Raw genomic sequence first — 71,518 nt, forward strand, 5'->3', positions numbered from 1 at the left:
CTGTCAATATACTATTAAAACAAATTAAAATGGTAAAAGTTATTGTACTTTAAGTAAAAATAAAAGAGCAAAAATATCAATCCCAGTTTTGATTACTTAAATTAACAAAAAAAATGCATATAGCAAAGGATAGTTTCAATCTGCCTACCTCTGGGTTATGGGTCCAGCATGCTTCCATTGCAGTACTCTGCTGCCCATGTAAGTGCAAGAGATCCTGAAGCACTCACTCATCATGGGAAAGTACCAATGTGTTTATTCGTTGGTTGATGGAAGAAACATCTTACAAAAACTCTCCAGATTATTGATTTTTTAATGTTTTTCTAGGAAACGTTCTAGATGTATGCTTATTAGCCTTTGTCAGTATGTACTTTTTGCAAAGTGTCTCTGTGGCGCAATCGGTTAGTGTGTTTGGCTGTTAACCAAAAGGTTGGTGGTTCAATCCCACCCAGGGACGTAATTAACCTTGTGATCAGATTTTGGTGATATTTAAGTAGACAAGTCAAAATTTCAAACCTCCTCTTATGGTGTAGGGTATATGGCCTTCTCTGATGTAATCAGAGTTAGATTTGATTCAGTGATTTTATAAAAAACAGCTAGGAAGCACAATTTAGCAGTGGGTTGCAGAGAAAAAAAATATGCTGGCAGAAAAATCCAATCGAGTGATTAAACAGCTCTTCATTTTCTGGCTTTATTTTTATGCTAACAAATTTGTTCTCTGAAAAGTGTCCACAAAGCCAAGTCTCTGATTAACACCTTTGTAAGGATGGTTTTTCACCTATTACTAAATTAAACTTGCTTCATTGGAAAGGCAGCAAGATGCATCCTCATTTCAATGTCTACTGAAATAATACAAGTTGACACCAGGAAACATTAACGCCACTGCATCCTTGCTGCTTTCTCATGTGGAAGTCTGTTTAATGTGAAAACAAGGTGATATCTAATTAGCACACAGGTAAGGAATTAAGAAAATCTTTATTTAAGGGTGAAGATGTTTCTCACAAAATTGTTGACCCAATGCATCATTGAAATTCAAGCTGGAAAGATGATTTTAATATATCACTTGTACATTTTGTATTGCTCTTCTGGTGACAATGTAGTTTGTTTTTGTCAATTACCATTTTAATAATAGGGTAAAGAAAATGAAGTGGATTTTTGAAAGAAAACAATACTGTCAATATACTATTAAAACAAATTAAAATGGTAAAAGTTATTGTACTTTAAGTAAAAATAAAAGAGACAAAATATCAATCCCAGTTTTGGATTACTTTAATTAACAAAAAAAATGCATATAGCAGAGGATAGTTTCAATCTGCCTACCTCTGGGTTATGGGCCCAGCATGCTTCCATTGCAGTACTCTGCTGCACATGTAAGTGCAAGAGATCCTGAAGCACTCACTCATCATGGGAAAGTACCAATGTGTTTCTTCGTTGGTTGATGGAAGAAACATCTTACAAAAACTCTCCAGATTATTGACATTTTAAAGTTTTTCTAGGAAACGTTTTAGATGAATGCTTATTAGCCTTTGTCAGTATGGAAATTTGCAAAGTGTCTCTGTGGCGCAATCAGTTAGTATGTACGGCTTTTAACCAAAAGGTTGGTGGTTTAAACCCACCCAGGGACCTAATTGACCTTGTTATCAGATTTTGGTGATCTTTAAGTAGACAAGTCAAAATTTCAAACCCCCTGTTATGGTGTAGGGTACTTGGCCTTCTCTGATGTAATCAGAGTTAGATTTGATTCAGTTATTTTATAAAAACAGCTAGGAAGCACAATTTAGCAGTGGGTTGCAGAGAAAAAAAATATGCTGGCAGAAAAATCCAATTGAGTGATTAAACAGCTCTTTATTTTCTGGCTTTATTTTTATGCTAACAAATTTGTTCTCTGAAAAGTGTCCACAAAGCCAAGTCTCTGATTAACACCTTTGTAAGGATGGTTTTTCACCTATTACTAAATTAAACTTGCTTCATTGGAAAGGCAGCAAGATGCATCCTCATTTCAATGTCTACTGAAATAATACAGGTTGACACCAGGAAACATTAACGCCACTGCATCCTTGCTGCTTTCTCATGTAAAAGTCTGTTTAATATGAAAACAAGGTGATATCTAATTAGCACACAGGTAAGGAATTAAGAAAATCTTTATTTAAGGGTGAAGATGTTTCTCACAAAATCGTTGCCCCCATGCATCATTGAAATTCAAGCTGGAAAGATGATTTTAATATATCACTTGTACATTTTGTATTGCTCTTCTGGTGACAATGTAGTTTTTTTTGTCAATTACCATTTTAATAATAGGGTAAAGAAAATTAAGTGGATTTTTGAAAGAAAACTATACTGTCAATATACTATTAAAACAAATTAAAATGGTAAAAGTTATTGTACTTTAAGTAAAAATAAAAGAGCAAAAATATCAATCCCAGTTTTGATTACTTAAATTAACAAAAAAAATGCATATAGCAAAGGATAGTTTCAATCTGCCTACCTCTGGGTTATGGGTCCAGCATGCTTCCATTGCAGTACTCTGCTGCACATGTAAGTGCAAGAGATCCTGAAGCACTCACTCATCATGGGAAAGTACCAATGTGTTTATTCATTGGTTGATGGAAGAAACATCTTACAAAAACTCTCCAGATTATTGATTTTTTAATATTTTTCTAGGAAACGTTCTAGATGTATGCTTATTAGCCTTTGTCAGTATGTACTGTTTACAAAGTGTCTCGGTGGCGCAATCGGTTAGTGTGTTCGGCTATTAACCAAAAGGTTGGTGGTTCAATCCCACCCAGGGACGTAATTGACCTTGTGATCAGATTTTGGTGATATTTAAGTAGACAAGTCAAAATTTCAAACCCCCTCTTATTGTGTAGGGTACCTGGCCTTCTCTGATGTAATCAGAGTTAGATTTGATTCAGTGATTTTATAAAAAACAGCTAGGAAGCACAATTTAGCAGTGGGTTGCAGAGAAAAAAAATATGCTGGCAGAAAAATCCAATCGAGTGATTAAACAGCTCTTCATTTTCTGGCTTTATTTTTATGCTAACAAATTTGTTCTCTGAAAAGTGTCCACAAAGCCAAGTCTCTGATTAACACCTTTGTAAGGATGGTTTTTCACCTATTACTAAATTAAACTTGCTTCATTGGAAAGGCAGCAAGATGCATCCTCATTTCAATGTCTACTGAAATAATACAAGTTGACACCAGGAAACATTAACGCCACTGCATCCTTGCTGCTTTCTCATGTGGAAGTCTGTTTAATGTGAAAACAAGGTGATATCTAATTAGCACACAGGTAAGGAATTAAGAAAATCTTTATTTAAGGGTGAAGATGTTTCTCACAAAATTGTTGACCCAATGCAACATTGAAATTCAAGCTGGAAAGATGATTTTAATATATCACTTGTACATTTTGTATTGCTCTTCTGGTGACAATGTAGTTTGTTTTTGTCAATTACCATTTTAATAATAGGGTAAAGAAAATGAAGTGGATTTTTGAAAGAAAACAATACTGTCAATATACTATTAAAACAAATTAAAATGGTAAAAGTTATTGTACTTTAAGTAAAAATAAAAGAGACAAAATATCAATCCCAGTTTTGGATTACTTTAATTAACAAAAAAAAAATGCATATAGCAGAGGATAGTTTCAATCTGCCTACCTCTGGGTTATGGGCCCAGCATGCTTCCATTGCAGTACTCTGCTGCACATGTAAGTTCAAGAGATCCTAAAGCACTCACTCATCATGGGAAAGTACCAATGTGTTTCTTCGTTGGTTGATGGAAGAAACATCTTACAAAAACTCTCCAGATTATTGACTTTTTAAAGTTTTTCTAGGAAACGTTTTAGATGAATGCTTATTAGCCTTTGTCAGTATGGACTTTCGCAAAGTGTCTCTGTGGCGCAATCAGTTAGTATGTACGGCTATTAACCAAAAGGTTGGTGGTTCAATCCCACCCAGGGACCTAATTGACCTTGTTATCAGATTTTGGTGATCTTTAAGTAGACAAGTCAAAATTTCAAACCCCCTGTTATGGTGTAGGGTACCTGGCCTTCTCTGATGTAATCAGAGTTAGATTTGATTCAGTGATTTTATAAAAACAGCTAGGAAGCACAATTTAGCAGTGGGTTGCAGAGAAAAAAAAAATGCTGGCAGAAAAATCCAATTGAGTGATTAAACAGCTCTTTATTTTCTGGCTTTATTTTTATGCTAACAAATTTGTTCTCTGAAAAGTGTCCACAAAGCCAAGTCTCTGATTAACACCTTTGTAGGGATGGTTTTTCACCTATTACTAAATTAAACTTGCTTCATTGGAAAGGCAGCAAGATGTATCCTCATTTCAATGTCTACTGAAATAATACAGGTTGACACCAGGAAACATTAACGCCACTGCATCCTTGCTGCTTTCTCATGTGGAAGTCTGTTTAATGTGAAAACAAGGTGGTATCTAATTAGCACACAGGTAAGGAATTACGAAAATCTTTATTTAAGGGTGAAGATGTTTCTCACAAAATTGTTGCCCCAATGCATCATTGAAATTCAAGCTGGAAAGATGATTTTAATATATCACTTGTACATTTTGTATTGCTCTTCTGGTGACAATGTAGTTTTTTTGTCAATTACCATTTTAATAACAGGGTAAAGAAAATTAAGTGGATTTTTGATAGAAAACTATACTGTCAATATACTATTAAAACAAATTAAAATGGTAAAAGTTATTGTACTTTAAGTAAAAATAAAAGAGCCAAAATATCAATCCCAGTTTTGGATTACTTTAATTAACAAACAAAAAAATGCATATAGCAGAGGATAGTTTCAATCTGCCTACCTCTGGGTTATGGGCCCAGCATGCTTCCATTGCAGTACTCTGCTGCACATGTAAGTGCAAGAGATCCTGAAGCACTCACTCATCATGGGAAAGTACCAATGTGTTTCTTCGTTGGTTGATGGAAGAAACATCTTACAAAAACTCTCCAGATTATTGACTTTTTAAAGTTTTTCTAGGAAACGTTTTAGATGAATGCTTATTAGCCTTTGTCAGTATGAACTTTTGCAAAGTGTCTCTGTGGCGCAATCAGTTAGTATGTACGGCTATTAACCAAAAGGTTGGTGGTTCAATCCCACCCAGGGACCTAATTGACCTTGTTGTCAGATTTTGGTGATCTTTAAGTAGACAAGTCAAATTTCATACCCCCTGTTATGGTGTAGGGTACCTGGCCTTCTCTGATGTAATCAGAGTTAGATTTGATTCAGTGATTTTATAAAAACATCTAGGAAGCACAATTTAGCAGTGGGTTGCAGAGAAAAAGAAATATGCTGGCAAAAAAATCAAATTGCGTGATTAAACAGCTCTTCATTTTCTGGCTTTATTTTTATGCTAACAAATTTGTTCTCTGAAAAGTGTCCACAAAGCCAAGTCTCTGATTAACACCTTTGTAGGGATGGTTTTTCACCTATTACTAAATTAAACTTGCTTCATTGGAAAGGCAGCAAGATGCATCCTCATTTCAATGTCTACTGAAATAATACAGGTTGACACCAGGAAACATTAACGCCACTGCATCCTTGCTGCTTTCTCATGTGGAAGTCTGTTTAATGTGAAAACAAGGTGATATCTAATTAGCACACAGGTAAGAAATTACGAAAATCTTTATTTAAGGGTGAATATGTTTCTCACAAAATTGTTGCCCCAATGCATCATTGAAATTCAAGCTGGAAAGATGATTTTAATATATCACTTGTACATTTTGTATTGCTCTTCTGGTGACAATGTAGTTTTTTTTGTCAATTACCATTTTAATAATAGGGTAAAGAAAATTAAGTGGATTTTTGAAAGAAAACTATACTGTCAATATACTATTAAAACAAATTAAAATGGTAAAAGTTATTGTACTTTAAGTAAAAATAAAAGAGCAAAAATATCAATCCCAGTTTTGATTACTTAAATTAACAAAAAAAAATGCATATAGCAAAGGATAGTTTCAATCTGCCTACCTCTGGGTTATGGGTCCAGCATGCTTCCATTGCAGTACTCTGCTGCACATGTAAGTGCAAGAGATCCTGAAGCACTCCCTCATCATGGGAAAGTACCAATGTGTTTATTCATTGGTTGATGGAAGAAACATCTTACAAAAACTCTCCAGATTATTGATTTTTTAATATTTTTCTAGGAAACGTTCTAGATGTATGCTTATTAGCCTTTGTTAGTATGTACTGTTTGCAAAGTGTCTTGGTGGCACAATCGGTTAGTGTGTTCGGCTATTAACCAAAAGGTCGGTGGTTCAATCCCACCCAGGGACGTAATTGACCTTGTGATCAGATTTTGGTGATATTTAAGTAGACAAGTCAAAATTTCAAACCCCCTCTTATTGTGTAGGGTACCTGGCCTTCTCTGATGTAATCAGAGTTAGATTTGATTCAGTGATTTTATAAAAAACAGCTAGGAAGCACAATTTAGCAGTGGGTTGCAGAGAAAAAAAATATGCTGGCAGAAAAATCCAATTGAGTGATTAAACAGCTCTTCATTTTCTGGAATTTATTTTTATGCTAACAAATTTGTTCTCTGAAAAGTGTCCACAAAGCCAAGTCTCTGATTAACACCTTTGTAAGGATGGTTTTTCACCTATTACTAAATTAAACTTGCTTCATTGGAAAGGCAGCAAGATGCATCCTCATTTCAATGTCTACTGAAATAATACAGGTTGACACCAGGAAACATTAACGCCACTGCATCTTTGCTGCTTTCTCACATGGAAGTCTGTTTAATGTGAAAACAAGGTGATATCTAATTAGCACACAGGTAAGGAATTACGAAAATCTTTATTTAAGGGTGAAGATGTTTCTCACAAAATTGTTGCCCCAATGCATCATTGAAATTCAAGCTGGAAAGATGATTTTAATATATCACTTGTACATTTTGTATTGCTCTTCTGGTGACAATGTAGTTTTTTTGTCAATTACCATTTTAATAACAGGGTAAAGAAAATTAAGTGGATTTTTGAAAGAAAACTATACTGTCAATATACTATTAAAACAAATTAAAATGGTAAAAGTTATTGTACTTTAAGTAAAAATAAAAGAGCAAAAATATCAATCCCAGTTTTGATTACTTAAATTAACAAAAAAAATGCATATAGCAAAGGATAGTTTCAATCTGCCTACCTCTGGGTTATGGGTCCAGCATGCTTCCATTGCAGTACTCTGCTGCCCATGTAAGTGTAAGAGATCCTGAAGCACTCACTCATCATGGGAAAGTACCAATGTGTTTATTCGTTGGTTGATGGAAGAAACATCTTACAAAAACTCTCCAGATTATTGATTTTTTTATGTTTTTATAGGAAACGTTCTAGATGTATGCTTATTAGCCTTTGTCAGTATGTACTTTTTGCAAAGTGTCTCTGTGGCGCAATCGGTTAGTGTGTTTGGCTGTTAACCAAAAGGTTGGTGGTTCAATCCCACCCAGGGACGTAATTAACCTTGTGATCAGATTTTGGTGATATTTAAGTAGACAAGTCAAAATTTCAAACCTCCTCTTATGGTGTAGGGTATATGGCCTTCTCTGATGTAATCAGAGTTAGATTTGATTCAGTGATTTTATAAAAAACAGCTAGGAAGCACAATTTAGCAGTGGGTTGCAGAGAAAAAAAATATGCTGGCAGAAAAATCCAATCGAGTGATTAAACAGCTCTTCATTTTCTGGCTTTATTTTTATGCTAACAAATTTGTTCTCTGAAAAGTGTCCACAAAGCCAAGTCTCTGATTAACACCTTTGTAAGGATGGTTTTTCACCTATTACTAAATTAAACTTGCTTCATTGGAAAGGCAGCAAGATGCATCCTCATTTCAATGTCTACTGAAATAATACAAGTTGACACCAGGAAACATTAACGCCACTGCATCCTTGCTGCTTTCTCATGTGGAAGTCTGTTTAATGTGAAAACAAGGTGATATCTAATTAGCACACAGGTAAGGAATTAAGAAAATCTTTATTTAAGGGTGAAGATGTTTCTCACAAAATTGTTGACCCAATGCATCATTGAAATTCAAGCTGGAAAGATGATTTTAATATATCACTTGTACATTTTGTATTGCTCTTCTGGTGACAATGTAGTTTGTTTTTGTCAATTACCATTTTAATAATAGGGTAAAGAAAATGAAGTGGATTTTTGAAAGAAAACAATACTGTCAATATACTATTAAAACAAATTAAAATGGTAAAAGTTATTGTACTTTAAGTAAAAATAAAAGAGACAAAATATCAATCCCAGTTTTGGATTACTTTAATTAACAAAAAAAAATGCATATAGCAGAGGATAGTTTCAATCTGCCTACCTCTGGGTTATGGGCCCAGCATGCTTCCATTGCAGTACTCTGCTGCACATGTAAGTGCAAGAGATCCTGAAGCACTCACTCATCATGGGAAAGTACCAATGTGTTTCTTCGTTGGTTGATGGAAGAAACATCTTACAAAAACTCTCCAGATTATTGACATTTTAAAGTTTTTCTAGGAAACGTTTTAGATGAATGCTTATTAGCCTTTGTCAGTATGGAAATTTGCAAAGTGTCTCTGTGGCGCAATCAGTTAGTATGTACGGCTTTTAACCAAAAGGTTGGTGGTTTAAACCCACCCAGGGACCTAATTGACCTTGTTATCAGATTTTGGTGATCTTTAAGTAGACAAGTCAAAATTTCAAACCCCCTGTTATGGTGTAGGGTACTTGGCCTTCTCTGATGTAATCAGAGTTAGATTTGATTCAGTTATTTTATAAAAACAGCTAGGAAGCACAATTTAGCAGTGGGTTGCAGAGAAAAAAAATATGCTGGCAGAAAAATCCAATTGAGTGATTAAACAGCTCTTTATTTTCTGGCTTTATTTTTATGCTAACAAATTTGTTCTCTGAAAAGTGTCCACAAAGCCAAGTCTCTGATTAACACCTTTGTAAGGATGGTTTTTCACCTATTACTAAATTAAACTTGCTTCATTGGAAAGGCAGCAAGATGCATCCTCATTTCAATGTCTACTGAAATAATACAGGTTGACACCAGGAAACATTAACGCCACTGCATCCTTGCTGCTTTCTCATGTAAAAGTCTGTTTAATATGAAAACAAGGTGATATCTAATTAGCACACAGGTAAGGAATTAAGAAAATCTTTATTTAAGGGTGAAGATGTTTCTCACAAAATCGTTGCCCCCATGCATCATTGAAATTCAAGCTGGAAAGATGATTTTAATATATCACTTGTACATTTTGTATTGCTCTTCTGGTGACAATGTAGTTTTTTTTGTCAATTACCATTTTAATAATAGGGTAAAGAAAATTAAGTGGATTTTTGAAAGAAAACTATACTGTCAATATACTATTAAAACAAATTAAAATGGTAAAAGTTATTGTACTTTAAGTAAAAATAAAAGAGCAAAAATATCAATCCCAGTTTTGATTACTTAAATTAACAAAAAAAATGCATATAGCAAAGGATAGTTTCAATCTGCCTACCTCTGGGTTATGGGTCCAGCATGCTTCCATTGCAGTACTCTGCTGCACATGTAAGTGCAAGAGATCCTGAAGCACTCACTCATCATGGGAAAGTACCAATGTGTTTATTCATTGGTTGATGGAAGAAACATCTTACAAAAACTCTCCAGATTATTGATTTTTTAATATTTTTCTAGGAAACGTTCTAGATGTATGCTTATTAGCCTTTGTCAGTATGTACTGTTTACAAAGTGTCTCGGTGGCGCAATCGGTTAGTGTGTTCGGCTATTAACCAAAAGGTTGGTGGTTCAATCCCACCCAGGGACGTAATTGACCTTGTGATCAGATTTTGGTGATATTTAAGTAGACAAGTCAAAATTTCAAACCCCCTCTTATTGTGTAGGGTACCTGGCCTTCTCTGATGTAATCAGAGTTAGATTTGATTCAGTGATTTTATAAAAAACAGCTAGGAAGCACAATTTAGCAGTGGGTTGCAGAGAAAAAAAATATGCTGGCAGAAAAATCCAATCGAGTGATTAAACAGCTCTTCATTTTCTGGCTTTATTTTTATGCTAACAAATTTGTTCTCTGAAAAGTGTCCACAAAGCCAAGTCTCTGATTAACACCTTTGTAAGGATGGTTTTTCACCTATTACTAAATTAAACTTGCTTCATTGGAAAGGCAGCAAGATGCATCCTCATTTCAATGTCTACTGAAATAATACAAGTTGACACCAGGAAACATTAACGCCACTGCATCCTTGCTGCTTTCTCATGTGGAAGTCTGTTTAATGTGAAAACAAGGTGATATCTAATTAGCACACAGGTAAGGAATTAAGAAAATCTTTATTTAAGGGTGAAGATGTTTCTCACAAAATTGTTGACCCAATGCAACATTGAAATTCAAGCTGGAAAGATGATTTTAATATATCACTTGTACATTTTGTATTGCTCTTCTGGTGACAATGTAGTTTGTTTTTGTCAATTACCATTTTAATAATAGGGTAAAGAAAATGAAGTGGATTTTTGAAAGAAAACAATACTGTCAATATACTATTAAAACAAATTAAAATGGTAAAAGTTATTGTACTTTAAGTAAAAATAAAAGAGACAAAATATCAATCCCAGTTTTGGATTACTTTAATTAACAAAAAAAAAATGCATATAGCAGAGGATAGTTTCAATCTGCCTACCTCTGGGTTATGGGCCCAGCATGCTTCCATTGCAGTACTCTGCTGCACATGTAAGTTCAAGAGATCCTGAAGCACTCACTCATCATGGGAAAGTACCAATGTGTTTCTTCGTTGGTTGATGGAAGAAACATCTTACAAAAACTCTCCAGATTATTGACTTTTTAAAGTTTTTCTAGGAAACGTTTTAGATGAATGCTTATTAGCCTTTGTCAGTATGGACTTTTGCAAAGTGTCTCTGTGGCGCAATCAGTTAGTATGTACGGCTATTAACCAAAAGGTTGGTGGTTCAATCCCACCCAGGGACCTAATTGACCTTGTTATCAGATTTTGGTGATCTTTAAGTAGACAAGTCAAAATTTCAAACCCCCTGTTATGGTGTAGGGTACCTGGCCTTCTCTGATGTAATCAGAGTTAGATTTGATTCAGTGATTTTATAAAAACAGCTAGGAAGCACAATTTAGCAGTGGGTTGCAGAGAAAAAAAATATGCTGGCAGAAAAATCCAATTGAGTGATTAAACAGCTCTTTATTTTCTGGCTTTATTTTTATGCTAACAAATTTGTTCTCTGAAAAGTGTCCACAAAGCCAAGTCTCTGATTAACACCTTTGTAGGGATGGTTTTTCACCTATTACTAAATTAAACTTGCTTCATTGGAAAGGCAGCAAGATGTATCCTCATTTCAATGTCTACTGAAATAATACAGGTTGACACCAGGAAACATTAACGCCACTGCATCCTTGCTGCTTTCTCATGTGGAAGTCTGTTTAATGTGAAAACAAGGTGGTATCTAATTAGCACACAGGTAAGGAATTACGAAAATCTTTATTTAAGGGTGAAGATGTTTCTCACAAAATTGTTGCCCCAATGCATCATTGAAATTCAAGCTGGAAAGATGATTTTAATATATCACTTGTACATTTTGTATTGCTCTTCTGGTGACAATGTAGTTTTTTTGTCAATTACCATTTTAATAACAGGGTAAAGAAAATTAAGTGGATTTTTGATAGAAAACTATACTGTCAATATACTATTAAAACAAATTAAAATGGTAAAAGTTATTGTACTTTAAGTAAAAATAAAAGAGCCAAAATATCAATCCCAGTTTTGGATTACTTTAATTAACAAACAAAAAAATGCATATAGCAGAGGATAGTTTCAATCTGCCTACCTCTGGGTTATGGGCCCAGCATGCTTCCATTGCAGTACTCTGCTGCACATGTAAGTTCAAGAGATCCTGAAGCACTCACTCATCATGGGAAAGTACCAATGTGTTTCTTCGTTGGTTGATGGAAGAAACATCTTACAAAAACTCTCCAGATTATTGACTTTTTAAAGTTTTTCTAGGAAACGTTTTAGATGAATGCTTATTAGCCTTTGTCAGTATGAACTTTTGCAAAGTGTCTCTGTGGCGCAATCAGTTAGTATGTACGGCTATTAACCAAAAGGTTGGTGGTTGAATCCCACCCAGGGACCTAATTGACCTTGTTATCATATTTTGGTGATCTTTAAGTAGACAAGTCAAATTTCATACCCCCTGTTATGGTGTAGGGTATCTGGCCTTCTCTGATGTAATCAGAGTTAGATTTGATTCAGTGATTTTATAAAAACATCTAGGAAGCACAATTTAGCAGTGGGTTGCAGAGAAAAAGAAATATGCTGGCAAAAAAATCAAATTGCGTGATTAAACAGCTCTTCATTTTCTGGCTTTATTTTTATGCTAACAAATTTGTACTCTGAAAAGTGTCCACAAAGCCAAGTCTCTGATTAACACCTTTGTAGGGATGGTTTTTCACCTATTACTAAATTAAACTTGCTTCATTGGAAAGGCAGCAAGATGCATCCTCATTTCAATGTCTACTGAAATAATACAGGTTGACACCAGAAAACATTAACGCCACTGCATCCTTGCTGCTTTCTCATGTGGAAGTCTGTTTAATGTGAAAACAAGGTGATATCTTATTAGCACACAGGTAAGGAATTAAGAAAATCTTTATTTAAGGGTGAAGATGTTTCTCACAAAATCGTTGCCCCAATGCATCATTGAAATTCAAGCTGGAAAGATGATTTTAATATATTACTTGTACATTTTGTATTGCTCTTCTGGTGACAATGTAGTTTGTTTTTGTCAATTACCATTTTAATAATAGGGTAAAGAAAATGAAGTGGATTTTTGAAAGAAAACAATACTGTCAATATACTATTAAAACAAATTAAAATGGTAAAAGTTATTGTACTATAAGTAAAAATAAAAGAACCAAAATATCAATCCCAGTTTTGGATTACTTTAATTAACAAAAAAAAAAAAGCATACAGCAGAGGATAGTTTCAATCTGCCTACCTCTGGGTTATGGGTCCAGCATGCTTCCATTGCAGTATTCTGCTGCACATGTAAGTGCAAGAGATCCTGAAGCACTCACTCATCATGGGAAAGTACCAATGTGTTTCTTCGTTGGTTGATGGAAGAAACATCTTACAAAAACTCTCCAGATTATTGACTTTTTAAAGTTTTTCTAGGAAACGTTTTAGATGAATGCTTATTAGCCTTTGTCAGTATGAACTTTTGCAAAGTGTCTCTGTTGCGCAATCAGTTAGTATGTACGGCTATTAACCAAAAGGTTGGTGGTTCAATCCCACCCAGGGACCTAATTGACCTTGTTATCAGATTTTGGTGATCTTTAAGTAGACAAGTCAAATTTCATATCCCCCTGTTATGGTGTAGGGTACCTGGCCTTCTCTGATGTAATCAGCGTTAGATTTGATTCAGTGATTTTATAAAAACATCTAGGAAGCACAATTTAGCAGTGGGTTGCAGAGAAAAAGAAATATGCTGGCAAAAAAATCAAATTGCGTGATTAAACAGCTCTTCATTTTCTGGCTTTATTTTTATGCTAACAAATTTGTTCTCTGAAAAGTGTCCACAAAGCCAAGTCTCTGATTAACACCTTTGTAGGGATGGTTTTTCACCTATTACTAAATTAAACTTGCTTCATTGGAAAGGCAGCAAGATGCATCCTCATTTCAATGTCTACTGAAATAATACAGGTTGACACCAGGAAACATTAACGCCACTGCATCCTTGCTGCTTTCTCATGTGGAAGTCTGTTTAATGTGAAAACAAGGTGATATCTAATTAGCACACAGGTAAGAAATTACGAAAATCTTTATTTAAGGGTGAAGATGTTTCTCACAAAATTGTTGCCCCAATGCATCATTGAAATTCAAGCTGGAAAGATGATTTTAATATATCACTTGTACATTTTGTATTGCTCTTCTGGTGACAATGTAGTTTTTTTTGTCAATTACCATTTTAATAATAGGGTAAAGAAAATTAAGTGGATTTTTGAAAGAAAACTATACTGTCAATATACTATTAAAACAAATTAAAATGGTAAAAGTTATTGTACTTTAAGTAAAAATAAAAGAGCAAAAATATCAATCCCAGTTTTGATTACTTAAATTAACAAAAAAAAATGCATATAGCAAAGGATAGTTTCAATCTGCCTACCTCTGGGTTATGGGTCCAGCATGCTTCCATTGCAGTACTCTGCTGCACATGTAAGTGCAAGAGATCCTGAAGCACTCACTCATCATGGGAAAGTACCAATGTGTTTATTCATTGGTTGATGGAAGAAACATCTTACAAAAACTCTCCAGATTATTGATTTTTTAATATTTTTCTAGGAAACGTTCTAGATGTATGCTTATTAGCCTTTGTCAGTATGTACTGTTTGCAAAGTGTCTCGGTGGCGCAATCGGTTAGTGTGTTTGGCTATTAACCAAAAGGTTGGTGGTTCAATCCCACCCAGGGACGTAATTGACCTTGTGATCAGATTTTGGTGATATTTAAGTAGACAAGTCAAAATTTCAAACCCCCTCTTATTGTGTAGGGTACCTGGCCTTCTCTGATGTAATCAGAGTTAGATTTGATTCAGTGATTTTATAAAAAAACAGCTAGGAAGCACAATTTAGCAGTGGGTTGCAGAGAAAAAAAATATGCTGGCAGAAAAATCCAATTGAGTGATTAAACAGCTCTTCATTTTCTGGAATTTATTTTTATGCTAACAAATTTGTTCTCTGAAAAGTGTCCACAAAGCCAAGTCTCTGATTAACACCTTTGTAAGGATGGTTTTTCACCTATTACTAAATTAAACTTGCTTCATTGGAAAGGCAGCAAGATGCATCCTCATTTCAATGTCTACTGAAATAATACAGGTTGACACCAGGAAACATTAAAGCCACTGCATCCTTGCTGCTTTCTCATGTGGAAGTCTGTTTAATGTGAAAACAAGGTGATATCTAATTAGCACACAGGTAAGAAATTACGAAAATCTTTATTTAAGGGTGAAGATGTTTCTCACAAAATTGTTGCCCCAATGCATCATTGAAATTCAAGCTGGAAAGATGATTTTAATATATCACTTGTACATTTTGTATTGCTCTTCTGGTGACAATGTAGTTTTTTTTGTCAATTACCATTTTAATAATAGGGTAAAGAAAATTAAGTGGATTTTTGATAGAAAACTATACTGTCAATATACTATTAAAACAAATTAAAATGGTAAAAGTTATTGTACTTTAAGTAAAAATAAAAGAGTAAAAATATCAATCCCAGTTTTGATTACTTAAATTAAAAAAAAAAAATGCATATAGCAAAGGATAGTTTCAATCTGCCTACCTCTGGGTTATGGGTCCAGCATGCTTCCATTGCAGTACTCTGCTGCACATGTAAGTGCAAGAGATCCTGAAGCACTCACTCATCATGGGAAAGTACCAATGTGTTTATTCATTGGTTGATGGAAGAAACATCTTACAAAAACTCTCCAGATTATTGATTTTTTAATATTTTTCTAGGAAACGTTCTAGATGTATGCTTATTAGCCTTTGTCAGTATGTACTGTTTGCAAAGTGTCTCGGTGGCGCAATCGGTTAGTGTGTTTGGCTATTAACCAAAAGGTTGGTGGTTCAATCCCACCCAGGGACGTAATTGACCTTGTGATCAGATTTTGGTGATATTTAAGTAGACAAGTCAAAATTTCAAACCCCCTCTTATTGTGTAGGGTACCTGGCCTTCTCTGATGTAATCAGAGTTAGATTTGATTCAGTGATTTTATAAAAAAACAGCTAGGAAGCACAATTTAGCAGTGGGTTGCAGAGAAAAAAAATATGCTGGCAGAAAAATCCAATTGAGTGATTAAACAGCTCTTCATTTTCTGGAATTTATTTTTATGCTAACAAATTTGTTCTCTGAAAAGTGTCCACAAAGCCAAGTCTCTGATTAACACCTTTGTAAGGATGGTTTTTCACCTATTACTAAATTAAACTTGCTTCATTGGAAAGGCAGCAAGATGCATCCTCATTTCAATGTCTACTGAAATAATACAGGTTGACACCAGGAAACATTAAAGCCACTGCATCCTTGCTGCTTTCTCATGTGGAAGTCTGTTTAATGTGAAAACAAGGTGATATCTAATTAGCACACAGGTAAGGAATTACGAAAATCTTTATTTAAGGGTGAAGATGTTTCTCACAAAATTGTTGCCCCAATGCATCATTGAAATTCAAGCTGGAAAGATGATTTTAATATATCACTTGTACATTTTGTATTGCTCTTCTGGTGACAATGTAGTTTTTTTGTCAATTACCATTTTAATAACAGGGTAAAGAAAATTAAGTGGATTTTTGAAAGAAAACTATACTGTCAATATACTATTAAAACAAATTAAAATGGTAAAAGTTATTGTACTTTAAGTAAAAATAAAAGAGCCAAAATATCAATCCCAGTTTTGGATTACTTTAATTAACAAACAAAAAAATGCATATAGCAGAGGATAGTTTCAATCTGCCTACCTCTGGGTTATGGGCCCAGCATGCTTCCATTGCAGTACTCTGCTGCACATGTAAGTGCAAGAGATCCAGAAGCACTCACTTATCATGGGAAAGTACCAATGTGTTTCTTCGTTGGTTGATGGAAGAAACATCTTACAAAAACTCTCCAGATTATTGACTTTTTAAAGTTTTTCTAGGAAACGTTTTAGATGAATGCTTATTAGCCTTTGTCAGTATGGACTTTTGCAAAGTGTCTCTGTGGCGCAATCGGTTAGTGTGTTTGGCTATTAACCAAAAGGTTGGTGGTTCAATCCCACCCAGGGACGTAATTAACCTTGTGATCAGATTTTGGTGATATTTAAGTAGACAAGTCAAAATTTCAAACCTCCTCTTATGGTGTAGGGTACATGGCCTTCTCTGATGTAATCAGAGTTAGATTTGATTCAGTGATTTTATAAAAAACAGCTAGGAAGCACAATTTAGCAGTGGGTTGCAGAGAAAAAAAATATGCTGGCAGAAAAATCCAATCAAGTGATTAAACAGCTCTTCATTTTCTGGCTTTATTTTTATGCTAACAAATTTGTTCTCTGAAAAGTGTCCACAAAGCCAAGTCTCTGATTAACACCTTTGTAAGGATGGTTTTTCACCTATTACTAAATTAAACTTGCTTCATTGGAAAGGCAGCAAGATGCATCCTCATTTCAATGTCTACTGAAATAATACAAGTTGACACCAGGAAACATTAACGCCACTGCATCCTTGCTGCTTTCTCATGTGGAAGTCTGTTTAATGTGAAAACAAGGTGATATCTAATTAGCACACAGGTAAGGAATTAAGAAAATCTTTATTTAAGGGTGAAGATGTTTCTCACAAAATTGTTGACCCAATGCAACATTGAAATTCAAGCTGGAAAGATGATTTTAATATATCACTTGTACATTTTGGATTGCTCTTCTGGTGACAATGTAGTTTGTTTTTGTCAATTACCATTTTAATAATAGGGTAAAGAAAATGAAGTGGATTTTTGAAAGAAAGCAATACTGTCAATATACTATTAAAACAAATTAAAATGGTAAAAGTTATTGTACTTTAAGTAAAAATAAAAGAGACAAAATATCAATCCCAGTTTTGGATTACTTTAATTAACAAAAAAAAAAATGCATATAGCAGAGGATAGTTTCAATCTGCCTACCTCTGGGTTATGGGCCCAGCATGCTTCCATTGCAGTACTCTGCTGCACATGTAAGTTCAAGAGATCCTGAAGCACTCACTCATCATGGGAAAGTACCAATGTGTTTCTTCGTTGGTTGATGGAAGAAACATCTTACAAAAACTCTCCAGATTATTGACTTTTGAAAGTTTTTCTAGGAAACGTTTTAGATGAATGCTTATTAGCCTTTGTCAGTATGGACTTTTGCAAAGTGTCTCTGTGGCGCAATCAGTTAGTATGTACGGCTATTAACCATAAGGTTGGTGGTTCAATCCCACCCAGGGACCTAATTGACCTTGTTATCAGATTTTTGTGATCTTTAAGTAGACAAGTCAAAATTTCAAACCCCCTGTTATGGTGTAGGGTACCTGGCCTTCTCTGATGTAATCAGAGTTAGATTTGATTCAGTGATTTTATAAAAACAGCTAGGAAGCACAATTTAGCAGTGGGTTGCAGAGAAAAAAAATATGCTGGCAGAAAAATCCAATTGAGTGATTAAACAGCTCTTTATTTTCTGGCTTTATTTTTATGCTAACAAATTTGTTCTCTGAAAAGTGTCCACAAAGCCAAGTCTCTGATTAACACCTTTGTAAGGATGGTTTTTCACCTATTACTAAATTAAACTTGCTTCATTGGAAAGGCAGCAAGATGCATCCTCATTTCAATGTCTACTGAATTAATACAGGTTGACACCAGGAAACATTAACGCCACTGCATCCTTGCTGCTTTCTCTTGTGGAAGTCTGTTTAATGTGAAAACAAGGTGATATCTAATTAGCACACAGGTAAGGAATTAAGAAAATCTTTATTTAAGGGTGAAGATGTTTCTCACAAAATCGTTGCCCCAATGCATCATTGAAATTCAAGCTGGAAAGATGATTTTAATATATCACTTGTACATTTTGTATTGCTCTTCTGGTGACAATGTAGTTTGTTTTTGTCAATTACCATTTTAATAATAGGGTAAAGAAAATTAAGTGGATTTTTGAAAGAAAACAATACTGTCAATATACTATTAAAACAAATTAAAATGGTAAAAGTTATTGTACTTTAAGTAAAAATAAAAGAGCCAAAATATCAATCCCAGTTTTGGATTACTTTAATTAACAAACAAAAAAATGCATATAGCAGAGGATAGTTTCAATCTGCCTACCTCTGGGTTATGGGCCCAGCATGCTTCCATTGCTGTACTCTGCTGCACATGTAAGTGCAAGAGATCCTGAAGCACTCACTCATCATGGGAAAGTACCAATGTGTTTCTTCGTTGGTTGATAGAAGAAACATCTTACAAAAACTCTCCAGATTATTGACTTTTTTAAGTTTTTCTAGGAAACGTTTTAGATGAATGCTTATTAGCATTTGTCAGTATGTGCTTTTGCAAAGTGTCTCTGTGGCGCAATCAGTTAGTGTGTACGGCTATTAACCAAAAGGTTGGTGGTTCAATCCCACCCAGGGACGTAATTGACCTTGTTATCAGATTTTGGTGATCTTTAAGTAGACAAGTCAAATTTCATACCCCCTGTTATGGTGTAGGGTACCTGGCCTTCTCTGATGTAATCAGAGTTAGATTTGATTCAGTGATTTTATAAAAACATCTAGGAAGCACAATTTAGCAGTGGGTTGCAGAGAAAAAGAAATATGCTGGCAAAAAAATCAAATTGCGTGATTAAACAGCTCTTCATTTTCTGGCTTTATTTTTATGCTAACAAATTTGTTCTCTGAAAAGTGTCCACAAAGCCAAGTCTCTGATTAACACCTTTGTAGGGATGGTTTTTCACCTATTACTAAATTAAACTTGCTTCATTGGAAAGGCAGCAAGATGCATCCTCATTTCAATGTCTACTGAAATAATACAGGTTGACACCAGGAAACATTAACGCCACTGCATCCTTGCTGCTTTCTCATGTGGAAGTCTGTTTAATGTGAAAACAAGGTGATATCTAATTAGCACACAGGTAAGGAATTAAGAAAATCTTTATTTAAGGGTGAAGATGTTTCTCACAAAATTGTTGACCCAATGCAACATTGAAATTCAAGCTGGAAAGATGATTTTAATATATCACTTGTACATTTTGTATTGCTCTTCTGGTGACAATGTAGTTTGTTTTTGTCAATTACCATTTTAATAATAGGGTAAAGAAAATGAAGTGGATTTTTGAAAAAAAACAATACTGTCAATATACTATTAAAACAAATTAAAATGGTAAAAGTTATTGTACTTTAAGTAAAAATAAAAGAGACAAAATATCAATCCCAGTTTTGGATTACTTTAATTAACAAAAAAAAATGCATATAGCAGAGGATAGTTTCAATCTGCCTACCTCTGGGTTATGGGCCCAGCATGCTTCCATTGCAGTACTCTGCTGCACATGTAAGTGCAAGAGATCCTGAAGCACTCACTCATCATGGGAAAGTACCAATGTGTTTCTTCGTTGGTTGATGGAAGAAACATCTTACAAAAACTCTCCAGATTATTGACTTTTGAAAGTTTTTCTAGGAAACGTTTTAGATGAATGCTTATTAGCCTTTGTCAGTATGTGCTTTTGCAAAGTGTCTCTGTGGCGCAATCAGTTAGTGTGTACGGCTATTAACCAAAAGGTTGGTGATTCAATCCCACCCAGGGACCTAATTGACCTTGTTATCAGATTTTGGTGATCTTTAAGTAGACAAGTCAAAATTTCAAACCCCCTGTTATGGTGTAGGGTACCTGGCCTTCTCTGATGTAATCAGAGTTAGATTTGATTCAGTGATTTTATAAAAACAGCTAGGAAGCACAATTTAGCAGTGGGTTGCAGAGAAAAAAAATATGCTGGCAGAAAAATCCAATTGAGTGATTAAACAGCTCTTCATTTTCTGGCTTTATTTTTATGCTAACAAATTTGTTCTCTGAAAAGTGTCCACAAAGCCAAGTCTCTGATTAACACCTTTGTAAGGATGGTTTTTCACCTATTACTAAATTAAACTTGCTTCATTGGAAAGGCAGCAAGATGCATCCTCATTTCAATGTCTACTAAAATAATACAAGTTGACACCAGGAAACATTAACGCCACTGCATCCTTGCTGCTTTCTCATGTGGAAGTCTGTTTAATATGAAAACAAGGTGATATCTAATTAGCACACAGGTAAGGAATTAAGAAAATCTTTATTTAAGGGTGAAGATGTTTCTCACAAAATCGTTGCCCCAATGCATCATTGAAATTCAAGCTGGAAATGTGATTTTAATATATCACTTGTACATTTTGTATTGCTCTTCTGGTGACAATGTAGTTTGTTTTTGTCAATTACCATTTTAATAATAGGGTAAAGAAAATGAAGTGGATTTTTGAAAGAAAACAATACTGTCAATATACTATTAAAACAAATTAAAATGGTAAAAGTTATTGTACTTTAAGTAAAAATAAAAGAGACAAAATATCAATCCCAGTTTTGGATTACTTTAATTAACAAAAAAAAAATGCATATAGCAGAGGATAGTTTCAATCTGCCTACCTCTGGGTTATGGGCCCAGCATGCTTCCATTGCAGTACTCTGCTGCACATGTAAGTTCAAGAGATCCTGAAGCACTCACTCATCATGGGAAAGTACCAATGTGTTTCTTCGTTGGTTGATGTAAGAAACATCTTACAAAAACTCTCCAGATTATTGACTTTTTAAAGTTTTTCTAGGAAACGTTTTAGATGAATGCTTATTAGCCTTTGTCAGTATGGACTTTTGCAAAGTGTCTCTGTGGCGCAATCAGTTAGTATGTACGGCTATTAACCAAAAGGTTGGTGGTTCAATCCCACCCAGGGACCTAATTGACCTTGTTATCAGATTTTGGTGATCTTTAAGTAGACAAGTCAAAATTTCAAACCCCCTGTTATGGTGTAGGGTACCTGGCCTTCTCTGATGTAATCAGAGTTAGATTTGATTCAGTGATTTTATAAAAACAGCTAGGAAGCACAATTTAGCAGTGGGTTGCAGAGAAAAAAAATATGCTGGCAGAAAAATCCAATTGAGTGATTAAACAGCTCTTTATTTTCTGGCTTTATTTTTATGCTAACAAATTTGTTCTCTGAAAAGTGTCCACAAAGCCAAGTCTCTGATTAACACCTTTGTAAGGATGGTTTTTCACCTATTACTAAATTAAACTTGCTTCATTGGAAAGGCAGCAAGATGCATCCTCATTTCAATGTCTACTGAAATAATACAGGTTGACACCAGGAAACATTAACGCCACTGCATCCTTGCTGCTTTCTCATGTGGAAGTCTGTTTAATGTGAAAACAAGGTGATATCTAATTAGCACACAGGTAAGGAATTAAGAAAATCTTTATTTAAGGGTGAAGATGTTTCTCACAAAATCGTTGCCCCAATGCATCATTGAAATTCAAGCTGGAAAGATGATTTTAATATATCACTTGTACATTTTGTATTGCTCTTCTGGTGACAATGTAGTTTGTTTTTGTCAATTACCATTTTAATAATAGGGTAAAGAAAATTAAGTGGATTTTTGAAAGAAAACAATACTGTCAATATACTATTAAAACAAATTAAAATGGTAAAAGTTATTGTACTTTAAGTAAAAATAAAAGAGCCAAAATATCAATCCCAGTTTTGGATTACTTTAATTAACAAACAAAAAAATGCATATAGCAGAGGATAGTTTCAATCTGCCTACCTCTGGGTTATGGGCCCAGCATGCTTCCATTGCTGTACTCTGCTGCACATGTAAGTGCAAGAGATCCTGAAGCACTCACTCATCATGGGAAAGTACCAATGTGTTTCTTCGTTGGTTGATAGAAGAAACATCTTACAAAAACTCTCCAGATTATTGACTTTTTTAAGTTTTTCTAGGAAACGTTTTAGATGAATGCTTATTAGCATTTGTCAGTATGTGCTTTTGCAAAGTGTCTCTGTGGCGCAATCAGTTAGTGTGTACGGCTATTAACCAAAAGGTTGGTGGTTCAATCCCACCCAGGGACGTAATTGACCTTGTTATCAGATTTTGGTGATCTTTAAGTAGACAAGTCAAATTTCATACCCCCTGTTATGGTGTAGGGTACCTGGCCTTCTCTGATGTAATCAGAGTTAGATTTGATTCAGTGATTTTATAAAAACATCTAGGAAGCACAATTTAGCAGTGGGTTGCAGAGAAAAAGAAATATGCTGGCAAAAAAATCAAATTGCGTGATTAAACAGCTCTTCATTTTCTGGCTTTATTTTTATGCTAACAAATTTGTTCTCTGAAAAGTGTCCACAAAGCCAAGTCTCTGATTAACACCTTTGTAGGGATGGTTTTTCACCTATTACTAAATTAAACTTGCTTCATTGGAAAGGCAGCAAGATGCATCCTCATTTCAATGTCTACTGAAATAATACAGGTTGACACCAGGAAACATTAACGCCACTGCATCCTTGCTGCTTTCTCATGTGGAAGTCTGTTTAATGTGAAAACAAGGTGATATCTAATTAGCACACAGGTAAGGAATTAAGAAAATCTTTATTTAAGGGTGAAGATGTTTCTCACAAAATTGTTGACCCAATGCAACATTGAAATTCAAGCTGGAAAGATGATTTTAATATATCACTTGTACATTTTGTATTGCTCTTCTGGTGACAATGTAGTTTGTTTTTGTCAATTACCATTTTAATAATAGGGTAAAGAAAATGAAGTGGATTTTTGAAAAAAAACAATACTGTCAATATACTATTAAAACAAATTAAAATGGTAAAAGTTATTGTACTTTAAGTAAAAATAAAAGAGACAAAATATCAATCCCAGTTTTGGATTACTTTAATTAACAAAAAAAAATGCATATAGCAGAGGATAGTTTCAATCTGCCTACCTCTGGGTTATGGGCCCAGCATGCTTCCATTGCAGTACTCTGCTGCACATGTAAGTGCAAGAGATCCTGAAGCACTCACTCATCATGGGAAAGTACCAATGTGTTTCTTCGTTGGTTGATGGAAGAAACATCTTACAAAAACTCTCCAGATTATTGACTTTTGAAAGTTTTTCTAGGAAACGTTTTAGATGAATGCTTATTAGCCTTTGTCAGTATGTGCTTTTGCAAAGTGTCTCTGTGGCGCAATCAGTTAGTGTGTACGGCTATTAACCAAAAGGTTGGTGATTCAATCCCACCCAGGGACCTAATTGACCTTGTTATCAGATTTTGGTGATCTTTAAGTAGACAAGTCAAAATTTCAAACCCCCTGTTATGGTGTAGGGTACCTGGCCTTCTCTGATGTAATCAGAGTTAGATTTGATTCAGTGATTTTATAAAAACAGCTAGGAAGCACAATTTAGCAGTGGGTTGCAGAGAAAAAAAATATGCTGGCAGAAAAATCCAATTGAGTGATTAAACAGCTCTTCATTTTCTGGCTTTATTTTTATGCTAACAAATTTGTTCTCTGAAAAGTGTCCACAAAGCCAAGTCTCTGATTAACACCTTTGTAAGGATGGTTTTTCACCTATTACTAAATTAAACTTGCTTCATTGGAAAGGCAGCAAGATGCATCCTCATTTCAATGTCTACTAAAATAATACAAGTTGACACCAGGAAACATTAACGCCACTGCATCCTTGCTGCTTTCTCATGTGGAAGTCTGTTTAATATGAAAACAAGGTGATATCTAATTAGCACACAGGTAAGGAATTAAGAAAATCTTTATTTAAGGGTGAAGATGTTTCTCACAAAATCGTTGCCCCAATGCATCATTGAAATTCAAGCTGGAAATGTGATTTTAATATATCACTTGTACATTTTGTATTGCTCTTCTGGTGACAATGTAGTTTGTTTTTGTCAATTACCATTTTAATAATAGGGTAAAGAAAATGAAGTGGATTTTTGAAAGAAAACAATACTGTCAATATACTATTAAAACAAATTAAAATGGTAAAAGTTATTGTACTTTAAGTAAAAATAAAAGAGACAAAATATCAATCCCAGTTTTGGATTACTTTAATTAACAAAAAAAAAATGCATATAGCAGAGGATAGTTTCAATCTGCCTACCTCTGGGTTATGGGCCCAGCATGCTTCCATTGCAGTACTCTGCTGCACATGTAAGTTCAAGAGATCCTGAAGCACTCACTCATCATGGGAAAGTACCAATGTGTTTCTTCGTTGGTTGATGTAAGAAACATCTTACAAAAACTCTCCAGATTATTGACTTTTTAAAGTTTTTCTAGGAAACGTTTTAGATGAATGCTTATTAGCCTTTGTCAGTATGGAATTTTGCAAAGTGTCTCTGTGGCGCAATCAGTTAGTATGTACGGCTATTAACCAAAAGGTTGGTGGTTCAATCCCACCCAGGGACCTAATTGACCTTGTTATCAGATTTTGGTGATCTTTAAGTAGACAAGTCAAAATTTCAAACCCCCTGTTATGGTGTAGGGTACCTGGCCTTCTCTGATGTAATCAGAGTTAGATTTGATTCAGTGATTTTATAAAAACAGCTAGGAAGCACAATTTAGCAGTGGGTTGCAGAGAAAAAAAATATGCTGGCAGAAAAATCCAATTGAGTGATTAAACAGCTCTTTATTTTCTGGCTTTATTTTTATGCTAACAAATTTGTTCTCTGAAAAGTGTCCACAAAGCCAAGTCTCTGATTAACACCTTTGTAAGGATGGTTTTTCACCTATTACTAAATTAAACTTGCTTCATTGGAAAGGCAGCAAGATGCATCCTCATTTCAATGTCTACTGAAATAATACAGGTTGACACCAGGAAACATTAACGCCACTGCATCCTTGCTGCTTTCTCATGTGGAAGTCTGTTTAATGTGAAAACAAGGTGATATCTAATTAGCACACAGGTAAGGAATTAAGAAAATCTTTATTTAAGGGTGAAGATGTTTCTCACAAAATCGTTGCCCCAATGCATCATTGAAATTCAAGCTGGAAAGATGATTTTAATATATCACTTGTACATTTTGTATTGCTCTTCTGGTGACAATGTAGTTTGTTTTTGTCAATTACCATTTTAATAATAGGGTAAAGAAAATTAAGTGGATTTTTGAAAGAAAACAATACTGTCAATATACTATTAAAACAAATTAAAATGGTAAAAGTTATTGTACTTTAAGTAAAAATAAAAGAGCCAAAATATCAATCCCAGTTTTGGATTACTTTAATTAACAAACAAAAAAATGCATATAGCAGAGGATAGTTTCAATCTGCCTACCTCTGGGTTATGGGCCCAGCATGCTTCCATTGCTGTACTCTGCTGCACATGTAAGTGCAAGAGATCCTGAAGCACTCACTCATCATGGGAAAGTACCAATGTGTTTCTTCGTTGGTTGATAGAAGAAACATCTTACAAAAACTCTCCAGATTATTGACTTTTTTAAGTTTTTCTAGGAAACGTTTTAGATGAATGCTTATTAGCATTTGTCAGTATGTGCTTTTGCAAAGTGTCTCTGTGGCGCAATCAGTTAGTGTGTACGGCTATTAACCAAAAGGTTGGTGGTTCAATCCCACCCAGGGACGTAATTGACCTTGTTATCAGATTTTGGTGATCTTTAAGTAGACAAGTCAAATTTCATACCCCCTGTTATGGTGTAGGGTACCTGGCCTTCTCTGATGTAATCAGAGTTAGATTTGATTCAGTGATTTTATAAAAACATCTAGGAAGCACAATTTAGCAGTGGGTTGCAGAGAAAAAGAAATATGCTGGCAAAAAAATCAAATTGCGTGATTAAACAGCTCTTCATTTTCTGGCTTTATTTTTATGCTAACAAATTTGTTCTCTGAAAAGTGTCCACAAAGCCAAGTCTCTGATTAACACCTTTGTAGGGATGGTTTTTCACCTATTACTAAATTAAACTTGCTTCATTGGAAAGGCAGCAAGATGTATCCTCATTTCAATGTCTACTGAAATAATACAGGTTGACACCAGGAAACATTAACGCCACTGCATCCTTGCTGCTTTCTCATGTGGAAGTCTGTTTAATGTGAAAACAAGGTGATATCTAATTAGCACACAGGTAAGGAATTAAGAAAATCTTTATTTAAGGGTGAAGATGTTTCTCACAAAATTGTTGACCCAATGCAACATTGAAATTCAAGCTGGAAAGATGATTTTAATATATCACTTGTACATTTTGTATTGCTCTTCTGGTGACAATGTAGTTTGTTTTTGTCAATTACCATTTTAATAATAGGGTAAAGAAAATGAAGTGGATTTTTGAAAAAAAACAATACTGTCAATATACTATTAAAACAAATTAAAATGGTAAAAGTTATTGTACTTTAAGTAAAAATAAAAGAGACAAAATATCAATCCCAGTTTTGGATTACTTTAATTAACAAAAAAAAAAATGCATATAGCAGAGGATAGTTTCAATCTGCCTACCTCTGGGTTATGGGCCCAGCATGCTTCCATTGCAGTACTCTGCTGCACATGTAAGTGCAAGAGATCCTGAAGCACTCACTCATCATGGGAAAGTACCAATGTGTTTCTTCGTTGGTTGATGGAAGAAACATCTTACAAAAACTCTCCAGATTATTGACTTTTGAAAGTTTTTCTAGGAAACGTTTTAGATGAATGCTTATTAGCCTTTGTCAGTATGTGCTTTTGCAAAGTGTCTCTGTGGCGCAATCAGTTAGTGTGTACGGCTATTAACCAAAAGGTTGGTGGTTCAATCCCACCCAGGGACCTAATTGACCTTGTTATCAGATTTTGGTGATCTTTAAGTAGACAAGTCAAAATTCCAAACCCCCTGTTATGGTGTAGGGTACCTGGCCTTCTCTGATGTAATCAGAGTTAGATTTGATTCAGTGATTTTATAAAAACAGCTAGGAAGCACAATTTAGCAGTGGGTTGCAGAGAAAAAAAATATGCTGGCAGAAAAATCCAATTGAGTGATTAAACAGCTCTTCATTTTCTGGCTTTATTTTTATGCTAACAAATTTGTTCTCTGAAAAGTGTCCACAAAGCCAAGTCTCTGATTAACACCTTTGTAAGGATGGTTTTTCACCTATTACTAAATTAAACTTGCTTCATTGGAAAGGCAGCAAGATGCATCCTCATTTCAATGTCTACTAAAATAATACAAGTTGACACCAGGAAACATTAACGCCACTGCATCCTTGCTGCTTTCTCATGTGGAAGTCTGTTTAATATGAAAACAAGGTGATATCTAATTAGCACACAGGTAAGGAATTAAGAAAATCTTTATTTAAGGGTGAAGATGTTTCTCACAAAATCGTTGCCCCAATGCATCATTGAAATTCAAGCTGGAAATGTGATTTTAATATATCACTTGTACATTTTGTATTGCTCTTCTGGTGACAATGTAGTTTGTTTTTGTCAATTACCATTTTAATAATAGGGTAAAGAAAATGAAGTGGATTTTTGAAAGAAAACAATACTGTCAATATACTATTAAAACAAATTAAAATGGTAAAAGTTATTGTACTTTAAGTAAAAATAAAAGAGACAAAATATCAATCCCAGTTTTGGATTACTTTAATTAACAAAAAAAAAATGCATATAGCAGAGGATAGTTTCAATCTGCCTACCTCTGGGTTATGGGCCCAGCATGCTTCCATTGCAGTACTCTGCTGCACATGTAAGTTCAAGAGATCCTGAAGCACTCACTCATCATGGGAAAGTACCAATGTGTTTCTTCGTTGGTTGATGTAAGAAACATCTTACAAAAACTCTCCAGATTATTGACTTTTTAAAGTTTTTCTAGGAAACGTTTTAGATGAATGCTTATTAGCCTTTGTCAGTATGGACTTTTGCAAAGTGTCTCTGTGGCGCAATCAGTTAGTATGTACGGCTATTAACCAAAAGGTTGGTGGTTCAATCCCACCCAGGGACGTAATTAACTTTGTGATCAGATTTTGGTGATATTTAAGTAAACAAGTCAAAATTTCAAACCTCCTCTTATGGTGTAGGGTACATGGCCTTCTCTGATGTAATCAGAGTTAGATTTGATTCAGTGATTTTATAAAAAACAGCTAGGAAGCACAATTTAGCAGTGGGTTGCAGAGAAAAAAAATATGCTGGCAGAAAAATCCAATCGAGTGATTAAACAGCTCTTCATTTTCTGGCTTTATTTTTATGCTAACAAATTTGTTCTCTGAAAAGTGTCCACAAAGCCAAGTCTCTGATTAACACCTTTGTAAGGATGGTTTTTCACCTATTACTAAATTAAACTTGCTTCATTGGAAAGGCAGCAAGATGCATCCTCATTTCAATGTCTACTGAAATAATACAAGTTGACACCAGGAAACATTAACGCCACTGCATCCTTGCTGCTTTCTCATGTGGAAGTCTGTTTAATGTGAAAACAAGGTGATATCTAATTAGCACACAGGTAAGGAATTAAGAAAATCTTTATTTAAGGGTGAAGATGTTTCTCACAAAATTGTTGACCCAATGCAACATTGAAATTCAAGCTGGAAAGATGATTTTAATATATCACTTGTACATTTTGTATTGCTCTTCTGGTGACAATGTAGTTTGTTTTTGTCAATTACCATTTTAATAATAGGGTAAAGAAAATGAAGTGGATTTTTGAAAGAAAGCAATACTGTCAATATACTATTAAAACAAATTAAAATGGTAAAAGTTATTGTACTTTAAGTAAAAATAAAAGAGACAAAATATCAATCCCAGTTTTGGATTACTTTAATTAACAAAAAAAAAAATGCATATAGCAGAGGATAGTTTCAATCTGCCTACCTCTGGGTTATGGGCCCAGCATGCTTCCATTGCAGTACTCTGCTGCACATGTAAGTTCAAGAGATCCTGAAGCACTCACTCATCATGGGAAAGTACCAATGTGTTTCTTCGTTGGTTGATGGAAGAAACATCTTACAAAAACTCTCCAGATTATTGACTTTTGAAAGTTTTTCTAGGAAACGTTTTAGATGAATGCTTATTAGCCTTTGTCAGTATGGACTTTTGCAAAGTGTCTCTGTGGCGCAATCAGTTAGTATGTACGGCTATTAACCATAAGGTTGGTGGTTCAATCCCACCCAGGGACCTAATTGACCTTGTTATCAGATTTTTGTGATCTTTAAGTAGACAAGTCAAAATTTCAAACCCCCTGTTATGGTGTAGGGTACCTGGCCTTCTCTGATGTAATCAGAGTTAGATTTGATTCAGTGATTTTATAAAAACAGCTAGGAAGCACAATTTAGCAGTGGGTTGCAGAGAAAAAAAATATGCTGGCAGAAAAATCCAATTGAGTGATTAAACAGCTCTTTATTTTCTGGCTTTATTTTTATGCTAACAAATTTGTTCTCTGAAAAGTGTCCACAAAGCCAAGTCTCTGATTAACACCTTTGTAAGGATGGTTTTTCACCTATTACTAAATTAAACTTGCTTCATTGGAAAGGCAGCAAGATGCATCCTCATTTCAATGTCTACTGAAATAATACAGGTTGACACCAGGAAACATTAACGCCACTGCATCCTTGCTGCTTTCTCATGTGGAAGTCTGTTTAATGTGAAAACAAGGTGATATCTAATTAGCACACAGGTAAGGAATTAAGAAAATCTTTATTTAAGGGTGAAGATGTTTCTCACAAAATCGTTGCCCCCATGCATCATTGAAATTCAAGCTGGAAAGATGATTTTAATATATCACTTGTACATTTTGTATTGCTCTTCTGGTGACAATGTAGTTTGTTTTTGTCAATTACCATTTTATTATAGGGTAAAGAAAATTAAGTGGATTTTTGAAAGAAAACAATACTGTCAATATACTATTAAAACAAATTAAAATGGTAAAAGTTATTGTACTTTAAGTAAAAATAAAAGAGCCAAAATATCAATCCCAGTTTTGGATTACTTTAATTAACAAACAAAAAAATGCATATAGCAGAGGATAGTTTCAATCTGCCTACCTCTGGGTTATGGGCCCAGCATGCTTCCATTGCAGTACTCTGCTGCACATGTAAGTGCAAGAGATCCTGAAGCACTCACTTATCATGGGAAAGTACCAATGTGTTTCTTCGTTGGTTGATGGAAGAAACATCTTACAAAAACTCTCCAGATTATTGACTTTTTAAAGTTTTTCTAGGAAACGTTTTAGATGAATGCTTATTAGCCTTTGTCAGTATGGACTTTTGCAAAGTGTCTCTGTGGCGCAATCGGTTAGTGTGTTTGGCTATTAACCAAAAGGTTGGTGGTTCAATCCCACCCAGGGACGTAATTAACCTTGTGATCAGATTTTGGTGATATTTAAGTAGACAAGTCAAAATTTCAAACCTCCTCTTATGGTGTAGGGTACATGGCCTTCTCTGATGTAATCAGAGTTAGATTTGATTCAGTGATTTTATAAAAAACAGCTAGGAAGCACAATTTAGCAGTGGGTTGCAGAGAAAAAAAATATGCTGGCAGAAAAATCCAATCGAGTGATTAAACAGCTCTTCATTTTCTGGCTTTATTTTTATGCTAACAAATTTGTTCTCTGAAAAGTGTCCACAAAGCCAAGTCTCTGATTAACACCTTTGTAAGGATGGTTTTTCACCTATTACTAAATTAAACTTGCTTCATTGGAAAGGCAGCAAGATGCATCCTCATTTCAATGTCTACTGAAATAATACAAGTTGACACCAGGAAACATTAACGCCACTGCATCCTTGCTGCTTTCTCATGTGGAAGTCTGTTTAATGTGAAAACAAGGTGATATCTAATTAGCACACAGGTAAGGAATTAAGAAAATCTTTATTTAAGGGTGAAGATGTTTCTCACAAAATTGTTGACCCAATGCAACATTGAAATTCAAGCTGGAAAGATGATTTTAATATATCACTTGTACATTTTGTATTGCTCTTCTGGTGACAATGTAGTTTGTTTTTGTCAATTACCATTTTAATAATAGGGTAAAGAAAATGAAGTGGATTTTTGAAAGAAAGCAATACTGTCAATATACTATTAAAACAAATTAAAATGGTAAAAGTTATTGTACTTTAAGTAAAAATAAAAGAGACAAAATATCAATCCCAGTTTTGGATTACTTTAATTAACAAAAAAAAAAATGCATATAGCAGAGGATAGTTTCAATCTGCCGACCTCTGGGTTATGGGCCCAGCATGCTTCCATTGCAGTACTCTGCTGCACATGTAAGTTCAAGAGATCCTGAAGCACTCACTCATCATGGGAAAGTACCAATGTGTTTCTTCGTTGGTTGATGGAAGAAACATCTTACAAAAACTCTCCAGATTATTGACTTTTGAAAGTTTTTCTAGGAAACGTTTTAGATGAATGCTTATTAGCCTTTGTCAGTATGGACTTTTGCAAAGTGTCTCTGTGGCGCAATCAGTTAGTATGTACGGCTATTAACCATAAGGTTGGTGGTTCAATCCCACCCAGGGACCTAATTGACCTTGTTATCAGATTTTTGTGATCTTTAAGTAGACAAGTCAAAATTTCAAACCCCCTGTTATGGTGTAGGGTACCTGGCCTTCTCTGATGTAATCAGAGTTAGATTTGATTCAGTGATTTTATAAAAACAGCTAGGAAGCACAATTTAGCAGTGGGTTGCAGAGAAAAAAAATATGCTGGCAGAAAAATCCAATTGAGTGATTAAACAGCTCTTTATTTTCTGGCTTTATTTTTATGCTAACAAATTTGTTCTCTGAAAAGTGTCCACAAAGCCAAGTCTCTGATTAACACCTTTGTAAGGATGGTTTTTCACCTATTACTAAATTAAACTTGCTTCATTGGAAAGGCAGCAAGATGCATCCTCATTTCAATGTCTACTGAATTAATACAGGTTGACACCAGGAAACATTAACGCCACTGCATCCTTGCTGCTTTCTCTTGTGTAAGTCTGTTTAATGTGAAAACAAGGTGATATCTAATTAGCACACAGGTAAGGAATTAAGAAAATCTTTATTTAAGGGTGAAGATGTTTCTCACAAAATCGTTGCCCCAATGCATCATTGAAATTCAAGCTGGAAAGATGATTTTAATATATCACTTGTACATTTTGTATTGCTCTTCTGGTGACAATGTAGTTTGTTTTTGTCAATTACCATTTTAATAATAGGGTAAAGAAAATTAAGTGGATTTTTGAAAGAAAACAATACTGTCAATATACTATTAAAACAAATTAAAATGGTAAAAGTTATTGTACTTTAAGTAAAAATAAAAGAGCCAAAATATCAATCCCAGTTTTGGATTACTTTAATTAACAAACAAAAAAATGCATATAGCAGAGGATAGTTTCAATCTGCCTACCTCTGGGTTATGGGCCCAGCATGCTTCCATTGCTGTACTCTGCTGCACATGTAAGTGCAAGAGATCCTGAAGCACTCACTCATCATGGGAAAGTACCAATGTGTTTCTTCGTTGGTTGATAGAAGAAACATCTTACAAAAACTCTCCAGATTATTGACTTTTTTAAGTTTTTCTAGGAAACGTTTTAGATGAATGCTTATTAGCATTTGTCAGTATGTACTTTTGCAAAGTGTCTCTGTGGCGCAATCAGTTAGTGTGTACGGCTATTAACCAAAAGGTTGGTGGTTCAATCCCACCCAGGGACGTAATTGACCTTGTTATCAGATTTTGGTGATCTTTAAGTAGACAAGTCAAATTTCATACCCCCTGTTATGGTGTAGGGTACCTGGCCTTCTCTGATGTAATCAGAGTTAGATTTGATTCAGTGATTTTATAAAAACATCTAGGAAGCACAATTTAGCAGTGGGTTGCAGAGAAAAAGAAATATGCTGGCAAAAAAATCAAATTGCGTGATTAAACAGCTCTTCATTTTCTGGCTTTATTTTTATGCTAACAAATTTGTTCTCTGAAAAGTGTCCACAAAGCCAAGTCTCTGATTAACACCTTTGTAGGGATGGTTTTTCACCTATTACTAAATTAAACTTGCTTCATTGGAAAGGCAGCAAGATGTATCCTCATTTCAATGTCTACTGAAATAATACAGGTTGACACCAGGAAACATTAACGCCACTGCATCCTTGCTGCTTTCTCATGTGGAAGTCTGTTTAATGTGAAAACAAGGTGATATCTAATTAGCACACAGGTAAGGAATTAAGAAAATCTTTATTTAAGGGTGAAGATGTTTCTCACAAAATTGTTGACCCAATGCAACATTGAAATTCAAGCTGGAAAGATGATTTTAATATATCACTTGTACATTTTGTATTGCTCTTCTGGTGACAATGTAGTTTGTTTTTGTCAATTACCATTTTAATAATAGGGTAAAGAAAATGAAGTGGATTTTTGAAAAAAAACAATACTGTCAATATACTATTAAAACAAATTAAAATGGTAAAAGTTATTGTACTTTAAGTAAAAATAAAAGAGACAAAATATCAATCCCAGTTTTGGATTACTTTAATTAACAAAAAAAAAATGCATATAGCAGAGGATAGTTTCAATCTGCCTACCTCTGGGTTATGGGCCCAGCATGCTTCCATTGCAGTACTCTGCTGCACATGTAAGTGCAAGAGATCCTGAAGCACTCACTCATCATGGGAAAGTACCAATGTGTTTCTTCGTTGGTTGATGGAAGAAACATCTTACAAAAACTCTCCAGATTATTGACTTTTGAAAGTTTTTCTAGGAAACGTTTTAGATGAATGCTTATTAGCCTTTGTCAGTATGGACTTTTGCAAAGTGTCTCTGTGGCGCAATCAGTTAGTATGTACGGCTATTAACCATAAGGTTGGTGGTTCAATCCCACCCAGGGACCTAATTGACCTTGTTATCAGATTTTGGTGATCTTTAAGTAGACAAGTCAACATTTCAAACCCCCTGTTATGGTTTAGGGTACCTGGCCTTCTCTGATGTAATCAGAGTTAGATTTGATTCAGTGATTTTATAAAAACAGCTAGGAAGCACAATTTAGCAGTGGGTTGCAGAGAAAAAAAATATGCTGGCAGAAAAATCCAATTGAGTGATTAAACAGCTCTTCATTTTCTGGCTTTATTTTTATGCTAACAAATTTGTTCTCTGAAAAGTGTCCACAAAGCCAAGTCTCTGATTAACACCTTTGTAAGGATGGTTTTTCACCTATTACTAAATTAAACTTGCTTCATTGGAAAGGCAGCAAGATGCATCCTCATTTCAATGTCTACTAAAATAATACAAGTTGACACCAGGAAACATTAACGCCACTGCATCCTTGCTGCTTTCTCATGTGGAAGTCTGTTTAATATGAAAACAAGGTGATATCTAATTAGCACACAGGTAAGGAATTAAGAAAATCTTTATTTAAGGGTGAAGATGTTTCTCACAAAATCGTTGCCCCAATGCATCATTGAAATTCAAGCTGGAAATGTGATTTTAATATATCACTTGTACATTTTGTATTGCTCTTCTGGTGACAATGTAGTTTGTTTTTGTCAATTACCATTTTAATAATAGGGTAAAGAAAATGAAGTGGATTTTTGAAAGAAAACAATACTGTCAATATACTATTAAAACAAATTAAAATGGTAAAAGTTATTGTACTTTAAGTAAAAATAAAAGAGACAAAATATCAATCCCAGTTTTGGATTACTTTAATTAACAAAAAAAAAATGCATATAGCAGAGGATAGTTTCAATCTGCCTACCTCTGGGTTATGGGCCCAGCATGCTTCCATTGCAGTACTCTGCTGCACATGTAAGTTCAAGAGATCCTGAAGCACTCACTCATCATGGGAAAGTACCAATGTGTTTCTTCGTTGGTTGATGGAAGAAACATCTTACAAAAACTCTCCAGATTATTGACTTTTGAAAGTTTTTCTAGGAAACGTTTTAGATGAATGCTTATTAGCCTTTGTCAGTATGGACTTTTGCAAAGTGTCTCTGTGGCGCAATCAGTTAGTATGTACGGCTATTAACCAAAAGGTTGGTTGTTCAATCCCACCCAGGGACCTAATTGACCTTGTTATCAGATTTTGGTGATCTTTAAGTAGACAAGTCAAAATTTCAAACCCCCTGTTATGGTGTAGGGTACCTGGCCTTCTCTGATGTAATCAGAGTTAGATTTGATTCAGTGATTTTATAAAAACAGCTAGGAAGCACAATTTAGCAGTGGGTTGCAGAGAAAAAAAATATGCTGGCAGAAAAATCCAATTGAGTGATTAAACAGCTCTTTATTTTCTGGCTTTATTTTTATGCTAACAAATTTGTTCTCTGAAAAGTGTCCACAAAGCCAAGTCTCTGATTAACACCTTTGTAAGGATGGTTTTTCACCTATTACTAAATTAAACTTGCTTCATTGGAAAGGCAGCAAGATGCATCCTCATTTCAATGTCTACTGAAATAATACAGGTTGACACCAGGAAACATTAACGCCACTGCATCCTTGCTGCTTTCTCATGTGGAAGTCTGTTTAATGTGAAAACAAGGTGATATCTAATTAGCACACAGGTAAGGAATTAAGAAAATCTTTATTTAAGGGTGAAGATGTTTCTCACAAAATTGTTGACCCAATGCAACATTGAAATTCAAGCTGGAAAGATGATTTTAATATATCACTTGTACATTTTGTATTGCTCTTCTGGTGACAATGTAGTTTGTTTTTGTCAATTACCATTTTAATAATAGGGTAAAGAAAATGAAGTGGATTTTTGAAAAAAAAACAATACTGTCAATATACTATTAAAACAAATTAAAATGGTAAAAGTTATTGTACTTTAAGTAAAAATAAAAGAGACAAAATATCAATCCCAGTTTTGGATTACTTTAATTAACAAAAAAAAAATGCATATAGCAGAGGATAGTTTCAATCTGCCTACCTCTGGGTTATGGGCCCAGCATGCTTCCATTGCAGTACTCTGCTGCACATGTAAGTGCAAGAGATCCTGAAGCACTCACTCATCATGGGAAAGTACCAATGTGTTTCTTCGTTGGTTGATGGAAGAAACATCTTACAAAAACTCTCCAGATTATTGACTTTTGAAAGTTTTTCTAGGAAACGTTTTAGATGAATGCTTATTAGCCTTTGTCAGTATGGACTTTTGCAAAGTGTCTCTGTGGCGCAATCAGTTAGTATGTACGGCTATTAACCATAAGGTTGGTGGTTCAATCCCACCCAGGGACCTAATTGACCTTGTTATCAGATTTTGGTGATCTTTAAGTAGACAAGTCAAAATTTCAAACCCCCTGTTATGGTTTAGGGTACCTGGCCTTCTCTGATGTAATCAGAGTTAGATTTGATTCAGTGATTTTATAAAAACAGCTAGGAAGCACAATTTAGCAGTGGGTTGCAGAGAAAAAAAATATGCTGGCAGAAAAATCCAATTGAGTGATTAAACAGCTCTTCATTTTCTGGCTTTATTTTTATGCTAACAAATTTGTTCTCTGAAAAGTGTCCACAAAGCCAAGTCTCTGATTAACACCTTTGTAGGGATGGTTTTTCACCTATTACTAAATTAAACTTGCTTCATTGGAAAGGCAGCAAGATGTATCCTCATTTCAATGTCTACTGAAATAATACAGGTTGACACCAGGAAACATTAACGCCACTGCATCCTTGCTGCTTTCTCATGTGGAAGTCTGTTTAATGTGAAAACAAGGTGATATCTAATTAGCACACAGGTAAGGAATTAAGAAAATCTTTATTTAAGGGTGAAGATGTTTCTCACAAAATTGTTGACCCAATGCATCATTGAAATTCAAGCTGGAAAGATGATTTTAATATATCACTTGTACATTTTGTATTGCTCTTCTGGTGACAATGTAGTTTGTTTTTGTCAATTACCATTTTAATAATAGGGTAAAGAAAATGAAGTGGATTTTTGAAAGAAAACAATACTGTCAATATACTATTAAAACAAATTAAAATGGTAAAAGTTATTGTACTTTAAGTAAAAATAAAAGAGACAAAATATCAATCCCAGTTTTGGATTACTTTAATTAACAAACAAAAAAATGCATATAGCAGAGGATAGTTTCAATCTGCCTACCTCTGGGTTATGGGCCCAGCATCACTGTATGCAAATCCGTCTTCTGCAGACCTTCCCCCAGGAATGCTTGTACTAGTTGTTGCATTTGGTTTGTTGTTTGGGGGTGCTTCAGTATTAGGCAGCCTTCTGCCCTCCCATGTTCATTTGAAAATATGTGTTCTCCCTGCAGTTGTTGTCCCCAGATGAGAGTTCCCTTGTGCTGCCTCAGTTGAATCGCCTTTACTTGACAGAGATGTGCCTGAGCAGCGGCCCTCCCCAGCCCTATCCCAAATCATACTTATTTTGCATAGGAGATATCATGGTCATGAAGATTGTTCTCCCAGGGTGAGGTTCATTCATTGCATTCTGGGTATGATGACCCCTGTGATTTCCCCAAATATGGGAAACTCGACTGCATTATTTGTGGTAGTGGGGGACTGTGTTTGTGCTTTCCTCTGGTCAGCTCTGGTAAAAGTCAGATTTCTTTGTCTCAGATCTTCCTCTAGCCTTGTTCTTCTTTCGAGAGTTCCCTTGTGCTGCCTCAGTTGGATCTCCTTCACTTGACAGGGGGGTGCCCGAGCAGCGACCCTCCCCAGCTCTAGCCCAACTCCTACTTACCTGCCAGGTGAGATACTATGATCAGGAAGGTGCTTCTCCCAGGGCAAGGCTCACCCATTGCACTCTGGGTGTGCTGCCCCTTTGATTTCCCCAAATGTGGGACACTTGACTGCATAATTTGTGTTTCCCCTGGTCGGCTCTCATATAATTCAGATCTCTTTGTCTCAGGTCTCTCTTCAGCCTAGTTTGCTGTCTGTTTCCACTTCTCTTTTCTTGAGCCGCTCCCTTCTATGCCCTTGCACACTAGCCTGACTTCTCCCATCTGCTTACTTTGTGCCTTCCAACGCACAATGCGAACTACAGGTAGTGCTGCAGGGCCCACACCCTTTTACTTGCCTTACAGAGCAGCTCTGGAGCTGTTACAGTGCCCAGCTGCTGCAAGAAATCAGCTTGAATGCTTCAGGGGCTGGGGCATAGCCAACATGAGCCCCACACCGAAGGAGGGTGGAGGTGTTTAATGCGAACTAGGGGTCATCCAAGCGCCGCAAAAGGCCGCCATGCCCTGCATGCCCCTTTTCTCTTTTCATATGCAGACGAGGGTTGAAGCCAACTTTGACCCACTGCTTGGATGACATCACCATATGCAAATCCATCTGCTGCAGGCCTTCCCCCAGGAATGCTTGCACTAGTTGTTGCATTTGGTTTGTTGTTTGGGGGTGCTTCAGTATTAGGCAGCCTTCTGCCCTCCCATGTTCATCTGAAAATATGTGTTCTCCCTGCAGTTGTTGTCCCCAGATGAGAGTTCCCTTGTGCTGCCTCAGTTGAATCTCCTTTACTTGACAGAGATGTGCCTGAGCAGCGGCCCTCCCCAGCCCTATCCCAAATCATACTTATTTTGCATAGGAGATACCATGGTCATGAAGATTGTTCTCCCAGGGTGAGGTTCATTCATTGCATTCTGGGTATGCTGACCCCTGTGATTTCCCCAAATGTGGGAAACTCGACTGCATTATTTGTGGTAGTGGGGGACTGTGTTTGTGCTTTCCTCTGGTCAGCTCTGGTAAAAGTCAGATTTCTTTGTCTCAGATCTTCCTCTAGCCTTGTTCTTCTTTCGAGAGTTCCCTTGTGCTGCCTCAGTTGGATCTCCTTCACTTGACAGGGGGGTGCCCGAGCAGCGACCCTCCCCAGCTCTAGCCCAACTCCTACTTACCTGCCAGGTGAGATACTATGATCATGAAGGTGCTTCTCCCAGGGCAAGGCTCATCCATTGCACTCTGGGTGTGCTGCTCCTGTGATTTCCCCAAATGTGGGAAACTTGACTGCATAATTTGTGTTTCCACTGGTCGGCTTTCATATAATTCAGATCTCTTTGTCTCAGGTCTCTCTCCAGCCTAGTTTGCTGTCTGTTTCCACTTCTTTTTTTTTGAGCCCCTCCCTTCTATACCCTTGTGCACTATCCTGACTTCTACTCCTGTCTGCTTACTTTGTGCCTTCCAATGCACAATGCAAACTACAGGTAGTGCTGCAGGGCCCACAACCTTTTACTTGCCTTACAGAGCAGCTCTGGAGCTGTTACAGTGCCAAGCTGCTGCAAGAAATCAGCTTGAATGCTGGGGCATTGCCAATATGAGCCCCACACCGAAGGAGGGTGGGGGTGTTTAATGCGAACTAAGGGTCATCCAAGCGCCGCAAAAGGCCGCCATGCCCTGCATACCCCTTTTCTCTTTTCATATGCAGATGAGGGTTCCAGCCAACTTTGGCCCACTGCTTGGATGACATCACTGTATGCAAATCCGTCTTCTGCAGACCTTCCCCCAGGAATGCTTGTACTAGTTGTTGCATTTGGTTTGTTGTTTGGGGGTGCTTCAGTATTAGGCAGCCTTCTGCCCTCCCATGTTCATTTGAAAATATGTGTTCTCCCTGCAGTTGTTGTCCCCAGATGAGAGTTCCCTTGTGCTGCCTCAGTTGAATCTCCTTTACTTGACAGAGATATGCCTGAGCAGCGGCCCTCCCCAGCCCTATCCCAAATCATACTTATTTTGCATAAGAGATACCATGGTCATGAAGATTGTTCTCCCAGGGTGAGGTTCATTCATTGCATTCTGGGTATGCTGACCCCTGTGATTTCCCCAAATGTGGGAAACTCGACTGCATTATTTGTGGTAGTGGGGGACTGTGTTTGTGCTTTCCTCTGGTCAGCTCTGGTAAAAGTCAGATTTCTTTGTCTCAGATCTTCCTCTAGCCTTGTTCTTCTTTCGAGAGTTCCCTTGTGCTGCCTCAGTTGGATCTCCTTCACTTGACAGGGGGGTGCCCGAGCAGCGACCCTCCCCAGCTCTAGCCCAACTCCTACTTACCTGCCAGGTGAGATACTATGATCAGGAAGGTGCTTCTCCCAGGGCAAGGCTCACCCATTGCACTCTGGGTGTGCTGCTCCTGCGATTTCCCCAAATGTGGGACACTTGACTGCATAATTTGTGTTTCCTCTGGTCGGCTCTCGTATAATTCAGATCTCTTTGTCTCAGGTCTCTCTCCAGCCTAGTTTGCTGTCTGTTTCCACTTCTCTTTTCTTGAGCCGCTCCCTTCTATGCCCTTGCGCACTATCCTGACTTCTCCCGTCTGCTTACTTTGTGCCTTCCAACGCACAATGCGAACTACAGGTAGTGCTGCAGGGCCCACACCCTTTTAGTTGCCTTACAGAGCAGCTCTGGAGCTGTTACAGTGCCCAGCTGCTGCAAGAAATCAGCTGGAATGCTTCAGGGGCTGGGGCATTGCCAACATGAGCCCCACACCGAAGGAGGGTGGGGGTGTTTAATGCGAACTAAGGGTCATCCAAGCGCCGCAAAAGGCCGCCATGCCCTGCATACCCCTTTTCTCTTTTCATATGCAGATGAGGGTTCCAGCCAACTTTGGCCCACTGCTTGGATGACATCACTGTATGCAAATCCGTCTTCTGCAGACCTTCCCCCAGGAATGCTTGTACTAGTTGTTGCATTTGGTTTGTTGTTTGGGGGTGCTTCAGTATTAGGCAGCCTTCTGCCCTCCCATGTTCATTTGAAAATATGTGTTCTCCCTGCAGTTGTTGTCCCCAGATGAGAGTTCCCTTGTGCTGCCTCAGATGAATCTCCTTTACTTGACAGATATATGCCTGAGCAGCGGCCCTCCCCAGCCCTATCCCAAATCATACTTATTTTGCATAGGAGATACCATGGTCATGAAGATTGTTCTCCCAGGGTGAGGTTCATTCATTGCATTCTGGGTATGCTGACCCCTGTGATTTCCCCAAATGTGGGAAACTCGACTGCATTATTTGTGGTAGTGGGGGACTGTGTTTGTGCTTTCCTCTGCTCAGCTCTGGTAAAAGTCAGATTTCTTTGTCTCAGATCTTCCTCTAGCCTTGTTCTTCTTTCGAGAGTTCCCTTGTGCTGCCTCAGTTGGATCTCCTTCACTTGACAGGGGGGTGCCCTAGCAGCGACCCTCCCCAGCTCTAGCCCAACTCCTACTTACCTGCCTGGTGAGATATTATGATCAGGAAGGTGCTTCTCCCAGGGCAAGGCTCACCCATTGCACTCTGGGTGTGCTGCTCCTGCGATTTCCCCAAATGTGGGGCACTTGACTGCATAATTTGTGTTTCCTCTGGTCGGCTCTCGTATAATTCAGATCTCTTTGTCTCAGGTCTCTCTCCAGCCTAGTTTGCTGTCTGTTTCCACTTCTCTTTTCTTGAGCCGCTCCCTTCTATGCCCTTGCGCACTATCCTGACTTCTCCCGTCTGCTTACTTTGTGCCTTCCAACGCACAATGCGAACTACAGGTAGTGCTGCAGGGCCCACACCCTTTTAGTTGCCTTACAGAGCAGCTCTGGAGCTGTTACAGTGCCCAGCTGCTGCAAGAAATCAGCATGAATGTTCTTCGTTGATTGATGGAAGAAACATCTTACAAAAACTCTCCAGATTATTGACTTTTTAAAGTTTTTCTAGGAAACGTTCTAGATGAATGCTTATTAGCGTTTGTCAGAATGGAAGTTTGCAAAGTGTCTCTGTGGCGCAATCAGTTAGCGTGTTCGGTTATTATCTAAAAGGTTGGTGGTTCAATCCCACCCAGGGACGTAATTTACCTTGTGATCAGATTTTGGTGATCTTAAAGTAGACAAGTCAAAATTTCAAACCCCCTGTTATGGTGTGGGTACCTGGCCTTCCCTGATGTAATCAGAGTTAGATTTGATTCAGTGATTTTATAAAAACAGCTAGGAAGCACAATTTAGCAGTAGGTTGCAGAGAAAAAAAAAATATGCTGGCAGAAAAATCCAATTGAGTGAATAAACAGCTCTTCATTTTCTGGCTTTATTTTTATGCTAACAAATTTGTTCTCTGAAAAGTGTCCACAAAGCCAAGTCTCTGATTAACACCTTTGTAAGGATGGTTTTTCACCTATTACTAAATTAAACTTGCTTCATTGGAAAGGCAGCAAGATGCATCCTCATTTCAATGTCTACTGAAATAATACAGGTTGACACCAGGAAACATTAACGGCACTGCATCCTTGCTGCTTTCTCATGTGGAAGTCTGTTTAATGTGAAAACAAGGTGATATCTAATTAGCACACAGGTAAGCAATTAAGAAAATCTTTATTTAAGGGTGAAGATGTTTCTCACAAAATCGTTGCCCCAATGCATCATTGAAATTCAACCTGGAAAGATGATTTTAATATATCACTTGTACATTTTGTATTGCTCTTCTGGTGACAATGTAGTTTGTTTTTGTCAATTACCATTTTAATAATAGGGTAAAGAAAATTAAGTGGATTTTTGAAAGAAAACAATACTGTCAATATACTATTAAAACAAATTAAAATGGTAAAAGTTATTGTACTTTAAGTAAAAATAAAAGAGCAAAAATATCCATCCCAGTTTTGGATTACTTTAATTAACAAAAAAAATGCATATAGCAAAGGATAGTTTCAATCTGCCTACCTCTGGGTTATGGGCCCAGCATGCTTCCATTGCAGTACTCTGCTGCACATGTAAGTGCAAGAGATCCTGAAGCACTCACTCATCATGGGAAAGTACCAATGTGTTTCTTTGTTGGTTGATGGAAGAAACATCTTACAAAAACTCTCCAGATTATTGACTTTTTAAAGTTTTTCTAGGAAACGTTCTAGATGAATGCTTATTAGCCTTTGTCAGTATGTACTTTTTGCAAAGTGTCTCTGTGGCGCAATTGGTTAGTGTGTACGGCTATTAACCAAAAGGTTGGTGGTTAAATCCTACCCAGGGACGTAATTGACCTTGTGATCAGATTTTGGTAATATTTAAGTAGACAAGTCAAAATTTCAAACCCCCTCTTATTGTGTAGGGTACCTAGCCTTCTCTGATGTAATCAGAGTTAGATTTGATTCAGTGATTTTATAAAAACAGCTAGGAAGCACAATTTAGCAGTGGGTTGCAGAGAAAAAGAAATATGCTGGCAAAAAAATCCAATTGAGTGATTAAACAGCTCTTCATTTCTGGCTTTATTTTTATGCTAACAAATTTGTTCTCTGAAAAGTGTCCACAAAGCCAAGTCTCTGATTAACACCTTTGTAGGGATGGTTTTTCACGTATTACTAAATTAAACTTGCTTCATTGGAAAGGCAGCAAGATGCATCCTCATTTCAATGTCTACTGAAATAATTCAAGTTGACACCAGGAAACATTAACGCCACTGCATCCTTGCTGCTTTCTCATGTGGAAGTCTGTTTAATGTGAAAACAAGGTGATATCTAATTAGCACACAGGTAAGGAATTAAGAAAATCTTTATTTAAGGGTGAAGATGTTTCTCACAAAATCGTTGCCCCAATGCATCATTGAAATTCAAGCTGGAAAGATGATTTTAATATATCACTTGTACATTTTGTATTGCTCTTCTGGTGACAATGTAGTTTGTTTTTGTCAATTACCATTTTAATAATAGGGTAAAGAAAATTAAGTGGATTTTTGAAAGAAAACAATACTGTCAATATACTATTAAAACAAATTAAAATGGTAAAAGTTATTGTACTTTAAGTAAAAATAAAAGAGCAAAAATATCAATCCCAGTTTTGGATTACTTTAATTAACAAAAAAAAATGCATATAGCAAAGGATAGTTTCAATCTGCCTACCTCTGGGTTATGGGCCCAGCATGCTTCCATTGCAGTACTCTGCTGCACATGTAAGTGCAAGAGATCCTGAAGCACTCACTCATCATGGGAAAGTACCAATGTGTTTCTTCGTTGGTTGATGGAAGAAACATCTTACAAAAACTCTCCAGATTATTGACTTTTTAAAGTTTTTCTAGGAAACGTTCTAGATGAATGCTTATTAGCCTTTGTCAGTATGTACTTTTGCAAAGTGTCTCTGTGGCGCAATTAGTTAGTGTGTAAGGCTATTAATCAAAAGGTTGGTGGTTCAATCTCACCCAGGAATGTAATTGACCTTGTGATCAGATTTTGGTGATATTTAAGTAGACAAGTCAAAATTTCAAACCCCCTCTTATTGTGTAGGGTACCTGGCCTTCTCTGATGTAATCAGAGTTAGATTTGATTCAGTGATTTTATAAAAAACAGCTAGGAAGCACAATTTAGCAGTGGGTTGCAGATAAAAAAAATATGCTGGCAGAAAAATCCAATTGAGTGATTAAACAGCTCTTCATTTTCTGGCTTTATTTTTATGCTAACAAATTTGTTCTCTGAAAAGTGTCCACAAAGCCATGTCTCTGATTAACACCTTTGTAGGGATGGTTTTTCACCTATTACTAAATTAAACTTGCTTCATTGGAAAGGCAGCAAGATGCATCCTCATTTCAATGTCTACTGAAATAATACAGGTTGACACCAGGAAACATTAACGCCACTGCATCCTTGCTGCTTTCTCATGTGGAAGTCTGTTTAATGTGAAAACAATGTGATATCTAATTAGCACACAGGTAAGGAATTAAGAAAATCTTTATTTAAGGGTGAAGATGTTTCTCACAAAATCGTTGCCCCAATGCATCATTGAAATTCAAGCTGGAAAGATGATTTTAATATATCACTTGTACATTTTGTATTGCTCTTCTGGTGACAATGTAGTTTGTTTTTGTCAATTACCATTTTAATAATAGGGTAAAGAAAATTAAGTGGATTTTTGAAAGAAAACAATACTGTCAATATACTATTAAAACAAATTAAAATGGTAAAAGTTATTGTACTTTAAGTAAAAATAAAAGAGCAAAAATATCAATCCCAGTTTTGGATTACTTTAATTAACAAAAAAAAATGCATATAGCAAAGGATAGTTTCAATCTGCCTACCTCTGGGTTATGGGCCCAGCATGCTTCCATTGCAGTACTCTGCTGCACATGTAAGTGCAAGAGATCCTGAAGCACTCACTCATCATGGGAAAGTACCAATGTGTTTCTTCATTGGTTGATGGAAGAAACATCTTACAAAAACTCTCCAGATTATTGACTTTTTAAAGTTTTTCTAGGAAACGTTCTAGATGAATGCTTATTAGCCTTTGTCAGTATGGACTTTTGCAAAGTGTCTCTGTGGCGCAATTGGTTAGTGTGTAAGGCTATTAACCAAAAGGTTGGTGGTTCAATCCCACCCAGGGACGTAATTGACCTTGTGATCAGATTTTGGTGATATTTAAGTAGACAAGTCAAAATTTCAAACCCCATCTTATTGTGTAGGGTACCTGGCCTTCTCTGATGTTATCAGAGTTAGATTTGATTCAGTGGTTTTATAAAAAACAGCTAGGAAGCACAATTTAGCAGTGGGTTGCAGAGAAAAAAAATATGCTGGCAAAAAAATCCAATTGAGTGATTAAACAGCTCTTCATTTTCTGGTTTATTTTTATGCTAACAAATTTGTTCTCTGAAAAGTGTCCACAAAGCCAAGTCTCTGATTAACACCTTTGTAGGGATGGTTTTTCACCTATTACTAAATTAAACTTGCTTCATTGGAAAGGCAGCAAGATGCATCCTCATTTCAATGTCTACTGAAATAATACAGGTTGACACCAGGAAACATTAACGCCACTGCATCCTTGCTGCTTTCTCATGTGGAAGTCTGTTTAATGTGAAAACAAGGTGATATCTAATTAGCACACAGGTAAGGAATTAAGAAAATCTTTATTTAAGGGTGAAGATGTTTCTCACAAAATCGTTGCCCCAATGCATCATTGAAATTCAAGCTGGAAAGATGATTTTAATATATCACTTGTACATTTTGTATTGCTCTTCTGGTGACAATGTAGTTTGTTTTTGTCAATTACCATTTTAATAATAGGGTAAAGAAAATTAAGTGGATTTTTGAAAGAAAACAATACTGTCAATATACTATTAAAACAAATTAAAATGGTAAAAGTTATTGTACTTTAAGTAAAAATAAAAGAGCAAAAATATCAATCCCAGTTTTGGATTACTTTAATTAACAAAAAAAAATGCATATAGCAAAGGATAATTTCAATCTGCCTACCTCTGGGTTATGAGCCCAGCATGCTTCCATTGCAGTACTCTGCTGCACATGTAAGTGCAAGAGATCCTGAAGCACTCACTCATCATGGGAAAGTACCAATGTGTTTCTTCGTTGGTTGATGGAAGAAACATCTTAAAAAACTCTCCAGATTATTGACTTTTTAAAGTTTTTCTAGGAAACGTTCTAGATGAATGCTTATTAGCCTTTGTCAGTATGTACTTTTGCAAAGTGTCTCTGTGGCGCAATTGGTTAGTGTGTAAGGCTATTAACAAAAGGTTGGTGGTTCAATCCCACCCAGGAATGTAATTGACCTTGTGATCAGATTTTGGTGATATTTAAGTAGACAAGTCAAAATTTCAAACCCCCTCTTATTGTGTAGGGTACCTGGCCTTCTCTGATGTAATCAGAGTTAGATTTGATTCAGTGATTTTATAAAAAACAGCTAGGAAGCACAATTTAGCAGTGGGTTGCAGATAAAAAAAATATGCTGGCAAAAAAATACAATTGAGTGATTAAACAGCTCTTCATTTTCTGGCTTTATTTTTATGCTAACAAATTTGTTCTCTGAAAAGTGTCCACAAAGCCAAGTCTCTGATTAACACCTTTGTAGGGATGGTTTTTCACCTATTACTAAATTAAACTTGCTTCATTGGAAAGGCAGCAAGATGCATCCTCATTTCAATGTCTACTGATATAATACAGGTTGACACCAGGAAACATTAACGCCACTGCATCCTTGCTGCTTTCTCATGTGGAAGTCTGTTTAATGTGAAAACAAGGTGATATCTAATTAGCACATGGTGATGTCATCCAAGCAGTGGGTCAAAGTTGGCTTCAACCCTCGTCTGCATATGAAAAGAAAAAAGGGATGTGCAGGGCATGGTGTCCTTTTGTGGCGCTTGGATGACCCCTCCTTCGGTGTGGGGCTCATGTTGGCTATGCCCCAGCCCCTGAAGCATTCAAGATGATTTCTTGCAGCAGCTGGGCACTGTAACAGCTCCAGACTTGCTCTGTAAAGCATGTAAAAGGGTGTGGGCCCTGCAGCACTACCTGTAGTATGCATTGTGCGTTGGAAGGCACAAAGTAAGCAGACGGGAGAGGTCAGGATAGTGCGCAACTGCATAGAAGGGAGCGGCTCAAGAAAAGAGAAGTGGAAACAGACAGCAAACTAGGCTGGAGAAATACCTTAGACAAAGAGATCTGAATTATATGAGAGCCGACCAGAGGAAACACAAATTATGCAGTCAAGTGTCCCACATTTGGGGAAATCGCAGGAGCAGCACACCCAGAGTGCAATGGGTGAGCCTTGCCCTGGGAGAAGCACCTTCCTGATCATGGTATCTCACCTGGCAGGTAAATAGGAGTTGGGCTAGAGCTGGGGAGGGTCGCTGCTCGTGCACCCCCCTGTCAAGTGAAGGAGATCCAACTGAGGCAGCACAAGGGAACTCTCGAAAGAAGAACAAGGCTAGAGGAAGATCTGAGACAAAGAAATCTGACTTTTACCAGAGCTGACCAGAGGAAAGCACAAACACAGTCCCCCACTACCACAAATAATGCAGTCGAGTTTCCCACATTTGGGGAAATCACAGGGGTCAGCATACCCAGAATGCAATGAATGAACCTCACCCTGGGAGAACAATCTTCATGACCATGGTATCTCCTATGCAAAATAAGTATGATTTGGGATAGGGCTGGGGAGGGCCGCTGCTCAGGCACATCTCTGTCAAGTAAAGGAGATTCAACTGAGGCAGCACAAGGGAACTCTCATCTGGGGACAACAACTGCAGGGAGAACACATATTTTCAGATGAACATGGGAGGGCAGAAGGCTGCCTAATACTGAAGCACCCCCAAACAACAAACCAAATGCAACAACTAGTGCAAGCATTCCTGGGGGAAGGCCTGCAGCAGATTGATTTGCATATGGTAATGCCATCCAAGCAGTGGGTCAAAGTTGGCTTCAACCCTCGTCTGCATATGAAAAGAGAAAAGGGGCGTGCAGGGCATGGCGGCCTTTTGCGGCACTTGGATGACCCTTAGTTCGCATTAAACACCTCCACCCTCCTTCGGTGTGGGGCTCATGTTGGCTATGCCTCAGCCCCTGAAGCATTCAAGCTGATTTCTTGCAGCAGCTGGGCACTGTAACAGCTCCAGAGCTGCTCTGTAAGGCAAGTAAAAGGGTGTGGGCCCTGCAGCACTACCTGTAGTTTGCATTGTGCATTGTAAGGCACAAAGTAAGCAGACGGGAGAAGTCAGGATAGTGCGCAAGGGCATAGAAGGGAGCGGCTCAAGAAAAGAGAAGTGGAAACAGACAGCAAACTAGGCTGGAGAGAGACCTGAGACAAAGAGATCTGAATTATACGAGAGCCGACAAGGGGAAACACAAATTATGCAGTCAAGTGTCCCACATTTGGGGAAATTGCAGGAGCAGCACACCCAGAGTGCAATGGGTGAGCCTTGCCCTGGGAGAAGCACCTTCATGATCATAGTATCTCACCTGGCAGGTAAGTAGGAGTTGGGCTAGAGCTGGGGAGGGTCGCTGCTCGGGAACCCCCCTGTCAAGTGAAGGAGATCCAACTGAGGCAGCACAAGGGAACTCTCGAAAGAGGAACAAGGCTAGAGGAAGATCTGAGACAAAGAAATCTGACTTTTACCAGAGCTGACCAGAGGAAAGCACAAACATAGTCCCCCTCTACCACAAATAATGCAGTCGAGTTTCCCACATTTGGGGAAATCACAGGGGTCAGCATACTCAGAATGCAATGAATGAACCTCACCCTGGGAGAACAATCTTCATGACCATGGTATCTCCTATGCAAAATAAGTATGATTTGGGATAGGGCTGGGGAGGGCCGCTGCTCAGGCACATCTCTGTCAAGTAAAGGAGATTCAACTGAGGCAGCACAAGGGAACTCTCATCTGGGGACAACAACTGCAGGGAGAACACATATTTTCAGATGAACATGGGAGGGCAGAAGGCTGCCTAATACTGAAGCACCCCCAAACAACAAACCAAATGCAACTACTAGTACAAGCATTCCTGGGGGAAGGCCTGCAGCAGATGGATTTGCATATGGTGATGTCATCCAAGCAGTGGGTCAAAGTTGGCTTCAACCCTCATCTGCATATGAAAAGAGAAAAGGGGCGTGCAGGGCATGGCGGCCTTTTGCGGCGCTTGGATGACCCCTAGTTCGCATTAAACACCTCCACCCTCCTTCGGTGTGGGGCTCATGTTGGCTATGCCCCAGCCCCTGAAGCATTCAAGCTGATTTCTTGCAGCAGCTGGGCACTGTAACAGCTCCAGAGCTGCTCTGTAAGGCAAGTAAAAGGGTGTGGGCCCTGCAGCACTACCTGTAGTTCGCATTGTGCGTTGGAAGGCACAAAGTAAGCAGATGGGAGAAGTCAGGATAGTGCGCAAGGGCATAGAAGGGAGCGGCTCAAGAAAAGAGAAGTGGAAACAGACAGCAAACTAGGCTGAAGAGAGACCTGAGACAAAGAGATCTGAATTATATGAGAGCCGACCAGGGGAAACACAAATTATGCAGTCAAGTTTCCCACATTTGGGGAAATCAAAGGGGCAGCACACCCAGAGTGCAATGGGTGAGCCTTGCCCTGGGAGAAGCACCTACATGATCATAGTATCTCACCTGGCAGGTAAGTAGGAGTTGGGCTAGAGCTGGGGAGGGTCGCTGCTCGGGCACCCCCCTGTCAAGTGAAGGAGATCCAACTGAGGCAGCACAAGGGAACTCTCGAAAGAAGAACAAGGCTAGAGGAAGATCTGAGACAAAGAAATCTGACTTTTACCAGAGCTGACCAGAGGAAAGCACAAACACAGTCCCCCACTACCACAAATAATGCAGTCGAGTTTCCCACATTTGGGGAAATCACAGGGGTCATCATACCCAGAATGCAATGAATGAACCTCACCCTGGGAGAACAATCTTCATGACCATGATATCTCCTATGCAAAATAAGTATGATTTGGTATAGGGCTGGGGAGGGCCGCTGCTCAGGCACATCTCTGTCAAGTAAAGGCGATTCAACTGAGGCAGCACAAGGGAACTCTCATCTGGGGACAACAACTGCAGGGAGAACACATATTTTCAGATGAACATGGGAGGGCAGAAGGCTGCCTAATACTGAAGCACCCAAAAAACAACAAACCAAATGCAACAACTAGTGCAAGCATTCCTGGGGTGTGTATGTATGTATGTATGTATGTATGTATGTATGTGTATAGAGGAAGGTGTGATACATACATATAACACATACATGATAGATACATACATATATCACACACACGATAGATAGATAGATAGATAGATAGATAGATAGATAGATAGAACACATACATACAAGATAGATACATACATACATACATGATAGATACATATATATACACACACATACGATAGATAGATAGATAGATAGATAGATAGATAGATAGATAGATAGATAGATAGATAGATACATACATATATATATATATATATATATCACAAACATACATGATTCATACATATATCACACACACATACATGATACATACATGAGAAAGACCTGGGATGGTGATGAGGCCAGGGCCCCCTGCTGATGTTGCGTTGAGGAAGGCAGTGTTCCATCTATCTATCGTATGTGTGTGTATATATATGTATCTATCATGTATGTATGTATGTATGTATCTATCTTGTATGTATGTGTTCTATCTATCTATCTATCTATCTATCTATCTATCGTGTGTGTGATATATGTATGTATCTATCATGTATGTGTTATATGTATGTATCACACCTTCCTCTATACATATACATACATACATACATACATACATACACACACCTATATCTGTACGTACACTGACATACACACACCAACATCTATACATTAACACGCTGACCCCTAAACGTACACCAACGTACCCACACCTGCATCTATACCTACACATGCTGACACGTGGACGTACACCGGCTTACCCACATGTGAATCTATACATACATGTGCTGACACCTGGACATACACTGATGTACCCACACCTAACATCTATACATACACATGCTAACACCTGGACGTATACAGACGTACCCACATTTGCATCCATGCATATATAGATGTAGGTGTGTGTACGTCAGTGTACGTCCAGGTGTCAACGCGTGTATGTATAGATGCAGGTGTGGGTACGTCTGTGTATGTCCAGGTGTCAGAATGTGTATGTATAGATGCAGGTGTGGGAAGGTCAGTGTAGGTTCAGGTGTCAGCGCGTGTATGTATAGATGCAGGTGCTTGTATGTCCAGATGTCAGTGCATGTATGTATAGATGCAAGTGTGGGTACGTCGGTGTATGTCCATTTGTCAGCGCGTGTATATATAGATGCAGGTGCTTGTATGTTGGTGTATGTCCAGGTGTCAGCATGTGTATGTATAGATGCAGGTGTGGGAATGTTGGTGTATGTCCAGGTGTCAGGGCGTGTATGTATGGATATTAGGTGTGGGTACATCAGTGTATGTCCAGGTGTTAGCGCATGTATGTATAGATGTATATATACACACACATACGATAGATAGATAGATAGATAGATAGATAGATAGATAGATAGATAGATACATATTATAAGGGCACGGTCGTGCCCTTATATTAAGGCTGAATCGAACAAACGGAATTCTCCCATAGGGAACTTCTGAGATGGGGGCATGGTGTTTGAGGGGCTACACCTCAAAACTGATTGGACATACTGAGCTGAAATTTGGCATGGGCGTGTAGAATCGTCACCCGGTGCTGCATGCCAAATTTCAGGGCAAAATAATAAAAAATGAGGAATTGGGAGTAAGCTAAAATTCCAACTGTCAGTTTTTTTCTGTGACTTCCTTTGTGGCTTTTTGACACCGTTTTCCTATAGAGTGAATTAGATATTTTTTGGGAAGGCATAACTCCGGATAGAGGACGAATTAAGACTTGGGGTTTGTTTTACTAGATAGAGTATGCCCCAGCGTAGTGCCTTTTGGGGTTGTGGTTTTTCAGAAAGTTATAGGGTTTTTTTAATTAAGAGAAATATGCCCCATTATAGAGATAGGGCTTTTCAATTTGTTGTGGCTGCGCAGTGGCCGCCAGGAGAGCGAGCGAGAGTGAGTGAGGGAAGGGGTCTCGTGCAGGCTGAGGTTATAAAAGTAGCTGCTGGCGGCGGGAGGAGAGCCAGCGGTTCCTGGGTGTGTGCACCTGCGGTCCCTTACAGACTGCAGCGACCCATTAGGACTGTGGAGGAGAGGGGTAGCGGCATAGCAGCCGCAGGCTTACCGAAAGTGCTCACTACTGAGCAATATGGTCCCCTTACCCGAAGTGGGAGCCGCAGCGGGAGGAATAGCTGGAGTTGCGCCGCAGGAGAAAGTCAGAGGACATCCAGAAGAGACATCCGGTGCAGCGCTGACTCCTGACTGACAGCGCTTGCCTACTGAGCGGTGTGGTACCCCCACACCTGAAGCGGGAGCGGCAGCCGGAGAAGACAGCTGTGCTGCACGGAAGAAGTCAGGCAGCAGCAGCACCAGCGGGCTGAGGTGGGGAGGATCAGTATGGTCCCTTACGTGCGGCTCACATTCAGATCCATCCGGCTCCCTTCCCCTCCTCCCCTGCACCCTTAGCAGCCTGCCCCCACATCTCATTCACCCACCGCCGCAGACTCCTCCCCCACACGGTTATTATAATAAGGCCACCCCCCTACCCCCTTCCCTCCCTGCTGTGTGTCCAGCCACCGCCCCCCTCACCTGCTGTGTGTCCGGCCTACCCCCCCCCCCTCACCTGCTGTGTGTCCAGCCCCCCCCCCCTCACCTGCTGTGTGTCCAGCCCCCCCCCTCACCTGCTGTGTGTCCGGCCTACCCCCCCCTCCCTGCTGTGTGTCCAGCCACCCCCCCTCACCTGCTGTGTGTCCGGCCTACCCCCCCCCCTGCTGTGTGTCCAGCCCCCCCCCCCTCCCTGCTGTGTGTCCGGCCTACCCCCCCCCCCCTCCCTGCTGTTTGTGCCGGCCTACCCCCCCCTCCCTGCTGTGTGTCCAGACCCCCCCCCTCACCTGCTGTGTGTCCAGCCACACCCCCCCTCACCTGCTGTGTGTCCGGCCTACCCCCCCCTCCCTGCTGTTTGTCCGGCCACCCTCCCCTCCCCTGCTGTGTGTCCGGCGGCCTACCCCCCCCCTCCCTGCTGTGTGTCCGGCCTACCCCCCCCTCACCTGCTGTGTGTCCAGCCCCCCCCTCACCTGCTGTGTGTCCAGCCCCCCCCTCCTCCCCTGCTGTGTGTCCGGCCTACCCCCCCCCCCCCTCTCTGCTGTTTGTCCGGCCACCCTCCCCTCCCCTGCTGTGTGTCCGGCCACCCTCCCCTCCCCTGCTGTGTGTCCGGCCACCCTCCCCTGCTGTGTGTCCGGCCACCCTCCCCTCCCCGGCCACCCTCCCCTCCCCTGCTGTGTGTCCGGCCACCCTCCCCTTCCCTGCTGTGTGTCCGGCCTACCCCCCCCCCTCCCCTGCTGCGTGTCCAGCCCCCCCCCTCACCTGCTGCGTGTCCAGCCCCCCCCTCACCTGCTGTGTGTCCAGCCCCCCCCTCACCTGCTGTGTGTCCAGCCCCCCCCCTCACCTGCTGTGTGTCCAGCCCCCCCCTCACCTGCTGTGTGTCCAGCCCCCCCCTCACCTGCTGTGTGTCCACCCCCCCCTCACCTGCTGTGTGTCCAGCCCCCCCCCTCACCTGCTGTGTGTCCAGCCCCCCCTCACCTGCTGTGTGTCCAGCCACCCCCCCTCCCCTGCTGTGTGTCCGGCCTACCCCCCCCCTCCCTGCTGTTTGTCCGGCCACCCTCCCCTCCCCTGCTGTGTGTCCTGCCTACCCCCCCTCCCTGCTGTGTGTCCAGCCAACCCCCCCCCTCACCTGCTGTGTGTCCGGCCTACCCTCCCCTCCCCTGCTGTTTGTCTGGCCACCATCCCCTCCCCTCCCCTGCTGTGTGTTCGGCAACTCCCCCCTCTTCCCGCTGTGTTCGGCCACCCCCTACCCCCTCCCCTCCCTGCCGTGTGTCCGGTCACCCTCCCCTCTCTGCTGTGTGTCCAGCCACCCCACCCCTCTCTGCTGTGTGTCCGGCCACCCCCCCCAGACACGCAGCGCCTGAGACACACAGACATGCAACGCCTGACACGCATACGCATATGCAGCGCCTGACACACACGCACACACACAGCACCTGACACACACACACACACACACACACACACACAGCACCTGACACACACGCACACACACAGCACCTGACACACACACAGCACCTGACACTCACACGGACCTGACACACGCGCACTCACACGCAGCACCTGACACACACGCAGCACCTGACACACGCACACACAGACGCAGCACCTGACACTCACACGGACCTAACACACACGCACACACTCACACGCGGCGCCTGACGCACATAGACATGCGGCGCCTGAAGCACACGCGGCGCCTGACTCACACGCGGCGCCTGACGCACACGCGGCGCCTGACGCACACGCGGCGCCTGACGCACACGCGGCGCCTGACAGACACGCGGCGCCTGACACACACGCACAGGCAGCGCCTGGCACACACGCACAGGCAGCGCCTGGCACACACGCACAGGCAGCGCCTGACACACACGCAGCGCCTGACACACACAGACACGCAGCGCCTGACACACACAGACACGCAGCGCCTGACACACACAGACACGCAGCGCCTGACGCACAGGCAGCGCCTGACACACACGCACAGGCAGCGCCTGACACACGCAGCGCCTGACACACGCAGCGCCTGACACACACACGCACCTGACACTCACATGCTCCTGACATACGCAGCACCTGACATACTCACGCGCAGCACCTGACACACACGCAGACACGCAGCATCTGACACACACACACGCAGCACCTGACACACACACGCAGCACCTGACACACAAACACGCAGACACGCAGCGCCTGACACACACGCAGACACGCAGCGCCTGACACACACGCAGACACGCAGCGCCTGACACACACGCAGACACGCAGCGCCTGACACACACGCAGCGCCTGACACACACGCAGCGCCTGACACTCCCGCAGAGCCTGACACACACGCAGACACGCAGCGCCTGACACACACGCAGACACGCAGCGCCTGACACACACGCACACACGCAGCGCCTGACACACACGCAGCGCCTGACACACACGCAGACACGCAGCGCCTGACACACACGCAGACACGCAGCGCCTGACACACACGCAGCGCCTGACACACACGCAGCGCCTGACACACACGCAGACACGCAGCGCCTGACAGACACGCAGCGCCTGACAGACACGCAGCGCCTGACACACACGCAGACACGCAGCGCCTGACACACACGCAGCGCCTGACACACACGCAGACACGCAGCGCCTGACAGACACGCAGCGCCTGACAGACACGCAGCGCCTGACACACACGCAGACACGCAGCGCCTGACACACACGCAGACACGCAGCGCCTGACACACACGCAGACACGCAGCGCCTGACACACACGCAGACACGCAGCACCTGACACACACGCAGACACGCAGCACCTGACAGACACGCGCAAACACACACACACACACACAGCACCTGACACAGATATGCAGCGCCTGACACACACACGCAGACATACAGCGCCTGACACACACACACGCAGACATGCAGCACCTGACACACACATGCAGCACCTGACAGACACACACACCCACACACACACACAGACATGCAGCACCTGACACACCCACACACACATGCATCACCTGACACACCCACACACACAGACATGCATCACCTGACACACCCACACACATATACAGACATGCAGCACCTGACACACACACACACACACACACACACACAGACATGCAGCGCCTGACACACACACACATACAGACATGCAGCACCTGACACACACACACACACACATACAAACATGCAGCACCTGACACACACACACACACACGCAGCACCTGACACACATATATACATGTGGCATTTAACGCACACACGCACAGCACCTGACACACAATCATATACACTCAGAGCACCTAACACACACATACACTCGCAGCACCTCACACACACTCGTATACACACGCAGCACCTGCCACTCACACATATATACACATGCAGCACCTGCCACTCCCACATACATGAACAGCACCTGACACACACATACACGCGCAGCACCTGACAGTCACACACATACAGATGCGACAGCTGACACAAACACATACACGCTCAACACCTGACACCCACGTGGCAGCTGACGCATACAAATGCAGCACCTGAAATACACACATATACACGTGCAGCACCTGAGACACACACATACACGAACAGCACCTGAGACACACACACACACATGTATGTACACGCGCGGCTCCAGGCACACACATACGTACGTACACACGCGGCACTTGACACACACACGTACACGCGCGGCACCTGACACACACACACACACACACGTACGTACGTACGTACGTACGTACGTACGTACGTACGTACGTACATGTGTGGCACCTGACACACACACGTATGCACACGTGTGGCTCCTGACACACACGCGCGTTGCTCCTGACACACACATGTACGTACACGCTCGGCTCCTGACACACACACGTATGTATACGCGCGGCACCTGAAACCTACACGTATGTACGTATACGCGCGGCTCCTGACACCCTCACGCATGTACACGCGTGGCTCCTGGCACACACACACACACACACACGTACGTACACGCGCGGCACCTGACACATACACGCGTGTACGTACACACATGCACAGCACCTGACATACACACATGTAGGTACGCGCCACCTGACACACACACACGTACACGCACGACACCTGACACACACACGTACGTACGTACGTACGTACGTACGCGCACGGCACCTGACACACACGTACATACTAGTGATGAGTGGGTTCGGTTCGTCGGAATCCGGACCCCCCGAACTTCACCCATTTTACATGGGTCCGAGGCAGGTTCGAACCTTCCCGCCTTGCTCGGCTAACCCGAGCGCGCCCGTACGTCATCATCCCGCTGTCGGATTCCCGCGAGATTCGGATGTCTGCATTCGTGGAAAGGGGTCCCATGTGTAAACATGGGACCCCTTTCAGTCCGTCTGGTCCGGGTGTTCGGTTTGTTGTTTTGCCAAGTACGTGGATTTAATCTGGAACCTGGATCAGGTGAGTATAATTATCTTTTATTTTCAGGTACCCGTGGATTCTACTTGGAGAAGAGGACCGACTGCTTCGTGTCAACATAGGTAAGTATGTGTGTGTCGGCAGGTGTGAAATAAAGTTATACTTTCACGGTGTCTGTGTCCTGTTTTTATTTGGGTATTTTTTCCCCAGTAGAACTACAGGTACCAGCGGGCCCGTTTTTCTCCCGCATGCTGGTACTTGTGGTTCTCAAAGTACCAGATTGAGGGGGAGGCTTGCTGGGACTTGTAGTACTACTGGAAAAAACAATATTCTTTCAATTTTCTCAAGGCTATCAGCCTCCCATCCGCAGCCCTCGGGCTTCAGCCCTGGCCCTTGGGTGGCTGGGGGGGGGACCCCTTGATTGAAGGGGTCCCCACTCCCCCAGGGTACCCCGGCCAGGGGTGACTAGTTGGATATTTAATGCCACGGCCGCAGGGCACTGTATAAAAGTGACCCCCGGCTGTGGCATTATCTGTCCAGCTAGTGGAGCCCGATGCTGGTGTAAAAATAATGGGGGACCCTACTCTTTTTGTCCCCCGTATTTTTTGCACCAGCACCAGGCGCAGAGCCCGGAGCTGGTTTTAAAAATACGGGGGATCCCCTGTCCGTTTTTCCCCCGGATTTTTAGAACCAGGACCGGCTCGAAGAGCCCGAGGCTGGTTATGCTTTGGAGGGGGGACCCCACGCAATTTTTCTTTTCCGGGTTTTTCACATTCCATTTAAAAAAAAATAATAATAATAATAATCTTTTAAAAAATATATAAATAATACTTGTGCCTCCAAAAAAGACAAATAAAGTACCTAATCCCTTCTAATATAAATAGATATGCTATTACCCCAAAAAAAACATGTTTTAAATTTTTTTTATTAGATTCCGCCTGCAAAGTGTGGCGGATTGAAAATGACGAATTTACTGTTTAAAAGCACTGTTGTCGAATTTACAAACTTCAATTGAATATACTTTTGTTGAATTGCCGCATTTATTTTGTACCATTGCAGAAAAGTCGAATTTGTCAAATGTCGAATTTTAAAAAGTCGAATTTTGAAAGGATGCAAGAATAGGCCCCGCCCCCTTCTTCACATCAGCCGTCCCCTTCTACCCCTGTACATTGCTCTCTCCTGTCTGTGCTCTCTCCCGTCTGTAGGACTAGGCCCCGCCCCCTTCTTACCCTCCAGTGACTGCTCTCTCCTGACAAGTGGACCAGGCCTGCCCCCTACACGCTGCTGGTGTCTTCATTGTTACTTGGTCTGGAGCTCCGTTGGGGAGAGAACTCACGTGAGCTCATTAAGAATGAGGAACTGGGATGTTTTAATTTTATTGTGAGTAGTGTAGTGTGGTGATGTAGTATGTTGTATGGGGGGTATAGTGTAACTATGAAGTGCAGCATATGGGAGGGCTATAGCATAGTGATGTAGTGTGGCATATGGGGGGTGGTAGCGCATAGGCGTGCGTACAGGGGGTGCCTGGTGCGCACAGGCACTCCCTAATGTCCAGCACCGCTGCACGCCACGCTTGCTGTGGCACAGTGATCGCTGAGTGTGTGATCGGTGGAGCCTAGCCTGTAGCTCATTTCCGTACCTCCCACCACCGCTGCGCCCGCCCCCCCCTCTGCCTGCTGCTAATACTATGCTGAGTGCATTCGTCGGCGGCCTCACTGGGGGGACTGGTGTCACCTTGCAATGTGACGTGGTGATGTCCGCCTATGCTCTCCTCCCGCCCACCCGTGCTTTCCTCCCGCTGCGGTCTCTCAGTCCTAGTGTGCCGCGGCTGCCACACCACTGGCAGTGTTCCTCTAGGGGGGACTGGGAGCCGCCGGCAGACACATTCTGCTGAGACTTACTTGTCAGTGCGGGTTCCGGATGGCAGGCGGCGGGTGGGAGGGCAGACGGGGAGCAGGTGTCACAAGGAGTGTGTGGGTAACTAATTCACAATACTTCCGCTCAACGTTGCACTGCTGGTCCTTCATCTCCCATGTCTCTTCACCAGGTGGCGGGCGGCCCGGAAATTAAGTGATGTGTTGTGCAGCAGTCAGTGTGAAGTGACTGTGAGTAACACTGATGGTGCTGATGATGCTGCTGCAGAATCGGGAAGCAATTAATTCATAAATATAATGTACTCAGTGTATTATACATACATAAACATGTACATACGTGTATTTGTGTATACATGTATATACATGAGTGTGTGTGCATATATATATATATATATACAGCCAGTTCCCAGGAACAAAAGTCCTCCCCCGCTTCCGCTAAGTCCACAGCATGACGCTGGGGCTCCACTGGTGGAGCCAGGTGCGGTGGGGGCCCGTCTCAAGTGCTTCAGCAATCAGTGAGCTTGCTCACAGGTGGATCCCTGGATTCTACAAGTAGTGTCTCAGGGATTCAAGCTGGAATTCGAGACGTCGTCCCCTCGCCGTTTCCTAAAATCTGCCTTGCCAACATCTCCCTTGGACAGGGAGGCTGTGATAGAGGCAAATTCACAAGCTGTATTTGCAGCAGGTGATAGTCAAGGTACCCCTCCTTCAACAAGGAAGGGGTTACTATTCCACAATGTTTGTGGTACCGAAACCGGACGGTTCGGTGAGACCCATTTTAAATTTTAAATCTTTGAACACGTATATAAAACGGTTCAAGTTCAAGATGGAATCGCTCAGGGCGGTTATCTCAAGCCAGGAGGAAGGGGATTACATGGTATCACTGGACATCAAGGATGCTTACCTGCATGTCCCCATTTACTCTCCTCACCAGGAGTACCTCAGATTTGTGGTACAGGACTGTCATTCTGCGGCGGGACTGCCGCATTCTAGATCAGTAAAAGCCCATTCCACGAGGAAGGTGGGCTCTTCTTGGGCGGCTGCCCGAGGGGTCTCTGCTTTACTACTTTGCCGAGCTGCTACTTGGTCGGGGTCAAACACATTTGCAAGATTTTACAAGTTTGACACCCTGGCTGAGGAGGACCTGGAGTTCGCTCATTCGGTGCTGCAGAGTCATCCGCACTCTCCCTCCCGTTTGGGAGCTTTGATATAATCCCCATGGTCCTTACGGAGTCCCAGCATCCACTTAGGACGTCAGAGAAAATAAGATTTTACTCACCGGTAAATCTATTTCTCGTAGTCCGTAGTGGATGCTGGGCGCCCATCCCAAGTACTTGTACATAGTTATTGTTAACAAAAGGGTTATTGTTGAGAGCCATCTGTGCAGAGGCTCCGTTGTTGTCATACTGTTAACTGGGTATAATATCACGAGTTGTACGGTGTGATTGGTGTGGCTGGTATGAGTCTTACCCGGGATTCAAAATCCTTCCTTAGTGTCAGCTCTTCCGGGCACAGTATCCTAACTAAGGTCTGGAGGAGGGTCATAGGGGGAGGAGCCAGTGCACACCAGGTAGTCCTAAAGCTCTCTTTAGTTGTGCCAAGTCTCCTGCGGAGCCGCTATTCCCCATGGTCCTTACGGAGTCCCAGCATCCACTACGGACTACGAGAAATAGATTTACCGGTGAGTAAAATCTTATTATATATATATATATATATATATATGACTTGGGGTTTGTTTTATTAGATAGAGCATGTCCCTGTGAAGTGCCTTTTGGGGTTGTGGTTTTTCAGAAAGTTACAGGTTTTTTTTAATTAAGAGAAATATGCCCCATTATAGAGATCGGGCATTTCAATTTGTTGCCTGCGCAGTGGCCGCCAGCAGGGGGTGTACTAGAGTGCCTTCTCTTGAGAGCCGCAATATGGCCGCCTTCTCCCCGGTTATTCTGTAAATAGGAAAATAACCTCACAGGTTCACATAGGGCAGAGTTGCCACTACTAGTGCAGGGCTGTAACTTACAGTACTAAGGAAAAGCCATATACTAAAGCGGCACGGTGACCTCACCCCTCTCAGAGACACCAGGGCGCAGCACACTGGTACACACACCTGTTAGCTCAGGGCAGCACTATAGGACCCTCCTGTAATGCTGTGCTGGCGGCGTGTAGTGATCAGGGCACTGGGAGACTGGCTGGCTGGTCTCCGTCTCTGCTGCCTATAGAACTTCCACCTCTGTTATATATCAGGGCTGCTCTCCTGTTGTTATGATTCCAATACTCTGGTCTGGGGATATCTTATAGCAAGGACCTGAGTACTGGAACGTAATGCTTGGAAAGGGAGTGGGAACGGGAATAGCCCCTGGCGCCCTATCTCCGTTGTCTCGCCCGTGCTGTCAGAAATCTCTTGCGAGACTATGGTTGCTTGGGCCCATGGCAGCCGCGTTTGAAGGGCGGATTACGTCTGCCCAACTCCGATGCCCCCTCAGGTCTTAATGGGAGACCAAGAGAAATCCGAGACAGGGTGATAACAAGGGGCCCTCTACTAAACAACAAAGCCAGGGGCTCAAAACTAACTTTAAACTAGAGTATGTGCGGAAAACCGCCAGGGAAAAGGACAACCAAAATACCCACTTGTCCACTCTTCTACCCGGCACCGGCGAGTTCCGGAGAGGAGTGTGGGAGCGTAAACCTCCGCAAATGCACCAACACAGAATACAAAATAAAGCGGCCTAGGCCGCAGCACGCGGCAGAGCCGCCACTCACGAAAACCACACGAGATCCTCTAGCGACTGTTGCGGGTAAATGAGGACTGGAAGACTCCTTGGGAAGAGATGACAACACTAAGATTCAGGAACTCTGAGGACAGGAATGACCGGACACAGCAGAACTGGAACAGACGTCAGCAAACCAAAGCAGCATGCAGGAAGCTATTACCGGCGTCTGTGTGAAGCACTGAAAAGGTATTTAGCAGGGAGTCCTTCAATCAGAAGTTCAGAGCCTGATTAGCACAATGCCGTGCAGCTGCCTTGCTGCACGACCAGAAGACAAGTGTGTGTGTGTAGTTCACTTGATTGACCCTGCAAGGGGAGCGCAGTCCGTCCATGGCGTCCCCGTTGCTAGGGTCCAGGCGGCTCAGCGCGCCCGGCGTCCTAGCGTTGCTAGGGAGCCGGCGGCTAGCACGCTCGGCGTCCCTAGTTGCTAGGCGCCGGGCCGCGAGGACATCGCGGACCACGGCGCCTAACACCTGTGTGTTCTCTTCCTCTCCTACCTCACACTGGAACTGGCCGCCCAGAGAACGAGAGGGCAGCGGCTGACATCAGAGAGGGTGCAGCAATCTGTGTGGGCAGAGCCCCTCACAGCAAGGTGTCCTTATGCTGTGCCCCGTGTAATCACTGTGATCCATACAGACTCTCACCCTGGTATGCTCTCTATTATTTATTTTTTTACACTGCGGCATGCTCGAGGGAAGGGAGCAGGCACCACCCCACCGCCACTACTCCTCCGCCAGCATCACTGCCGAGCCGGTCAGTGTTCCGGCGGCAATGAGCAGTAGGCAGCCACCAGCAACAACAGTCAGGAAGCTGTTACTCCCGGCAGCAGTAGCGTCAAGCTGCAATTCAGCCAGCGGCACGATGATCCGGGAGACAGTGGCAGCACAGGGAAGCAGTACCCCCTCCAATCGCAGCACCAACTAGGAGACTGAGGCAGCAACCTGCCCCCAGCAGCAGCACCACCCTGATGATAGGTAAGATGCATTTTGGTGTCACAAGAAGGTGGCCGGAGTAGTGGCTGGCTGTGGTCACACCCCGGGGAAAAGTGATAGTGATTTCAGTGTTCCCTTGCGCGGGGATTGGATGTGTAGATGTATGGAGGCTATGTATGTATAGATGTGAGCGGCAGTGTGCGGATGTATGAGAGCGGCAGTGTGCGGATGTATGAGAGCGGCAATGTACGGCTGTATGAGTGCGATGGTGTGCGGCTGTATGAGTGCGATGGTGTGCGGCTGTATGCGTGCGGCGGTGTGCGGCTGTAAGAGTGCGGCAGTGTGCGGCTGTAAGAGTACGGCTGTAAGAGTACGGCTGTAAGAGTGCGGCTGTAAGAGTACGGGGTTGTACGGATGTATGAGAGCGGGGTTGTACGGATGTATGAGAGCGGGGTTGTACGGATGTATGAGAGCGGGGTTGTACGGATGTATGAGAGCGGGGTTGTACGGATGTATGAGAGCGGCAGTGTATGGATGTATGAGAGCAACAGTGTACAGTTGTGTGAGAGCGGCAGTGTGCGGATGTATGAGAGTGGCGGTGTACGGATGTATGAGAGCGGCAGTGTATGGATGGCAGCGTCATAGGGAGGGATGTCGGAATGCTGTTATAGGGTTCCTAATACAAAATGCCACGTTGGGCTTGATGGGCAGGTAGTGAAGCAAGCACACCCAAATTGGCATCTGACGTCGCCTGCAGTCCACACTGTTGTGAGGAGTCAGAGTTAATTTTGACTGTGTAGTGTACTCACAGAGGACCTACCGCCCGTCCCCTCCTCGCATCTGAGCAGCAGGTCAGGCTCTTATTTTCTTTTTAATCAGGAGAGGCCGAGTGAACTGTGAGCAGGGGGGCAGAGCTACATGGGACCCAGAGGGGCTGCTGTGCTGTCAGAGAGGGAGAGGAAGAGAGAGATGAAGCTACTGCAGATCCCCAGCTGATTGTGAGGTGCCGGGTTGAAGGGTGATGTGATCACACTTCTCCCTCGCTGCCGCTGGGGACCGCATCTAGGCTTCCTCCATTGAGGGCATGCGGTGCAGCAGTGGGCAGCATGTAATGAGTTTGTCTGACTCATTATACTGCTGCCTGTTGTGGACACCTCCGTCCGTACGGACTGGTGTACATGCCCAGCACAGAGGTGACAGTGTTGGTGGAAGTGCTGCCCAGTTCTGACCCTGCAGGCCTCCCTGATCTGACTGCGGCCGCTGCTACTGCTGCGGCCCGAAACCCCTGCCGGTCCCCCCCATAGACTTCTGCCTGTCCAGCGCTGAGGTACTAGGGGTATCCCAGCTACGGGAAGGGTATGTCTCTGGCTTTCTCTCCGGCAGGGGAAGGTGACAGCGGCGGAGGAAGTGTTGCCCACCTCAGACACTGCAGGCCTCCCCGATCCAGCTGCGGCCACAGCTGATGCTGCCAGAACCCCCTGCTGGTCTCCTTTGTTGACTGCCGCATGGCCAGTGCTGAAGTACTGGGGGTAGGCCAGCTACGGGAAGAGTGTATCTGCCTCGGGCTCTCTCTCTCTGTCAGGGGAAGGAAGGGCTGATTCTCTGGCACAACAGGGAGGGCTAGGCTGCAGGAACACAGCACTGGAAGAAACAGGAGGCCGAACTCATGACCAAAAAGTGAGCAGTGCAGTGATCAGCCCCCTAGTCTTTCCCTCTCTCTGGGTGCAGAGCTGTATTCTACAGAGAGAGCTGGGATGGGAAGAAGGGGAACGGCACCTGACACACACATACATGCGCGGCACCTGACACACACATACACGCGCAACACCTGACACACACACATACACGTGCGGCACCTGACACACACACACACACGTAGCATCAGACACAATAAAATAAACATGCAGCACCTGACCCACACATACACGCGCAACACCTGACACACACACATACACGTGCGGCACCTGACACACACACACGTAGCATCAGACACAATAAAATAAACATGCAGCACCTGACCCACACATACACGCGCAACACCTGACACACACACACATATACACGTGCGGCACCTGACACACACACGTACCATCAGACACAATAAAATAAACATGCAGCACCTGACACATGCATATACACGCAGCACCTGACACATGCATATACACGCAGCACCTGACACATGCATATACACGCAGCACCTGACACATGCATATACACGCAGCACCTGACACATGCATATACATGCAGCACCTGACACATGCATATACACGCAGCACCTGACACATACATATACACGCACACCATCAGACACACACATACACACGCAGTGCCTTACTCACACACACATAGACACGTGCAGCACCTGAGGCACACTCATGTACACACGCAGCACCTGACGCACACTCATGTACACGCGCAGCACCTAATGCACACTCATGTACACGCGCAGCACCTGACGCACACTCATGTACACGCGCATCACCTGACACAGACATACGTATTCATGCACAGCACCAGACATACACTTGTACACACACGGTGCACCTGATACTCACACACATATACACCCGCAACACCTGACACACACACACACGTGCGGCAGCTGACGCATACACACGCAGCATCAGACACACTCATATATACACGCAGCACCTGACACACACATACACACAGGAGCTGACACACACATACACAGGCAGCACCTGACACACACACACATATACACGCGCAGCACCTGACACCACGCACTCACACGTACAAGCAATGCATTTCACGCCTACCTCCAGCCTCAGTTACAGGCTGCTGCCGCCTACCCCCCTCCCTGCATCAGCTGCAAAGGCAGCAAAATATTTTGACCAAAGTCTAAAGGCCCGTACACATTAAACGATGTCGCTCTGTGAGCTACATCGTCTAATGTTTCCCCTCCCGGGCCGGCCGGCGGCCGACCGCTCATATCGCTCAGTGACGTCACGCCCCCGCCAGCCCTGCAAGAAGGTCGTGGACGACAGTCCACATCCTTCCTGCATGCCCTACCGACAGCAAAGATTGTTGCCGACCCGCGGGGCCGCGCATCGTTTGTCGCTGGCTGCATACACACTTAACGATAAAATGAGCGACATCGCTCATTAAATCGTTAAGTGTGTACGGACCTTAAACAATTTGGTTTGGTTAATAAAATAATTTTGCACAGAACAGTGATGTTATACGAACATTTTCATTAAACATTTAAAAAATCAAATGTTTATTCTTACAGTGAAATTTTACATTTCTGAATAAAAAAAATAAATTTAAAAAAAGCGATGAAATTCCATAGACAAAAAACCTTACGGTTTCACATGTCCCATTAAGGCTTCTTAGACATGATCGAAATTTCAGAAACCTGTTGTAACTCTTCCACTCAAACTCCAAAAAGCAATGAAATTCCGATCATTAAGGCTGACGCCTTAATGGACGTGTTCCTTGCGCAATACAGATATGGTATGCCATCACAGCCTGTGGGTAAGTGCAGATTCAGCACTCTCACAGAGTGAGATTGCTGTCACTCACACAATGGTGGAGCTGCTAATTCACAGATTTGTGTGCTCATTGGAATAGATTTGATTCAGTGATTTTATAAAAACAGCTAGGAAGCACAATTTAGCAGTGGGTTGCAGAGAAAAAAAATATGCTGGCAGAAAAATCCAATTGAGTGATTAAACAGCTCTTTATTTTCTGGCTTTATTTTTATGCTAACAAATTTGTTCTCTGAAAAGTGTCCACAAAGCCAAGTCTCTGATTAACACCTTTGTAAGGATGGTTTTTCACCTGTTACTAAATTAAACTTGCTTCATTGGAAAGGCAGCAAGATGCATCCTCATTTCAATGTCTACTGAAATAATACAGGTTGACACCAGGAAACATTAACGCCACGGCATCCTTGCTGCTTTCTCATGTGGAAGTCTGTTTAATGTGAAAACAAGGTGATATCTAATTAGCACACAGGTAAGGAATTAAGAAAATCTTTATTTAAGGGTGAAGATGTTTCTCACAAAATCGTTGCCCCAATGCATCATTGAAATTCAAGCTGGAAAGATGATTTTAATATATCACTTGTACATTTTGTATTGCTCTTCTGGTGACAATGTAGTTTGTTTTTGTCAATTACCATTTTAATAATAGGGTAAAGAAAATGAAGTGGATTTTTGAAAGAAAACAATACTGTCAATATACTATTAAAACAAATTAAAATGGTAAAAGTTATTGTACTTTAAGTAAAAATAAAAGAGCCAAAATATCAATCCCAGTTTTGGATTACTTTAATTAACAAACAAAAAAATGCATATAGCAGAGGATAGTTTTAATCTGCCTACCTCTGGGTTATGGGCCCAGCATGCTTCCATTGCTGTACTCTGCTGCACATGTAAGTGCAAGAGATCCTGAAGCACTCACTCATCATGGGAAAGTACCAATGTGTTTCTTCGTTGGTTGATAGAAGAAACATCTTACAAAAACTCTCCAGATTATTGACTTTTTAAAGTTTTTCTAGGAAACGTTTTAGATGAATGCTTATTAGCATTTGTCAGTATGGACTTTTGCAAAGTGTCTCTGTGGCGCAATCAGTTAGTGTGTACGGCTATTAACCAAAAGGTTGGTGGTTCAATCCCACCTAGGGACGTAATTGACCTTGTTATCAGATTTTGGTGATCTTTAAGTAGACAAGTCAAATTTCATACCCCCTGTTATGGTGTAGGGTACCTGGCCTTCTCTGATGTAATCAGAGTTAGTTTTGATTCAGTGATTTTATAAAAACATCTAGGAAGCACAATTAGGCAGTGGGTTGCAGAGAAAAAGAAATATGCTGGCAAAAAATCAAATTGCGTGATTAAACAGCTCTTCATTTTCTGGCTTTATTTTTATGCTAACAAATTTGTTCTCTGAAAAGTGTCCACAAAGCCAAGTCTCTGATTAACACCTTTGTAGGGATGGTTTTTCACCTATTACTAAATTAAACTTGCTTCATTGGAAAGGCAGCAAGATGTATCCTCATTTCAATGTCTACTGAAATAATACAGGTTGACACCAGGAAACATTAACGCCACTGCATCCCTGCTGCTTTCTCATGTGGAAGTCTGTTTAATGTGAAAACAAGGTGATATCTAATTAGCACACAGGTAAGGAATTAAGAAAATCTTTATTTAAGGGTGAAGATGTTTCTCACAAAATTGTTGACCCAATGCATCATTGAAATTCAAGCTGGAAAGATGATTTTAATATATCACTTGTACATTTTGTATTGCTCTTCTGGTGACAATGTAGTTTGTTTTTGTCAATTACCATTTTAATAATAGGGTAAAGAAAATGAAGTGGATTTTTGAAAGAAAACAATACTGTCAATATACTATTAAAACAAATTAAAATGGTAAAAGTTATTGTACTTTAAGTAAAAATAAGAGACAAAATATCAATCCCAGTTTTGGATTACTTTAATTAACAAAAAAAAATGCATATAGCAGAGGATAGTTTCAATCTGCCTACCTCTGGGTTATGGGCCCAGCATGCTTCCATTGCAGTACTCTGCTGCACATGTAAGTGCAAGAGATCCTGAAGCACTCACTCATCATGGGAAAGTACCAATGTGTTTCTTCGTTGGTTGATGGAAGAAACATCTTACAAAAACTCTCCAGATTATTGACTTTTTAAAGTTTTTCTAGGAAACGTTTTAGATGAATGCTTATTAGCCTTTGTCAGTATGGACTTTCGCAAAGTGTCTCTGTGGCGCAATCAGTTAGTATGTACGGCTATTAACCATAAGGTTGGTGGTTCAATCCCACCCAGGGACCTAATTGACCTTGTTATCAGATTTTGGTGATCTTTAAGTAGACAAGTCAAAATTTCAAACCCCCTGTTATGGTGTAGTGTACCTGGCCTTCTCTGATGTAATCAGAGTTATATTTGATTCAGTGATTTTATAAAAACAGCTAGGAAGCACATTTACCCGCAACAGTCGCTAGAGGATCTCGTGTGGTTTTCGTGAGTGGCGGCTCTGCCGCGTGCTGCGGCCTAGGCCGCTTTATTTTGTATTCTGTGTTGGTGCATTTGCGGAGGTTTACGCTCCCACACTCCTCTCCGGAACTCGCCGGTGCCGGGTAGAAGAGTGGACAAGTGGGTATTTTGGTTGTCCTTTTCCCTGGCGGTTTTCCGCACATACTCTAGTTTAAAGTTAGTTTTGAGCCCCTGGCTTTGTTGTTTAGTAGAGGGCCCCTTGTTATCACCCTGTCTCGGATTTCTCTTGGTCTCCCATTAAGACCTGAGGGGGCATCGGAGTTGGGCAGACGTAATCCGCCCTTCAAACGCGGCTGCCATGGGCCCAAGCAACCATAGTCTCGCAAGAGATTTCTGACAGCACGGGCGAGACAACGGAGATAGGGCGCCAGGGGCTATTCCCGTTCCCACTCCCTTTCCAAGCATTACGTTCCAGTACTCAGGTCCTTGCTATAAGATATCCCCAGACCAGAGTATTGGAATCATAACAACAGGAGAGCAGCCCTGATATATAACAGAGGTGGAAGTTCTATAGGCAGCAGAGACGGAGACCAGCCAGCCAGTCTCCCAGTGCCCTGATCACTACACGCCGCCAGCACAGCATTACAGGAGGGTCCTATAGTGCTGCCCTGAGCTAACAGGTGTGTGTACCAGTGTGCTGCGCCCTGGTGTCTCTGAGAGGGGTGAGGTCACCGTGCCGCTTTAGTATATGGCTTTTCCTTAGTACTGTAAGTTACAGCCCTGCACTAGTAGTGGCAACTCTGCCCTATGTGAACCTGTGAGGTTATTTTCCTATTTACAGAATAACCGGGGAGAAGGCGGCCATATTGCGGCTCTCAAGAGAAGGCACTCTAGTACACCCCCTGCTGGCGGCCACTGCGCAGGCAACAAATTGAAATGCCCGATCTCTATAATGGGGCATATTTCTCTTAATTAAAAAAAACCTGTAACTTTCTGAAAAACCACAACCCCAAAAGGCACTTCACAGGGACATGCTCTATCTAATAAAACAAACCCCAAGTCATATATATATATATATATATATATATATAAAATAAGATTTTACTCACCGGTAAATCTATTTCTCGTAGTCCGTAGTGGATGCTGGGACTCCGTAAGGACCATGGGGAATAGCGGCTCCGCAGGAGACTTGGCACAACTAAAGAGAGCTTTAGGACTACCTGGTGTGCACTGGCTCCTCCCCCTATGACCCTCCTCCAGACCTTAGTTAGGATACTGTGCCCGGAAGAGCTGACACTAAGGAAGGATTTTGAATCCCGGGTAAGACTCATACCAGCCACACCAATCACACCGTACAACTCGTGATATTATACCCAGTTAACAGTATGACAACAACGGAGCCTCTGCACAGATGGCTCTCAACAATAACCCTTTTGTTAACAATAACTATGTACAAGTACTTGGGATGGGCGCCCAGCATCCACTACGGACTACGAGAAATAGATTTACCGGTGAGTAAAATCTTATTTTCTCTGACGTCCTAAGTGGATGCTGGGACTCCGTAAGGACCATGGGGATTATATCAAAGCTCCCAAACGGGAGGGAGAGTGCGGATGACTCTGCAGCACCGAATGAGCGAACTCCAGGTCCTCCTCAGCCAGGGTGTCAAACTTGTAAAATCTTGCAAATGTGTTTGACCCCGACCAAGTAGCAGCTCGGCAAAGTAGTAAAGCAGAGACCCCTCGGGCAGCCGCCCAAGAAGAGCCCACCTTCCTCGTGGAATGGGCTTTTACTGATCTAGAATGCGGCAGTCCCGCCGCAGAATGACAGTCCTGTACCACAAATCTGAGGTACTCCTGGTGAGGAGAGTAAATGGGGACATGCAGGTAAGCATCCTTGATGTCCAGTGATACCATGTAATCCCCTTCCTCCTGGCTTGAGATAACCGCCCTGAGCGATTCCATCTTGAACTTGAACCGTTTTATATACGTGTTCAAAGATTTAAAATTTAAAATGGGTCTCACCGAACCGTCCGGTTTCGGTACCACAAACATTGTGGAATAGTAACCCCTTCCTTGTTGAAGGAGGGGTACCTTGACTATCACCTGCTGCAAATACAGCTTGTGAATTTGCCTCTATCACAGCCTCCCTGTCCAAGGGAGATGTTGGCAAGGCAGATTTTAGGAAACGGCGAGGGGACGACGTCTCGAATTC

The 71,518-nt window shown here is 41.1% G+C and overlaps 15 non-coding genes and 3 pseudogenes across 15 annotated transcripts; 12 read left to right on the plus strand and 6 right to left on the minus strand.

Annotated features, from left to right (window-relative positions):
- Window positions 1–380: 380 nt before the first annotated feature.
- TRNAN-GUU (transfer RNA asparagine (anticodon GUU)) lies at window positions 381–454 on the plus strand. Its single transcript has one exon. It is a non-coding gene; the product is annotated as a tRNA-Asn (tRNA).
- Window positions 455–7,386: 6,932 nt separating this feature from the next.
- Window positions 7,387–7,460, plus strand: TRNAN-GUU (transfer RNA asparagine (anticodon GUU)). The gene has a single exon. It is a non-coding gene; the product is annotated as a tRNA-Asn (tRNA).
- A 9,278-nt stretch (window positions 7,461–16,738) lies between these two features.
- TRNAN-AUU (transfer RNA asparagine (anticodon AUU)) lies at window positions 16,739–16,812 on the plus strand. The gene has a single exon. It is a non-coding gene; the product is annotated as a tRNA-Asn (tRNA).
- A 13,960-nt stretch (window positions 16,813–30,772) lies between these two features.
- On the plus strand, window positions 30,773–30,846 carry TRNAN-AUU (transfer RNA asparagine (anticodon AUU)). The gene has a single exon. It is a non-coding gene; the product is annotated as a tRNA-Asn (tRNA).
- Window positions 30,847–37,833: 6,987 nt separating this feature from the next.
- On the plus strand, window positions 37,834–37,997 carry LOC135002867 (U1 spliceosomal RNA). Its single transcript, XR_010204015.1, has one exon. It is a non-coding gene; the product is annotated as a U1 spliceosomal RNA (small nuclear RNA).
- A 152-nt stretch (window positions 37,998–38,149) lies between these two features.
- LOC135002874 (U1 spliceosomal RNA) lies at window positions 38,150–38,291 on the plus strand (annotated as a pseudogene).
- Window positions 38,292–38,983: 692 nt separating this feature from the next.
- Window positions 38,984–39,147, plus strand: LOC135002865 (U1 spliceosomal RNA). Its single transcript, XR_010204013.1, has one exon. It is a non-coding gene; the product is annotated as a U1 spliceosomal RNA (small nuclear RNA).
- A 152-nt stretch (window positions 39,148–39,299) lies between these two features.
- Window positions 39,300–39,462, plus strand: LOC135002872 (U1 spliceosomal RNA). Its single transcript, XR_010204018.1, has one exon. It is a non-coding gene; the product is annotated as a U1 spliceosomal RNA (small nuclear RNA).
- Window positions 39,463–40,127: 665 nt separating this feature from the next.
- LOC135002880 (U1 spliceosomal RNA) lies at window positions 40,128–40,291 on the plus strand. The gene has a single exon (XR_010204024.1). It is a non-coding gene; the product is annotated as a U1 spliceosomal RNA (small nuclear RNA).
- Window positions 40,292–40,443: 152 nt separating this feature from the next.
- LOC135002869 (U1 spliceosomal RNA) lies at window positions 40,444–40,606 on the plus strand. Its single transcript, XR_010204016.1, has one exon. It is a non-coding gene; the product is annotated as a U1 spliceosomal RNA (small nuclear RNA).
- Window positions 40,607–41,277: 671 nt separating this feature from the next.
- LOC135002876 (U1 spliceosomal RNA) lies at window positions 41,278–41,441 on the plus strand. The gene has a single exon (XR_010204021.1). It is a non-coding gene; the product is annotated as a U1 spliceosomal RNA (small nuclear RNA).
- A 152-nt stretch (window positions 41,442–41,593) lies between these two features.
- Window positions 41,594–41,756, plus strand: LOC135002873 (U1 spliceosomal RNA). The gene has a single exon (XR_010204019.1). It is a non-coding gene; the product is annotated as a U1 spliceosomal RNA (small nuclear RNA).
- A 6,010-nt stretch (window positions 41,757–47,766) lies between these two features.
- On the minus strand, window positions 47,767–47,929 carry LOC135002870 (U1 spliceosomal RNA). The gene has a single exon (XR_010204017.1). It is a non-coding gene; the product is annotated as a U1 spliceosomal RNA (small nuclear RNA).
- Window positions 47,930–48,081: 152 nt separating this feature from the next.
- Window positions 48,082–48,245, minus strand: LOC135002877 (U1 spliceosomal RNA). Its single transcript, XR_010204022.1, has one exon. It is a non-coding gene; the product is annotated as a U1 spliceosomal RNA (small nuclear RNA).
- Window positions 48,246–48,943: 698 nt separating this feature from the next.
- On the minus strand, window positions 48,944–49,079 carry LOC135002871 (U1 spliceosomal RNA; annotated as a pseudogene).
- Window positions 49,080–49,231: 152 nt separating this feature from the next.
- LOC135002878 (U1 spliceosomal RNA) lies at window positions 49,232–49,395 on the minus strand. Its single transcript, XR_010204023.1, has one exon. It is a non-coding gene; the product is annotated as a U1 spliceosomal RNA (small nuclear RNA).
- A 692-nt stretch (window positions 49,396–50,087) lies between these two features.
- Window positions 50,088–50,229, minus strand: LOC135002875 (U1 spliceosomal RNA; annotated as a pseudogene).
- A 152-nt stretch (window positions 50,230–50,381) lies between these two features.
- On the minus strand, window positions 50,382–50,545 carry LOC135002866 (U1 spliceosomal RNA). Its single transcript, XR_010204014.1, has one exon. It is a non-coding gene; the product is annotated as a U1 spliceosomal RNA (small nuclear RNA).
- Between the last annotated feature and the right edge of the window lie 20,973 nt (window positions 50,546–71,518).

The sequence above is a fragment of the Pseudophryne corroboree genome, unplaced genomic scaffold (genome assembly GCF_028390025.1).
Source record: "Pseudophryne corroboree isolate aPseCor3 unplaced genomic scaffold, aPseCor3.hap2 scaffold_1796, whole genome shotgun sequence".
NCBI lineage: Eukaryota > Metazoa > Chordata > Amphibia > Anura > Myobatrachidae > Pseudophryne > Pseudophryne corroboree.